The sequence below is a fragment of the Euphorbia lathyris genome, chromosome 7 (assembly GCF_963576675.1).
Source record: "Euphorbia lathyris chromosome 7, ddEupLath1.1, whole genome shotgun sequence".
Taxonomy (NCBI): Eukaryota; Viridiplantae; Streptophyta; class Magnoliopsida; order Malpighiales; family Euphorbiaceae; genus Euphorbia; species Euphorbia lathyris.
The window spans coordinates 47453686-47525774 of record NC_088916.1 but is presented as its reverse complement, the minus strand read 5'-3'; the positions used below and the strand labels follow the sequence as shown (position 1 = coordinate 47525774).

At 36.5% G+C, this 72089-nt stretch overlaps 3 protein-coding genes across 4 annotated transcripts; 2 read left to right on the top strand and 1 right to left on the bottom strand.

Moving 5' to 3' along the window:
• Positions 1–21814: 21814 nt before the first annotated feature.
• LOC136235697 (transcription factor MYB44-like) lies at positions 21815–22975 on the top strand. The gene has a single exon (XM_066025588.1). The coding sequence runs from the start codon at positions 21928–21930 to the stop codon at positions 22852–22854; it is 927 nt and encodes a 308-aa protein (XP_065881660.1). The 5' UTR covers positions 21815–21927; the 3' UTR covers positions 22855–22975.
• Positions 22976–46284: 23309 nt separating this feature from the next.
• On the top strand, positions 46285–46596 carry LOC136201491 (histone H4-like). 2 transcript variants are annotated; one of them, XM_065992167.1, is made up of 2 exons: positions 46285–46329; positions 46381–46596. In XM_065992167.1, exons 1-2 carry the CDS (start codon positions 46285–46287, stop codon positions 46594–46596), a joined length of 261 nt encoding a protein of 86 aa, XP_065848239.1. The 2 variants fall into 2 exon arrangements, with proteins under 2 accessions (XP_065848239.1, XP_065848238.1); XM_065992166.1 differs by having other exon boundaries at positions 46285–46596.
• Positions 46597–46771: 175 nt separating this feature from the next.
• Positions 46772–49486, bottom strand: LOC136234977 (putative receptor protein kinase ZmPK1). Its single transcript, XM_066024479.1, has one exon. It carries the CDS (start codon positions 49437–49439, stop codon positions 47037–47039), a length of 2403 nt encoding a protein of 800 aa, XP_065880551.1. The 5' UTR covers positions 49440–49486; the 3' UTR covers positions 46772–47036.
• Positions 49487–72089: the final 22603 nt, after the last annotated feature.

Sequence of the window (72089 nt, the reverse complement as noted above, 5' to 3'; positions counted from 1 at the left end):
CTCTCTCTCAAAATCCCTAATCTTCTAACTCTCTCAAGAATCCTCAAGAAAACATGTCTAGCGATTCCCAGAATAACTCCGGCAACCAATACGACGACGATCGCTCCGATATGAACCCTTCATCTCCTGCTGAGCAGGAATATTAAGAGACCTCCTCAGAGTCTCAAGAACACGGTCAGCATGACCAAACTGCACCCAAGGTCACATGCCTCGTAAAAACCCTCAAGCTGACCAAGAAACTCCATCGAAAAAGAAGGAGAAAAAGAACGAAAAACCCAAAGAAAGGACATTCTCCCGGTCTTCAAAACGTTAAAAATGTTAAGGTTTTCCGTTCCCGCTAGTTCTCCAAAGGATTTGTAGAAGCTGAAAAACCCTTCTGTGAGTGGATCTCAAAAAATGGCTGGACCGACCTCTTCTCTCTCCCTGGAACCACTTACCCACAGTTGGTGAGAGAATTCTATACAAATCTAAGAGTTGCCGACGATGATGATGACCATATGTTCACTAAAGTCAAAAATAAGGACATCATCATCACTCCTTCTTATCTTGCCAAACTGCTAAAGTTGAAGGAAGAAGGATCTGAACTCAGACACACGAATGACTACATGCGTGTTCATTACGTTGTTGAGTTCTGTAAACCCAAGAACCACAAAGGAGAAATCACCAGTACCAGCATGGGTCAACCTAAAAAACAAGCCCACTATATCCTGACCAACTTCCTGTTTCCCAAGGTCAACTCCTCCTCCTCGGCGTCCAACTTTGAGCAGTGCTTCATCTGGCACATGCTGAACTACAAGCCGCTCAACATGCCCGTTTTTCTCATCGGAGCTTTTCAACGAAGCACCATGATCCTCAGGATGGGTTCTCTCATCACCGAAATACTTAAGGATCACCAGGTAAGCTTAGTAGAAAAAATTGAGATCGCGGGCACTGAGATCACCTCAGCAGTACTGTTCGTCTTAGCTCACAGCCTACCCATCAAACCTAAGAAAGGAAAAGGGGCTATGGTTGAAGAAGCACCCGCTGAGGAAGATATGGTTGAAGGGGATAATATGGTTGAAGAAGCACAGGTTGAGCTGACCAAGAAGGGAAAGAGAGTGATGGTTGAAGAAGAACCTATTGTGCGAACCAAAAAGGACAGAAAGAGTAAAGCTGACCAATCCTCAACCCCCCTGGTCAAAGATATTAACAAAACGATAAAGAAGATCAGGCTAGTGACAAGGGAGAAGAAAGCTGCTCTTGCTGAGCAAGCTCAAGGGGAACCTAAGTCAGCTGAAAAATAGAAAAGGCAAGCTGAGCCTGAGGAAGAAAGTGAGAAAACACCTGATCAGCCTCTGAAGAGGAAGAAAACCTCTGGGTTGAAGCCAATAGATGCCAACCCACTTGACTTTGTGATTTCCGCGGATTCACACTATGTACGAAGTCAAGAGATTGATTTGGAAAAGCCTCCGTGTGATCAGGAGGAATAACAAGGTCCTACCGAGGATCAGGATAAAGCTGACAAGGTTGGCTCTGCTGAGCCAAGTACCATAGCTGCTACTGAGCAGGCTGGTGAGACCAAAGCTAAGTCACCAGTGAAGGACAAGGTTGTGGAAGAGACCCAGTACGGACAAGCGTTTCAAACATAAAGCCCAAAAACCCAACATCATCGATCTGTTGGATGAATCCCCGCTAAGGGACCCAATCATAAACTTGACCGGGCTTCAGTTCCAGTTCTTCACCACCATCACTAAGCCAACTCTGGACCAAGTAAAGGAAAAACAAGCCTCTGTTTCTCAAGCTGAGGAACATGCCACTAAGGGTCCAATTTCTACCGACACTTCTGCTCATCCTTCTACTGAGCAAGTGCTCGAAGTCTCTGCTGCTCAACCCAACGAGTTAGAAAAGGAAACTCTTCCTGCTCAAGACAGCTCTGAGTTGCCTCAACCTCAAAACTCTACTCAGCATCAGACTGACACTGAGCAGCTTAATAACTCTGCTGATCAAACTCTTCCTACTCCTATCCAGCAGACAGAAAACCAATCAGCTCCTGATGCTGGCCTAAATAAAAGTGCAGCTGCTGACCAGACTGGCACATCCACTTCCGGGCAGCACCAAACACCTCCTCCATCCGGTGTTGACAACAATATGGCCCCTGAGCATAACACTGATGAATCCTACGCTTATCTGAATGCTTTTGAGTCTGGAAGGAAAATCATCCACTCACCTCACGCTCTACTTCAAGATATTCATCAGTCTCACGCCGATGCTGCTGGGTCTATTCCTGCTGAGCCAATATAGTTCTCTTCTGTCACTCAACTTCTGACCGAACTTAAAGGTCTCAAGGAACTGATGAGGGTCATGACTTCCTTAGTCTCTCAGCAGCCCAAGCAAGAATTCATAATGAAGCTGGCTGAACTCCAGCTGATGATGGTGAATCACATGAACTCCATCGAAGGAAAACTAATGACTTATCAGCTATGAACTCAACATCTGCAACCTCTAATGAGGTCAATCAACTTTTCTCCCAGTTATCCTCCGAGCTAACCGGAGTTCGTGACCTTATCTCCTCTTCTTCTCAATGCTCCATAGAACAGATTGGTGAAGCCATTCGCCTACTCAATCTGAGCAAAGAGGAAATGGACACTGACCAAGTCAAGACCAATGAGATTCTGCAACGCACTCAATCCACTCTTGCACATGTCCGGCATATAAATGTTCAACGTCAGGCATATGATACTGCATTCCTCAGGATGTATCATCAATCCTATGCACGGATGACGGACTCAATCACTTGGATTGGGAAGTCACTTGAGTACCTACTTAGCATGCTCAGCGCCAATATCAAGATCCCCGCTTCAAGTATGGCTGATGGAATGCAAGTCTTTAAGGGTATGAGGAAAAGTACGGGTCATATGCAACATTATTCATCCATCCTGACTCTTGCTGTTCAATAGGGGACATTTTTTGCTCCTCCCCTTTAGTCTCCTGATGCTGGCAAAACGGGGGAGAAAAATCAAGCAACGCAAGCTGCTGGAACTCAGCAGAAGCCAGGGGAGAAAGCTGTTGGAACTCAGCAGAAGCCGGGGGAGAAAGACAAAGCTAAGCAGCCAGCTGTCGGAACTCAGGAGAAGCCTGGTTCAACTTCTGCTGTCCCGAGCAATCCCAGTCAGCAATAAAGAATTGCCAAAGGCAAATCTAACCAAATCCAAGTCAACATGAGGAAATAGATTAGCAATAGTCTTAGCTTATGATTTGTGTTTCTGTATCTGGCTTATCTTTGTTAAAACTGACTATCTATATATGCATCATTATCCAAAACTGACTATGTTATGCGATGCTTACTTGCTGTGTTATATGCTGATCTGTTTCATGAAACTACTCACTGAACAAACAACTTAAGCCTTGTGAACATAAAAATTTAATAAGTAAAAATTTACTCAGTATAGCTCAACACTGATAAATGAATCCAACTCCGATACCTGAGCTTAAACGAATTATCTCTGATACCTAAAAATATTGAAGTATCAAAACTGAGTAATGTTCCAAGCATTGACCTACTTCTGAAAACTGACCTTAGACTCATTTGAATTAGATCTTAGAAGGCTTAGAGCTAAGTCAACAGAATGCAACCCTTACGGGGGAGTCATTTTAGAAGATCATTAAAACAATTAAATTACGTGCTTTGATTTAATTGTACTAATGTGTTTGTTCAATGTTGAGTATATTAACTAATGAGAACATGAACTAAGTGTTCATAAAAAGAAAGACAGAATGAAGTCAGCATAAGCAGAAACACACAGCAGAAGCTGAGTTGAGTGTAAATCAGCCCCGTTAAAAGAAATGTCTTCTTCAAAATAATGCTTGAAGGCGAAGCTGACCGAAGAAGCTGAGTAGAGCGAGACTCAGCCTAGATAAAGAAAAAGATTGAAGCAAAGCCGACCAAGTCAAGCTGCGCAGTTATCAGGACAGCGCCAATGATCCGTTGACTAAAAGACAAAGTCTGACACATGTCTGCAACGATTCAGAAGTCTCAAAAATCTTCTTAGAGACCTTTTCGAGATGCATAGACCGTTTGGCGTTTGGCAAGAAGACAAACCTGGCGCAAGAAGACGGAACCTGGCGCAAGAAGATGAAACTGGCAAGCCTGCCTCCTGCGCAAATTAGAAGACAGGATTGGCCTGCGATACTGAATGCTGACCAGTGAATGACGAAAGAAGACCGTTTGACTCCAACGGATATGTTGGAATTCAAATGATTTGAAGCTTCAGAATTCACTATAAAAGGACAAGTTCATCACTTGGATCCTTACGACACATACAAGTAATAACATAAAGAAAAGCAAATCTTCACAAGAGTGAAAATCCAAAATAGAAGCTGTCTGAAAAGAAAGCAATTCCTTACACCCAATTTCTAATCATTGTGTAAAAGTCTAGAGTGAATTTGTATTCATCTAAAGTGTTCTTCATTTAGTGAGAACAATCTTGTATCAATTGTAAAGGTTAGAAGAGTGAAGCTGAGTACTCGGTTTTAGTACTCAGTGGTAGAGAAAATCTGAGTGTTCGGTTATAGCGCTCAGTGGTTGATAGGATTGAGTAGACGAATAGAGGATGGTACTCTTGCATACTCAATTGCTATTGTAAACGGTTTGTGCTCTACCTTTAAAGAGCTCAGTAGTGGATTGAAAAAGCCCGGAGGGATTCTGGGGACTGGACGTAGGCGGTGAGGCCGAACCAAGATAAGACTGCTGAGTAATTTCTAACCCTATCTCTTGATATATATGTATGTGTTGCTTGCTTAATTTACTCAGTATATAATCTGTATAAGCCGCCACTGAGTAATCAGAGTGCTGAGTTGGAAGCTGACCCAAAGTGTTATTTCCCAACTCACAATTGAAATAGCTGTAGTCAGTATCTGATTAAAGCTGTCTTATACTTCACTCAGTCTTGCTAACCTAAAGCTAAGTTAAACTATCAAACATTAAATTAAGTCAGCATCATTAAGCGAAAAAGTTATATTAGTTCCTAACCCCCCCCCCTTGGAACTAATCATATTAAGTTACACGGGACCAACAATACCTCCATTCTTTGGTACACAATGGATCAGACTAACCCATTCACTATCCGAAATCGGATAAATGATTCCATTATCCAAAAGTTTTATGATTTCGTTTTTAACTACTTCTTTCATGTTCGGATTTAGGCGTCTTTGCCTATCCGCTTTAGAGGTTTACCTTCTTCTAAATGAATCCTATGCATTACAGTGCTGGGATTAATTCCCTTAAGGTCTGAAATTTGCCAACCTATACTTCCTATCATATTTCTAACAACTTCTTTTAAACTTATCTCTTGTTCATTAGTCAATTTGTTAGAGATAATTATAGGTAGAGTATCGCCTTCGCTTAGAAAAGCGTATCTCAAATGGCTGGGTAACTCTTTTAATTCTAATTTTGGTGGTTTTAAAACTGAGGGTGGAATTGGTCCATCATCATGAATCAAAGGCTCTGGAGCCTTATCTTTCATTTCTTTTTCAATTATTGGTTCAATTATACTTTCCTCTTTAACTATATCATTAACACATTCGTCAACCAAATCAAGTTTCATACAAACGAATTCTTCCATAGGGTATTTCATAGCTCTATTCATATTAAACTCAATTCATCTTCTCCTATTCTCAAAATTACTTTTCCTTCCGACACATCGACTAATGCACGTACTGTATTCATAAACGGTCTACCAAAAATTAGTGGACAATTAGCGTCATATGCAAAGTCAAGTATAACAAAGTCAGTAGGAAAAATGAATTTATCGACTTTTACTAAAACATCTCAATTATACCATATGGCTTCATAGTGGTTTGATCTGCTAATTGCAAAACCATGTTAGTGCGTTTAATGTCTTCTTCTAGACCTAACTTTTTAAATATAGACAATGACATTAAGTTAATGCTCGTGCCTAAGTCGCAAAGACAATTTGGGAATTCGATATCTCCCAATTTACAAGGGATGGTAAAACATCTAGGGTCTTTCAACTTAGTCGGAAAATGACTTGATACGATTGAACTAGAATCTTCAGTTTAAACTATGGATGAAATGCCTTCCTAACTTATTTTCTTAGAAATTAAATCCTTTAAAAACTTACCATAGTTAGGAATTTGGGTTATTGCATCCATAAAAGTTAAATGAATAAGTAATTTTTTAAGTTTGTCTAAAAATGTCAAAAGTTGTTTGTCATAGTCCTTGTTTCGGACTTTATATGGAAAAGGTGGTTTTGGTGAAAATGCACTTGTGTTAGCATCTTTGGGCGAACTTTTCGAATTTGCATTCACTTCTGTGGACTTCGTTGACAAATCATTTCCCTGCAAAATGTTAGTAGTATTTCCGGGCATTTTCGGACCTAAATAATGTTTTCCCGACCTAAGAGTTATAGCCTTAACTTGCTCTTTAGGATTTTCTTTTGTATGACTAGGAAGGCTACTCTCCTTTCGGGATGGAATTGACTTAGCAATTTGTCCAATTAATTGATCAAACTTGTTCTCAATACGTTTAAAGCCTTCATCATGGTTGTTAATTTTACCACCAATAGCATCTATAAATTTATCAATTTTAGAAGATAATTTGCTAATAGCGTCCCTTGATTGATTTTGATAATTATTAGTTCTACCTTGATTGGCACCAATATTGTTATTCTCTTTCCAACTAAAGTTAGGGTTATTTCTCCATCCGGGATTATAAGTATTTGAATAGGTGTTATTGATTTGATTCTGTCCTTGGACAAAATTTACCTGTTCTACCTCATTCATACCACTACAACCCATATCAACTTGGATGGGGTTTCCATTAATGTCACGCGGTGTAATAAACTTGTCAATTTTGTGAGAAAGCGCAGAAAATTGGGCTTGTAACATCGCGATAGGGTCAAGATTAACTATACCTTTAATAGATGATGAAGTCGAGGACGATGGTTTTGGAGTAACCGGTGTATGTGCACGTTCGCCAGGCCACATGCTACTGTTAATTGCCATTTCCTCTAAAATTTCTTTTGCTTCAGCAGATGTTTTGTTCATAAATAACCCTCCTGACATATCATCTAGTGAACCTCTTGTTGTGGGATTTATACCATTATAAAAAGTTTGCATTTGAAGTTCATCGGGCAAATAGTGGTGTGGGCATAAACGTTGAAGTTCTTTGAAACGTTCCCATGCTTCATACAGGGTTCCCAGTTTGGAATGTTCCTGTCGGTATAGAATTCAACCAAACTTTAGCCCTGTCCTTCAAAGTGAAAGGAAAAAGGCGAAGTTTGACTGCTTCAGCAGAAACGTCTGTAATTTTAAAGGTGTCACAAATCTCAAGAAAGTTAGTCAAATGGGCGTTAGGGTTTTTGTTAGGAAATCCATAAAATGTCACACTATTTTGTAACATATTTAGCAAGGCTGGTTTAATTAAAAATTCGTGTGCATTAATTTGGGGTCGAAATATACTGTTAGCAAGACCATCAACTCCCGGTGTAGCGAAATCCATAAATCTAGAGGGATCTGCCATTTTCACTAGTTGTGGTTCTTGATTCTGTGTCTCTTTGTTCTTTTTCTTTTTATTTTTATTTTTCTTAATCGTTCTTTCCATTTCTGGATCGAGTGATTCTGGTTGAATGCTCGAACTTCTTGTACTGCGCATGAACAAAAATTACACGCACGAACTCAAATTACCTTAAAAAATTGAAAAATAAAATTACTAGTAAATTTAATATATAATATGTAAATATAAATAAAGTATCTATGAACCTAGATTCAGAATAAAATACAAAAAAAAAACAATTTATAAAAAAAAAGCAAATTGGCGTTCCCCGTCAACAGCGCCAAAAACTTGTTGAGCGATTTCCGCAAGTGCACGACTTTCGCTTGAAGTAATAAAAAGATATCAAACCCACAGGGAACACTTTGATATATAAAAAAACTTATTATTTTGATTAAATTCATTTTCTCGAGGTTAATAGAAAAATCGTTTATTGGTTTAAATGGATATAAATGGTTATGGATTATGAATCCAATTCTATCAATAGTTTAGATTACAATTATAGAAATTACGTTTAGGAACAATTAAAATTCAAGACTTGTATACACAAAGCAAGAAAACAACTTATAATTTTGATTAGATTATCAGTGTGTAATAATTTATCGATTAATTCAATTACTAGGCTTTGAACTGCAGATAATCTTTCCTTGACCGGTCTAAGATTGCATACCTGAATCAAATTGGTGTTTTATATTTGATAAATCATGGTCTCGCAAATACCAAATATAAATCCTAATTTGCTTAAGTGTACAACAAAGTTTTCATGGAAATAAGATTTGTGTAAAAAGGTTTTTATAAAAACACCAAATATATTACTTTAAGAATATTGCTAGATCAGACTTAAAATAACATCAGTAGAAATGAATTGCATTGAAAATATAATTTATTCATTTGTTATTTTCGTCACAGGTTAACAGAAAAGAAGAAGCTTGGATAGCATTTAACTAATTGAGTTATGGCTTGTCAATCCTTTTCTCAACTTCGTAGGCTTGTCAGACCCTGGGCGCGTCCTACACTGGTTCTTCTCGCTGAATCCTTGGAATAGAAACTGGTCTGCCTTCTACAGAGTGTAAACTTGACTTAGAACAATACTCGAACTTTAAATGATAATATCTGTGTTTTGTATCTAACTAATTGAACAACTTGTGTATAACAAGTATGCTTTACAAAATCGCAAACTAGAATCTCTAACTATCTAACTCTCTTGAATGCTGAAATGTATCCTATATTTATAGTTGATGAAGAGTCTTGTTGAAGTGTCGTGTCCACCGGTGAAGATTCGTTTTTATCCAGATGAATAGACGTGTTGTTTTGAATTGAAAACATGTAAAATGTGTTCTGTACTGTAAACTTACTGTTTCTGTCGAGATTATGGAAATCTCGGTCGCCTCTTTGGATTGAGGGAGATAACAACACAGATTTGCATTTCTTTGCCTGGAAAACGCGTGTTGCGACCGAGATATTGGGAATATTGGTCGCGATAGAGACTTTTTTTTATCTCTGCTCCAAGATTATTCCCAAGTCCTTCCGGTGCGGCCTCTGAATCGTACGCGTCTTTTAACTTGTAAATGTGATTTCTCTCTCATTTTTGCTCCGTTTTAGCTCCTATTTGGATTTTTCCAAATAATTTAGTACCTTGCACAATAGAAACAAATACAGACGCAAAAGTATTCTAAAAGAATATAATTAACATGATTTCAATACGAAACTGACGTAATTATTGATGTTATTTTAGGTATATTTTGGGCTTATCATTACTCATAATTTCTAAATTAGAGGTCATATGTGTTGTTGCCCCTGAATCTATTATCCATTCAATATATGTGACATGAACATTAGGGAGAGAACTACCTGCACATGCACCTGCAAATCCAGCAAAAGCAGAAAAATCTTGTTGCTGTTCAGGTTGTTCCCCCTTCAGTGCTCTTTGAACCTCCTTCTGCATGATCTCTAACCTTTGTAACATATCCTGCATTGAGTCTTTCCTGTACATCTCACTACTTTCATCAAAATCATTATTAGACAAAGGATTTTCAAGATCAGATGATTGCTCTTGAGTCATATTAGCCTGATGTTTGGTAGGTCCAGTTATTCTTTTCCCTTTGAAACAATCTGGATATCCTTTGATCCTAAAACAGCGTGCACGTTCATGTCCTTCCTTTCTACAATATGAACAAAACTTATCTGACTTGTTTTTGGTGCCATAACTACCTTTTCCACCAACATGATTATTGCCAAAACTTTGCTTTTTACGAGTAGACATATTCACAAATTCAATTGAATTGTTATTAGAACTTCCACTCATTTGTTTCTCAATGCGAGAAAATCATATAGAATGCCTTATTAACTGAAGGCAAAGGATTCATTATCAAGATTTGATCACGCACATGATCAAATTCAGCATTTAGACCAGAAAGAAACTGCATTAACTGTTCATCCTCAATCTGAGTTTGAGCAAGTTTTCTTGATTCTCCACAAGTACAGTTTTCAATAGGCTTCAAAATTGCATACTCATCCCACAACATTTTCATTTTATTGAAAAATTCAACCAATGACATACCTCCTTGAGTGAGACTGCAAATCTCCTTACGAAGTTGGAAAATCAGCGGTCCATTGCTTTCTCCGTACCTTTGCTCTATCTCTTTCCACAATCCTCGAGCAAATTTAGCATGTATAAACACTACAGCTAAATCTTTTGTGAGAGAGTTTAGAATCCAGGAAAATACAAGATCATCTGTTTCTTTCCACTTTAGATGTGCTGCTGAGGTTCGATCTGTTGGTTCTTCATCATGTAAGATGAAATTTGACCTTCGCTTTGCACTTATGGCCAGCAACAGTGCTCTTTTCCATAGATTGTAATTCTTGCCATCGAGAATTATGTTTACAATCATCACACCTTGATTATCATTGCTCTGATTGTTCGAAGTATTCATTGTCGTTTTTGAAATCAAATTGTCAGAATTGTTGTTGTTTGAGATGCAATTATCAGTATCGCGATCGTCTCCGTCTCTATCTTGAGACTCCGAATCACTTGATTCTTGCGTCTCTTCACGGCTTGCATTCAACACATCAACGTACAATCTGTACTGTAGTTTCTTCCTTCGCATTCTCTGGCGATCTCAATTCTAGGTCATCGGAAACTTCTCGGATCCGCCACAATGCTCTGATACCATATTAACTTTCTATGAATCGAGATAAAAAAGAAGAGAAAAGATTTCTGTTATTGAATTATTATGAAAACAGAGATTACAAGTATTTATATACAGTTGCAATTAAACCTATCAACTTGACTTTCATATAATGACAATAATACCCTCATTCATTTCTCCATATTACTAACTGAATATATCAGTATATAATTCGTCAGAATTCATGTTTTTATTAACTGTATAAATCATATAATAGCATTTCTTTTAATGGATAAAATAGCTTCTTCAACAATAAATAAATAAATAAATAGATCATATTTTCCATATTAGCAAAAACCCTAAAACCATATAATAATACATAAATGATATGCATTCTACTCAATATGATGGCCCTTTTTCCTGTAATATAGTGTAATGGTACAATTGCATATCTCAAAACTAACATTTGATGGAGAGAAACTAAGCACAGTATGTCTAGTATGGTTTCATTAATAATAAAAATAACTAATTAATGGTTATTCTTGTGCTCACATGCACTCAATCTTATGTGATTTTCTCCATTTATTTCCACATTTGCCGTTGGAGGATTAAAGCAGTCTCAACTTGCAATAAATATTAAATTATAGTCCCAATTGATTTGTTGAGTTTTAACTTTTATTGGGAATAAGAATGACAACTTTTGTTTACATAGTAGAAGGAAACATCCTCCTACTTTCTTAGATCATGTGCATTATGCTAATCACATCCCTTAATCATTATTTAATTGCAGGATTCATCCGTATTTATTTGTGTGTACTTTGTAAAGGTAATATCACCCAAACAGAGAATCCTATGCAGGCATTCTAGTTGCTGTGCCCACCACACCACCATTGGGACCAATTCCTGCCCCATTACATTACTATACAACAACAACAAAGCCTTAGTCCCGAAATGATTCGGGGTCGGCTAACATAAACCATCATATAAAACCGTGAAAATCAAGTCGTGTCAGCGACACAGATTCGCTCCCTCCACTCCGTCCTATCCACTACCATATTTTCCTCAATTCCCATTACATTACTATATAGTATATAATTCATCTCAAATTAATATATATGGACCCAACCCTATCATTCTTATATTATTAGCTGCTGAGCTGTCTGCAATATATGTGCATGTATCTATCTATCAACTTATCATATGTTTGTTTCATTATTATACCTCGTTCTACTCATACTTCAGTTGGTAGTTTCTGTTGGAAATTGATGTAGGGATAAATGGAGTAAACGGTTCTTGATTATTTATGGTCTGCCCGTAACGTAGTCTGATTAGGATTAGAATTATGGTTATGATGAGGGGTTAAATAGATAGTTAGGGAGGCTAAAACCATAACACAAGATAATAGAGAAAGAGTCTCTCTCCTACGCACCCCCTCTCTCTCCCTTTGTCTTCGAGTTTCATTCTTAGTTCGTGCATCAAGGTGATTACTCATTTGGTGTGGTAACCTCCTAGATCGGTGATACAGAATCAAGATCAATTACTTACGCTGCTATTCAACGGATCTGCACTACGAGAGTTAAGCCTAAATCTGTTGATTTACTTATGATTAGATACGAGTCCATTACTCATCCCTTAGAGGTTGGAGAAATCCATTGGACTTCTCCAATCAAGCCTACATTAGTATCATAGCTGTTTAACTCAGTGTTCCATCTGTTAAGAAGCCTTTATGCATGATTTATTAGTTTGATTGAATAAATGCATGTTTGGTTGAGTCGTGTCTCAAATCTGTGTTTTTAATCCGGGGGCTGCTGGAATTTTCTATCGACTTTAAGTGGTTTAATACGTGTCAATTAGGGCCTGTTTGCTTTATAACGCATATTTTCAGTCGCCAAAACCCAAAACTGGCCACTCATCAAACTCAGAGACCCCAAAACCCCCCACTGCACGAACTTCCATGACCTTCGAACGCCAGGAAGGCAACGTATGGCATGCACACGTCGTCGACCACACGTGTGACGCGTGCGGCGTTTCCCTAAATCTGCTCGAAATCGATTTTTTCCCACATGCTCGAAATAATATTTGTGATTTTTTTATAATTTTAAATTTATTTTTGGGTGCACAGAATAATTGATATCGAATTAATTAGGTTTTTGTAATTATTTGTAATGTATAAAAACTATTTAAAAAATACCCAGAAAATTATATAAAGTAAAATTAAATTACAGAAAAACAAAAGTTTTTCCAAAATTTGAAAAATTAAATTTAACGAGACTCGTCTTTAAATAAAAGTATTTTCAATAAAAAATTATTATACTTTTTTAATTTTTAGATATTCAAAATGTATTTTTAATATATTTTGCATAGACGTGTCATTAAAATAATTATTAGAAATATTTTCTAATTAATTGATTATTAATTAATGATAGATAATCAAATACTACTTTTTAAAAAAACTTATACGTCGTCTGTTGCGTATAACTATATGACTGTAATCTGTTTGCAAATATTGCGTAACCAATATAATCACACACACTTAATTTGGAAAATTACTTTTGTCGTGAGTCGTATGTTCCTCAAAGAATTGGAGTGAATTTGGTTTTTGATCCTCGAAAGATTTAGTTCATGACTTAATCTTTCTCTTTTCTTCTGTGCCTTACCAGTCATGGTCGGTATTGTGAGGACTCCAATCCTTGCTCGTTTTCCCCATCAACGTGCAAGACTAAGTCGAATGGAGTGGAACATTAAGAGGTGTTTTTTAAGTAAACAAATCATTTAGAATGACATTGAGGCAATTACACGTCATTTGGAGTCGTTGCATACTCAGATGCAAAAGTGCATTTGGGCAGGTGGTTTACATAGAGGGTACGATGAGTATGCCCTACTCAGGAGACTTCGCGACTTGTTGCAATATGAGAAGCTTAAGAGTATCTTAGTTGCAACATGGAAAATTCACGAGAACAACTACAGAAAGAATGTGCGATTGTTCATGAGCACGCTAGGGGAGAAGGGTGTTAAAGTTCCTCAAAACAGTTCGACTATGACTCTGCGATTGGAAAAGATAATTTCTATCCGTGTATACGCCAACACCTTGACTAGGAACATTGATAGGTACATATTGTTGAAACACATTTCCACAATGATTTTGATTTGACAAAATTATTTAAATTAGAATTAAATCCCTAAGTTAAAATATTGCAACATATTAAATTTAAATGCATTGATTTAATTTGTTACTAATGTGTTTGTTCAAGTGGTGTTTTAGTATTTAATTCACAAGTGTAAAAGACATTAAGAACAAAGGCCAAAGCCCATTAAGCAAGGTCAAGGCCCAAGCAGAGTCAAACGGATCCAAAGCTTATGAATTAACTCAGCCCAACAAGAAGAAGGATCTAGAAGACTTGCTAACTGCTTCACAACGAAGCCACTGAGTTCAACGAACAACAAACAAGGCAGAAGTTGACTTAGAAAACTTGGAGACAAAGTTTATCCAAATGAGGAAAGTTTCAGTTGCATCAGAAAGGCTGTCGTCCCGCTGTCCAGAAACCTTTGCCTTAAATGAAGAGACAATCTGACGCACTGACCAAAAGCTACTGAAGCACTGATCAACGTAGAAAAGACTACGTTCTTATTGGCCGAAGACACTGAGCACTGAGGAATGAAAGGGACAGTAGAGTTGTTTCCCTCCAATGGTTATTTTGAATTTCGAAATGACCGAAGGCTCAAGGTGTCACTATAAATAGGCCTTTCATTTACTTCAATCGATGCAGATCTTCACCAAGTCGAAACGCTGAGCAAATTCCTCCTTGAAGTTTCTGTGCAAAAAGCAAAGCAATAGTACACCAACTCTCATCTTTGTGTAAACGATTAGAATAGATCTTACTAGTGTTCTTTGTTAATAGAACAAAAATCTTATCAATTCTTAAATTGTTAGCAGACTCTGAATTGCTCGGTTTTAGCACTCAGATGTAGATAATGTTGAGTATAGGATATAGAGGAAGGTACTCTGTGTACTCACTGACCATTGTAAGGGGTTTGTGCTTTACCTAAAAGACCTCGGTAGTGGATTAAAGCTCGGAAGGATTTCGGGGACTGGATGTAGGCAGGAGGCCGAACCAGGATAAAACTGCTGAGTAACATTCTCTAACCCTTAACTCCTTTATCTGCTTGCTTTTTATTGTGCCGAGTAAAACACTTAACTGAACTAATATTGAGTTGTGTGAATTGGTGCTGAGCTCAGGAATAGACTCCCTAGTGCCATCTCCCGACTCAACGTTAGAAGCAGCCTTAGTCTTTGATTAACTAAAGTTGCCTCTGACCTCACTCAATATCACTGTGCTAAGAATTAAGTGAAAAATCTTTAGTGTTAAAAGAAACAAGTCAGCCTAAGAGAAAAATTTAAATAGTTCCTTAACCCCCCACTTAGGAACTAATTCCTATATCATAAGGGACCAACACATAGCACATGTCATGAAACATTACAGTTAGAAAATCATACTTTGAAACTTAGGCAGTGGATGTGTCTAGGGGTTGTAGGTTAGGACCTATTTTATTTTTGGATAAGTTAAGAGCTTTGTTTTGTTTTAGTAGATGGTTTGTTCATGTGGTCTTAAGATTTATTCTTTTTGTTAGAACTTCTATTTTAAGGGAGATTGTTGGTTTCATTGATTGATTGATATGTGAGATTTTTTTTCCTATTGTAATATATTGATGTAACATAGTTTTTATGACTGTTTATGATAGAATTGAGAGCACTACATAAACTATAAATCTTTCAATTATTAGCTTAACACACATTAAGCCCATTACAAACTAATAATAAGTGTTATCAATACATGGTATCTAGTTAATTAAGGATGAACATTAGCTCTGATACATCCTTCCATAAACTCTGATACCTAAACTATCCATGTATCAAACTGAGTAAACATATGTTTCAAGCATTGAACTCTTCTGAAAGCTGATCTAGGCTCATCTGAATTAGATCTTGGAAGGTCTAGAATTGAACTAAGTCAGTATAGGCATGTCTTAATTTTTCTCGATTAAATCTTAGAAGGTTTAGAGTTAAGTTAAGTCAATAGATGCAACCTTTACGGGGGAGTAACTTCAGAAGCATAAAAAGAATTTCAATCATGGGGAATCTCAATGTTGAGTTCCATAAATTAAATATTTTGCCAACATCAAAATGGGGGAGTTTGTTGAAACACCTTTCCACATGATTTTGATTTGACAAAATTATTTAAGTTAATCCATGATTAAGGGGTAATTAAATTTAAGTGCTTTGATTTAATTGTACTAATATGTTTGTTCAATATTGAGTATAAGTATAAATGAAAACAGAATCAAAAAGTAAGACATGATGAAGTCAGCATGAGAACACAGCACAAGCTGAGTGGAGTGCAACTCAGCATAATAGACGAAAAGTCATCTTCAGAACAAAGACTTAAAGATGAAGCTGACCAAAGAAGCTGAGTAGAACGCAACTTAGTATCAAAAAAGAGAAGTCTTCCTCTAAGCTAATGCTTGTAGACGAAGCTGACCACAGAAGCTGAGTAAGAATACGACTCAAAAGCAAAGAACAAAAGCAACGTTAATACAGTCAAGCTGAGTGTTCGTCCGGACAGCACGAATGATCCGTTTGCTAGAAGACAAGATCCGACAACTGTCTGCACCAATAATAGAAACCTTGGAATTACGCACAGAGTCAATTTAGAGATGCATGGGTCAACTACCCGTTAGCTAAAAGATGAACTGGCGCTAGAAGACGCACCTGCGGGAAGAAGACAAGCCTTGCGCCTGCGGAATTCAAATGACAAGATTGCCCTACAAATCTGAAGCTGACCAGAACAATGTCGCAAGAAAAAGCCGTTTGAATCCAACGGATAATTCCGGATTCAAATGATTGTGTCTTCAGATTTTAACTATAAAAGGACAAGTTCATTTTTGGATCCTTTGCTGATTTTGAAAAGAAAAATACAAGAGAAAAAGAGAAAAGATACAAAGCACATTCAAACAAGAAAAAGATCTTACACCAAACTTCCCTTTCTGTGTAAAAGCTAGATTGATTTTGTAATCATCTAAAGTGTTCTTCATCTAGAAAGAACAAGTTTGTATCAATTGTAAAATTGAGAGAGTTGTGCTGAGTACTCAGCTTTAAGTACTCAGTGGTAGAGAAATCTAGGTGTTCGGATATAGCACTTAGTAGGAGTTGAGTAGACGAATAGAGGAAGGTACTCTTGCATATTCAACTGTCTTGTAAACAGTTTGTGCTCTACCTTTAAAGAGCTCAGTATTGGATTGAAAAAGCCCGGAGGGACTCTAGGGACTGGACGTAGGCGGAGAGGCCGAACTAGGATAAGTCGTGCTGAGTAATTTCTAACTCTCTCTCAATATATATTTGTAAGTGTTGCTTGATTAAATTGCTCAGTATATAAATCGTAAAAAGCTGACACTGAGTAATCTGGTGCTGAGTTGGAAGCTGACCTCAAGTGTTAATTCCCAACTCACGTGTAAAACAGTTCTAGTCAGCATCTGACTAAAGCTGTCTTACATCTCTCGGCCGAGCTGACCTAAACTAAGTTGAATTACTTAAAGAATTATATTAAGTCAGCATAAATAAGCGAAAAAGTTATATTAGTTCCTAACCCCCCCTTAGAACTAATCACACGGGACCAATAGGAACTACTACTCAGCATCAAAAGGATAAAGATTTTTATATGGCTTAGAAGAAGAAAAACACACAAGCCAGACTTATCTTGCGCAGTCCAATAGATGATGATCAGTTCTCTAGATGCAAGAGGTCACAAGCTGACTGATAAGCAGAAAGTTGAAGTTATTTGCTCATTTCCAAATAGTTGTGAGCATATGAAGATGCATCTAACCCATTCCATATTGGTTACAACCATTGAGGATGTCAATCGCCACTTGGAGCTGGAAGAGGACTGATTAGCCGCTATTAGAGTCGGTTCTGGGGCTAATTATGTAGGTTCTCATCCCAGTGGGAATGTCCCCAAAGCTCAAGGAAAGAAGCGTAAGCGTTTCTATTGTAATGGCAAAGAGCAAACAAATGAACCCAAAGAAAAAGGAAAGAACAAGAGCAAAGTTAACATCTCATGTGTGAAAAGTTAAAATTGTCAACAACGAGGGCACTATACGTCTGAATGGAAAGTCCCTAAGGTGCAACGGCCCACGTAATGAAGGATCGTGAAGCCTTCGTAGATTTTCGGTGCTTGCTAGAGGGATCAAAGTCGTTGTATGTAGGAAACAACTCGAAGGTCGAAGTTCAAGGGATTGGTACTTGTAGGTTGGTTCTACAAGGAGCTCGAACTCTCTTCCCACATGATGTTCTTTATGCCCCTAAGATTCGTCGAAATCTCATTTCTGTTTCACAATTGATGAATATGGATTTTAATTTGTTTTTTCAACGATAATAGATTGAAGTTGTATTTGCGGGATACCTATTATGGATCTTGTTATTTTACGAACGGTTTGATTGCCATTGATGTTGAGTTAAGTACTTATAATAAATCCATTCGCCTTAATATTGTCTCTTCTTCTATTGATAAAGATGCATTATTATAGCCTGCTCGTTTGAAACACATAGGCCAAGATCTTATGAGTTGATTAGTTGAAAAAAGCCTCTTAGGTAGTTTGAACCACGTCGAGCTGCCACCATGTGAGACTTACATAAAAGGAAAAATGTCAAAAAAACCGTTCGGAAAGGCTACTAGAGCCGATTACCCTTTACAATTAATGCATTCAAATGTTTGTGGTCCAATGAATGTGAGGGCTAGGCACGAGGCTTACTATTTCATCACCTTTATTGACGATTATACTAGATATGGTCATGTCTATCTCATGTCTCACAAATCTGAGCCATTAAGCTGTTTCAAAAAGTTCACGAACTTAGCCGATAATCAGTTAGATCGAAAAGTCAAAGCTTTGAAAACTGATTGAGGTCGGGAATATCTTTTAGATGAATTCAATGCTTTATATGATGTAAAAGGAATTGAACATCAGTTGACAATTCGATATACTCCGCAACAAAGTGGTGTTGTAGATAGGAGGAATAGAACTCTTCTCGATATGGTCAGGTCGATGTGGTTGAGGCCAATTTACCCATTTCATTTTGGGGAGATGCGTTGCTCATGGCAACCTACGTCCTTAACCCCCGTGCCCTCCAAATTTGCCACTTTCACTCCATATGATCTATGGACCGATCACAAGCCTATTTTAAACTATTTAAAGCTTTAGGTATGCACCACTTTCGCTCACGACACCTCGAGTAAGTTTGGGAAACTAGACCCGAAGGGTAAGAAATGTATTTTTATAAGATACCTAGAACTGCCAAAAGGATAAGTTCCAGTGGGAGAAAACAAAGATGAAAGAGTTACAAAATTTGAATCACAAGATGTCATCTTTTTTAAAAATGAGTTTTCGAAATCAGGTGATGTCGACCAAGATAGTATCCTCTATGAGGAACTAAAGTCTAACAAACCTCTCTATTCGAATGGGAGAATTTCAGAGGAACTTGATAATAATCACTCAAAGATTCGAAGAACAAAATCATATTAATTTTCAAGTTGCATATTAATTTTCCACTCAAATCCGTTATACATCTCTAGGCAATTTAGGCTTTTCAAAAATTGAAAAGAAAAATATTATAATTGGTCCCTATATTTTTAACAATTTTAATTTAACTTCAAAAACCATTAATCTTTAAACTCCATTGTTTAATTTTTTTTATATAATTTATCCGATTCTCGGTTCGAGACTCGCCAAAAACCTTTTAAGTGGATCGTCTCCCAATTAAAGCTTCATTATTTATTTTTGAAAAGTGGTTATTTAGCCTTAACGTATGAAATAGTAAAATTTAAATGTAATGTTTGTAAGAAAAATTAATTTTAGCCTAACGTCACAAAAAATTTGAAAAGACTGTTTTGACTGTTATTTACTGTCAATTCTGACTTTCGAAACTTCAATTATGTCTACAATATATTAATGTGTTACTTATACAATTACAAACAAACATGTTAAAAGAGTAACATCTAAATTTGTCACGTATAAGTTAATACAAAAAAATAAAATGCCTAAAATATTTTTTGTGTTGCTAATATAATTACAAATAATTAACTAAAACCGTATGACACTATTTCAATTTATCCACAAACTCGTTTGAAAGGTTCAATGTGACCGTTAAATAACAGTCATACCAGTTTTTTCAAATTTCAGCAACATAAGGTTAAAATCAATCTTGCTTAAAAACGTTATGGTTAAATTTATAATTTCAAACGGTAAAAACCATAATTTAAACTGTAAAATGACTATAAAGAAACTGTAAAAACATTAATTTAAAAACTATAAAAAATATAATTTCAAACTAATATTTGAAAGAATAAAGCATTTTTAACCGAATTAAATGTTCATTACTAACTAATTTGGCAAGGAAAGACTTAATTAATGAGTCCAAAAATAAATAGTTAATGGTTGAAATTAAATTAAAATTTTAAAAATTATAGAAGGGTCATTTTTTATATTTTCCTTCTAAAATTTTAAAAAGCCTAAATTGTCTAAAGACAGCGGATTTGAGTCTAAATTTAATATGCTATTGAAACCGGTAGGCTAGCTACTGATTTCAGTTAAATTTAAAGAAAAAATTAATTATTTTTTTATGAAACCGGTAGATTATTATCGGCTTTTTTATAAAATGAAACCGGTGGAAGAACTACCGGTTTTATTATTAGTTAACAGAAACTTACAGTGGGTAGTATGTTCAACAAAGATTTTTAATAAATCCTCATAAGGATCCCAATGAGGTTAAAATCCAAAATAACTCCTCTAGAGTTTATCTTTTGAATTTTAATCAAGCCTATAAACATGAACCAGTACTATGGAGTAAATAGTTGATTTAAACTAAATATTGGAATAACGTAAAGAAAAAAAAAAGATGGATAGGTCAATCTTGGGTTTTGCTATTAGGTAAAAGATATTTATGGGGGTCATTTATTGAAAGTTAGTTATTCAAAATTAGTTGTGCTTGGTGTTTAACTAAATGCAATTAAATTAGGCAAGTTATTACGAAGATGGTTGAATTTAGGTTAGCTGTTGGTTAAGCTTTAAAAATGACATCAGTGAAGGTGTTTGTGGTGATCTCTCGGGTATTAAATTAATATTTTTAATGTTTTTATCTAAAAAATTAAAACTTAAATATTACTTCAGTTAAAAATTTAATATTTTTCAACGATAAGTGTCGACTCTCTGAACCCGTCCGGATTGGCATTACAGGTAAAAATGATGTAAGTGAAGGAGAAAAATGGAAAAGGAAGCAAAGGGAAAGAAGAGCTTTTGTGGAAACAAACAGCGGTTGGTTGGTTGTCTCATAATTGGAATTCAAAAAACAAGACCAAGAAGCAACCAAGAAACTTTCAAAAAACTATTTGCAAGTAAGACGGTGGAGTCGGTTTTGGCAGTTCAGATTTCATAATAAACTAGTAGGAGCGTGACCTCCACGTGGAGGTACTAGGCCGTTAAGAAAGTGGGTATCCTAATTAACTTGACAGCCTGGACTCATACAATTGTACTACCGTTTTTCCCCCGATTTTCTCAACTTTTGTCGTTTTCCTTGCCAGCTCATCATTTTCCGTGCGTTCTTTTTTAAAAAGCAAATATCAGTTCGCCTAAATGCTATCCAGCCTGGCTCAGTCAACCTCCGCTCCCCTCCCTCCTCTTCTCTTCACTTCACTCCTTTTTTTCTTTTTCTTATTTACATTTTCAATTAACTTCTTAAACGGTCATTTAACTTTTAAATCTCCGATATTTTCGAGATAATATGGTGGCTCCATACGCCACGTCATTCGCTGACTAATCATTTTATTTGTTGATTAGGTTGCGTGATGGGGTGTGAACCTGACGAGCCGTATGGTTTTAAACTGCACATAAAAACCAATTTTTTTTAGTGGAGTGCTAGTGAATATACGTGTAAGTTAGAGATATTATGAGATGACGCGTGTTACTTTGACAGCTGTTTACTAGTAACTGCCTTCCCCCACTTTCCACGCCTATCACCGGTCATTCTCACCGGCTTCACAAGTCATCCTTATCCCTTCCTCACATATATATATATATCCCTCTCTACCACTTTCACTCCGTTCTCTCATCAAATCAAAGGCGAGGCTTAGCCTCCTCCACCCAACAGGATAATAAAACCCTCACTTCGCCGTTTTCGAATTAAAAGCTTGGATTCTCTCTGAAAACATGGCTTCTGCAGCGAGAAAAGACGTTGATCGGATCAAAGGTCCGTGGAGTCCTGAAGAAGATGAAGCGTTACAGAGATTGGTAAAAAACTATGGCCCTAGAAACTGGTCTTTGATTAGCAAATCCATTCCTGGCCGATCTGGGAAGTCTTGTAGGTTGCGATGGTGCAACCAGCTGTCTCCTCAGGTCGAACATAGGCCTTTCTCTCCTGAAGAAGATGAGACCATTATCAGAGCTCACACTCGATTCGGCAACAAGTGGGCCACAATCGCCCGTCTTCTCAATGGCCGTACAGATAACGCCATTAAAAATCACTGGAACTCTACTCTCAAGAGAAAATGCTCATCTCTCGGTGAGGATTTTGACGATATACAGCCTCTTAAAAGATCCGCCAGCGTTGGTCCTCCCAGTAACGTTTCGGGTCCTCATCTCAACCCGAGTAGTCCATGCGGATCCGATATCAGTGATTCCAGTTTACCCGCTATCGCTTCCTCTCCGGTTTACAGGCCGCTTGCGAGAACCGGTTCTCTTGTTCCCTCTGCTCTTTCAATCGAGGCCACTTCATCTAATACGGCGGATCCGCCGACGTCTTTGAGCCTCTCCCTTCCTGGATTTGATTCTTGTGAATCCTTAAATCAAACACCTGTGTCCGGATCGGGATCCGGAGTAAATCCGGTAAATTCTGTGCAAGAAGCAGTAGTTCCGATAGCTGCAGTACCTATGCAGCAAGCTCCGGCGGCGCAAGAGAACGGTGTTGGATTAGAGACTCAGTTTTTTAAACCAGAGTTTTTGGCAGTGATGCAAGAGATGATAAGGAAGGAAGTGAGGAGTTATATGTCAGGTATTGAGCAGAAAGGGGTTTGTTTGCAAACTGATGCAATTAGGAATGCTGTGGTTAAGAGAATGGGGATTAGCAAAATAACGTAATTATTATATGATAATTGAGTTGAGTCAATTAGGAAGAATCGGAGAGAGATAAGAGTGATGGAAGAAGAAACAGTCTTGTTTCTTTAAAGTTGATGTAGTCGAGTCGTTTCTTTACACAGAATCAATAATTTTGGTAGTGTACAGAGGAGCATAAATGGTAATTAGAGGGTTCTGTTTATTGGAGAAGAAGAGGATCTAAGGAAAAAAGAGAAGAGAAATTCCTTTTTTATTTGAATATAAAGTTATATAAACTTGGTAAAAAGAAAAGAATCGTGCGTACATGGATTGTTTATTTATTTGAAAATTTATGTTATGCAATTGATAAGCATGAAAAAAATGGAAATGAATTGTTTGGTTAGAGGGGAATGAAATGATGTCCTCTAAAAACAGGACATGGTTTGAATGAAGACGAGTGAGTTAGTTGGGTTTGTTTGCTGTGAAAGAATGAGATTTTTGATGTTGGACGGACTGGACTATTCAAAGCATTGGGACCATCCAACAGATTAGGGAAAAAATTGATGCATTACTAGTCTGTCAAGTGCCGTTTTTAGTTCATCCTTTAACAGCATGAACCAAACCCATTCTTTCACACTAATTCATTTGGAAACCATAACTATATATTAGTACAATACAATACTACTTTCTAAAAGAAGAATAAGTACACTAAGTTGCTATCATTTGTCTATCTTCGAGTCCGTTTAGTTCGGTTGTTGATGTTTGTTGTTTAGTTCGTTTGTTGATGTTTATTGTTACTGTGGTGATTGTTTGTTTGTGGTAGTTGGTGGTTGTTTGTTGTTGCTTGTTGCTAATTACTAGTTTAAGGATCCAGGATTCACTTTTATGATTCATTTATAAATGTTAAATTGATATTTATTTATTTTTTATTTTTACATAAAAAAGTTAAAATCTCGTATACAATTTCCATAAAAAATTTAGCGTTTTTTTTTTATCGCTAATAGTTGCTCAAGTCTATGGTGATTCTAGTATGACAATTCAAATCCTCCTTTATCGTAGTGAGAGTCTTTGACTCTCCTTCTTCCTTGTGAGAGTTTTACCTTGATTGAAATTGTGTGAGATCATTCGACTGGTTCGCCGTAGACAATGGATGAAGATATGGCTAGGTTAAACCTAGTGGCTGATGAAGAAGACGGTCGGATAATTTACGATTCCCTGGCCGATTTTTGACGGAAAGAGTTATCAACTTCCCAGCTATGAAAATACAAATGACGAACCTTTGGATGCCGGGTAGAGGGATAATCATTCAGGAAATCTTATCGAATATCTATTTGTTCGAGTTCTTTCATCAAGTGGATAGCGACAGAGTGATTGCGGGAGGTCCATGGACCTTTGATAACTACTCACTGGTCTTGAATAAATGGAGCACATGGACCTTTGATAACTACTCACTGGTCTTGAACAAATGGAGCACAGGGCAAAATCCGAAACATGTCAATCTGAACAACATGGATATCTGGATTCAAGTACACGACCTCCCGATTGGGGAAATGCAGAGGGAGTAGCGAAGCAGCCGGGCAACTTTATAGGCGTATTCAAAGAGTATGATGTTAACAACTCTAGTTATCATTATCGCTCTTATATGAGAATTAGGGTTTCCATTGATACGAGAAGGCCTCTAATAAGGTGAAAGAAGGCACAAGGTGAGTGGTCGTTTGTTAGCTTTAAGTACGAACGACTTGGTATATTCTGCTATTTATGAGGTCTTTTAGGACACACTGACAGGTACTGTAAAAGGCTATTTGAGGAGAATGGAAAAGAACTCGTGAAGGAGTGGGGCGAGTGGATTAAGGCATCGATGAGGAGGGTAGGCAGACAGGGGGGTCAAAGTGGTTAAGGGATCCGATCTCAAAGGAAACTGATTGGGATGGCAAGGGAGTCAGAAGAGCTGACCCAGATAGGTCAGTGCTAGCTGATCGAAATATGCAAAATAATATTTCTGCCCAGGCACGAAGTAGAGGGAAGCAGATCCGTGCGGAGAATGTTCAAGAGGAACAAGGAGACTTAGATATGGAACATGAGGAGGTGGAAGGGCTAGAATTACAATAAGACCGTAAACGACGAAGAGAGGGGGAGTTATAGAGAGCTAGGCTCCATAAGGTGAACGAGATAAACCTGATTAAACAAACAGGCACAATGTCACATAAGGCCTTTGTTGGGCCTGTGTATTGTGAGAATTAGTTCCAAGGGGGGTAAGGAACTATTTAAAAATTTTCTCCTTTAAGGCTGACTTTCTTTCTTTCTATACTTAAGATTTTTCACTTAGTTGTTTAGCACAGTGGTGCTGAGTAAGGTCAGAGGCAGCTTTAGTTAATCTAAGACTAAGGCTGCTTCTAACGTTGAGTTAGGAAATAGTGCTAGAGTCTATTCTTGAACTCAGTACTCAAAAACCCACAACTCAATATATATCAGTTTTAGTGTTTTACTAGGCACAGTACAAAGCAATCAGATAAGGAGTTAAAAGTTAGAAAATGTTACTATCCTGGTTCAGCCTTCTGCCTATGTCCAGTCCCCGGAATCCTTCTGAGCTTTAATCCACTACTGAGCTTTTTCAGGTAGAGCACAAACCTTTTACAATAGTCAGCGAGTATACAGAGTACCTTCCTCTATATCCTATACTCAATAATATTCTACCACTGAGTGTTATAACCGAGCAACTCAGTATCTCCTTACAATCTTTAGAATTGAAAAAGATGTTGTTCTAAATACACAGAACACTTTAGATGATTTACAATCTAGTCTTTTACACAAAATAAGAGTGAGTGTAAGATTTCTTTGCTTTGCTTTGGCACAGAACTTCAGATAGCAATTTGGTCAGCGTTTCGACTTTTTTGAAGATATGCATCGAATGAAGCAAATGAGAGGCCTATTTATAGTGAAATCTGAACCTCCGGTGATTTCGAATTTTGAAATAACCGTTAGAGGGAAACGGCTTTACTGTCGCTTTCGCTCCTCAATGCTCAGTGTCTTCGGCCAATAAGAACCTCGCATTTTCTGTGTTGATCAGGGATCAGGTGCTTTTGGTAAGTAAGCATCAGATTGTGTCTCCATTTATGGTAAAGTCTTCTCGACAGCTTTCTGGGGCGACTGACCTTTTCCCAAAATGGATTGGCTTTGTCTCCAAGTTGTTGAGGTCAACTTCTGCCTTGTTTTCTATCCGTTCGACTCAGCAGCTTCATCGTGAAGCAATTAGCAAGGCTTCTGGATCCTTCTTCTAACTGAGCTGAGTTGATCTATCAGCTTGGATCTGTTGACTTGGGCTTTGACACTTTCTCATGGGCTTTGGGCCTTGGTCTTTAATGTCTCTTAATACTTGTGAATTAAATACTCAACATTTGAACAAACACATTAGTAACAAATAAATCAAAGCATTTAAATTTAATGTGTTGAAATATTATATCATGGATATTTAATTCTAATTTGAATAATTTTGTCAAATCAAAATCATAGTGGAAATGTGTTTCAACAGCCTCTATTTCCGATTTGGATAAGGAGAACTCGTTTTTTATTGCAGCGGCGAATCCTGGAAGCCAGGATCGCCGAGGACTATGAATTGTATTAGTTGGAATTGTCGAGGTCTGGGAAATCCTCGAGCAATTCAGGCATTGGGAGAGCTAGTCCGGGCTAGCAAACCTGATTTAATTTTCCTGGTGGAGACTCTTGTAGACAATAGCAGAATTGAAACACTAAGAAAAAAAAATTGAAATTTCAAGGCAATTTCACAGTAAATAGTAGAGGGCACAGTGGTGGATTGGTTGTCTTGTGGAGGGAGGGTAACAAATTGACATTAACAGGCTACTCTGACAACCATATTGATATGGAAGTAACGGATCCAATAAACGGAAACTGGAGATTTGTGGGGTTCTATGGAGTAGCGAATAGAAGATGACACAAGGAATCTTGGGCATTAATTCGACAGCTTGCAGGATTGTCAGATTTGCCATGGCTCCTCATGCGAGATTTTAACTGCATTTTGGATCAGAGTGAGAAGCATGGGGGTGCACAGTATCCGAGGCACTTAATCCAATAATTCAGCAGTACTATGGATGAGTGTCAACTTTTTGAATTAGTCATGCAAGGCAGTCTGTTTACGTGGGAAATAGGTAGGGGCACCGATAACTGGGTCCGTGAGAAGCTCGATAGGGCTTTTGCAAACGACGCTTGGATATAAAAATTCACATAATACTTATCTTATGACACAGCTTGTCCTTACTCGGATCATATTCCTATAATTTTGGCTTTGCAGTGTAGTGAAAGAAGGAACCGCAAGGGCCGATTTCGGTATGAGTCAACATGGGCCAAGGAAGAAGGGTTCAGTGTATTGGTGAGGAATTACTGGAGAAGCTGCGGGAATCTGATGCTGACAGTGAAACTGGGGGGTTGTGCGAGCCCGATGGAGAAGTGGGGAAGACCTTAGACCAATCTCGTTGTGCAATGTGATTTACAAAATCATTGCTAAGGTTCTGGCAAACCGATTGAAGGAGTTTTTACCTGAGATTGTCATCGACAGTCAATTAGCATTTGTTCCTGGGAGATCTATTATAGATAATGTGCAAATTGCTTTCGAGACAATTCATTTTATGAACCGGAATCAAAGGAGAAGAGAGGGTCAAGTGGCGCTTAAAATCGACATCAGCAAAGCGTATGATAGAGTGGATTGGAAGTTCTTGCAAGCAGTTTTACAGAAGATGGGCTTTGCTGATAGGTGGATTAAGTGGGTAATGTTGTGTGTCACATCAGTGTCATATTCAGTAATGGTTAATGGGGACATGGTGGGTCCAATTGAACCAGGCAGAGGGCTGAGACAATGAGAACCCTTATCACCATATTTGTTTATTCTCTGCACTGAAGTACTTTCCTAGTTAATAAAAAAGGCTGAAGTTGAAGGAAAGATTAATGGGTGTAAAATATGCCCTGAAGCACCCTCAATTTCTCATTTATTTTTTTTGCTAGTGATAACTTTCTATTTTTTGGGGCATCTGTTCAGAAAGCTAACAACATACTCCACATTCTGAAAGAGTATGAGGAAGCATCAGGATAAGCAATCAACCTTCAAAAATCTGGAATTTTCTTCAACAAAAATTTTAAGCCCGAGGAAAGAACTGAAATTAGTACCTTGTTACAGGTTTCGGCTCCCTTTGATACTGGCAGGTACCTTGGGATCCCATCACTTATTGGGAAATAAAAAAACAAATCTTTGCATTTCTGATTGACAGATTGAGGAAGAAATTTGGATGTTGGGGTTATAGGTTTCTTTCTGCTGCAGGCAAGGAAGTCCTATTAAAATCTGTGGCTCAAGCACTACCAACGTTTTGCATGAGCACCTTCTTACTACCAAAGTCTATCACTGAAGAGCTACAAAGAATGATGAACTCATTCTGGTGGGGAACGAAAGAAGGTGGAAAGAGAAATATCCATTGGTTTGACTGGAGTAGACTGTGTAGAAGTAAGTTGGAAGAAGGAATGGGGTTCAGGGATTTGAGGGAGGTTAATATTGCACTCCTAGGAAAGCAGGGATGGAAGTTAATTCATCAGCAGTAGACACTTGTCAGTAAAATCTTCAAAGCCAAATATTATCCTAATATTGAGTTTTTATCATCTAGATTGGGCAATAATCCCAGTTATATTTGGAGGAGTGTGTGGGGCTCAATTGATTTACTGAAAATTAGAGTAAGATCGAGAGTAGGGGTTGGAAGCAGAATCAAAGTATGGAAGGATCCATAGGTTCCAGGGCTGCCTGGCTTTATTATTAATTCTTATTATATTGCATGCCTGGAAGAAATGGTGGTAGCTGATCTAATGGAGTCGGGAACACGCAAATGGGATAAGGAGAGGATTGCTGGGTGCATTAATGAGGAAGAGGCGGCTCAAATATATCAAATTATCTCACCGATCAGGACTGCAGCGGATGAAATCATTTGGCAGCGCTCGCAAGACGGATGGTACACGGTCAGATCGGGATATAGAGTGCTATCTCAGCAACCAGCAGCATGAATTGAAGAGTACGTGTGGAAGAAGATGTGGAGCATAAGTGTTCAACCGAAGATAAAGACGTTTCTTTCGAAGTTAGGGACGGGATGCTTACCGACTCGACCTTATTTAGCAGCTCGCAGGGTGCCAATTTCAGCACTGTGCGTCTTATATGAATCGCAGGAGGAAGACTTGTGGCACCTGTTCACCATATGTCGATTTGCGAAAGAATTTTTGCAGCCAATGGGGGTCCAAATACCAGTTGCAAAAGGGAGGGGACTCTCGGAGTGGCTGATGAGGGCGTTTCAAACGGCTGACTATGGTACTGCTATCAAATTGACGTGTATTCTATACACTATTTGGACTCAAAGAAATAATTGGCTATGGAACAAGGTTATTATTCCTGCTAATATTGGCTATAACCAGACGCATAACACGACAATTGCCTGGAAAGAGAGTAGAAGAGGCGAGAAAGGGAACAGAGGCCATACACTTGCAGACAAACCGAAATGGCAAAAGCCGCACGAGGGGTTCCTCAAATGCAATGTTGATGAAGCGGTGTTTGTCGAGTCGTCGGAGAGTGGATGAGGGGCAGTTCTCCGAGAGGGAAATGGCGAGTTCTGAAGGTACTATAGCGGCAAACTAGTAGGCATACTGGAGCCGAAGATAATCGAAGCTTTAGTTGTACGAGAGAGCATCTAGTGGATGGCGAAAAGAGGAGAGCAGAAGGTTCAGTTGGAAACCAAAGTGGAAGTTGTCGTTAAGGGGATACAATCGGCAAAGAGAGATATTTCTGAGTTCGGAGCTTTAATTAATGACTGTAAGGAACTCCTAAGTAATTTCTCACACTATTCAGTCTGTTTTATTCCGCGATTAGCGAACAAAGCTGCACGCTTGATAGCAAGACTAGCTCGGTCCAATGCTAATCTGTTTGAGTCGGATATTTTACCGACATGGTTAGAGAATGTAATTCATAAGGAGAGTTCTCCAATTGATTAATAAAGATTGATTTGCATAAAAAAAAATAGTTGCTCAAGTCTCCTCTGGATCTCTCCCTGGTGAGAGATAAAAAAAAAGAAAATATAATTTAACATTTTAAATAGGTGAAGTAGGAGGTTTGAAGTTTTTTTTGTTTTGGTTCACGGTTTTATATGATGGTTCATGTTAGCCGACCTCGAATCATTTCGGGACTAAGAGTTTGTTATTGTTGTTTACAAAATGGCCAAAGGATATTTTAAAAATGAGGGGTGGTAGGCTCTATAGTTGTTAATCACTGATATATGATGATGGGCTGAAGCTCATGTCAGACTCCCACTAAGAGCACCTTTAATGGTGAAAACATCTTTTTGATGCCACCTAAGGTAAAGAGTAAAGAAAGAAGATATCCCACTAGAGTAGATTACTTATTCAAAATTAGGTGGGGTAAAATAAAATAAATAATTAATAAAACTGTACTTAAAATGATATTTTATAAAAGAAAAGCAGTATTTCATTTTCTAGAATTGCAGGCGCCAGAATTACCTTTTCTGGTGCCTGCAATACACGCGCCAGAGGCAGCAGCCTCTGGCACATGCGTGAGATTCACTTTATGTATTCTTGTCTTTTTTTCATTATATGTTCCGTACACTCACAATTTTAGTAACAAACTAATTTTGTATGTAAACTATCTAATGGTTGTGTACTCCTATTTCAATAAAAACACATCTAAAAATCAACCACTAGACATGCTCTAAGTTGTACATATTTGGGCATTTCATGGGAATGTCAATTATTCTCACTTCTCAACAAAAAAAAAAGGTAAATAATTATAAAGTCCTTAGGTTTTTACATAACAAATTAGTAAGTCCATCATATTATTATAAGACCTTTAAGTTTTGTTTTATCAACCCTTTAATCCTTCCATCTATTTTTTTAGATGAAAGTACAAAATTGCCTCTAGTTATATACATACAAAAACTTATCTTTTAGTTCCAAATTTAATCTAAATATTTTTAGTGATGTTTTTGAAATATATACACCAAAATTGATATATACTTGCGTATACAAATCATAAAAAAAAATATTTATTCTCTTAAATTATTTTTTATTATTTTTAATATAATATTTTAATACTAACATTAATATTATTATGAAATTTTCAATGAGTTAAAAAAATCAGATTCTATTTGTTGATTCATAAAATTTATTAGAGATAAATAAAGATTACTTTTTTATAATTTTGTATAGTTTTACTTCTATTTTAATAATTTTTAAAATATTATTTATTTATTTTTTTAGTCAATAAATTTTACGTTACTAAATTAAAGTTCTATAATTATATAAAACTTAATAAATTAATTACTTAATATAGGAGAGATTATGAGTATATAGAAAAAAGAAAAAAAAAACATAAAATAGGAAAAATATAATATGCTTATTATTAAAATATAAATTAAAGGGTAATTTTGAGATTTTAATTTTTTTTTAGTATAGTTTGACCATTGACTCAAACATAAGGACTAAGGAGCTGAAGAGAATAAAAACCGAGGGACTATATAATTATTTGTAAAAACAAAGGGACTGACTAGTGTATTAGGTAAAAACACATGGACCTTATAGTTATTTACCCCAAAAAAATACCCTCAAATTAATAATTAACGTAAACTTAATTCATTTTGGGAATCATAATCGTTACTAATTAGATGGATTTTAAATTTTGCTATACTTACATATGAAAATATATATATATAATCACAAGAATGTAGATGACAGGAAGTGTTGACTTGCAAAATGATTGACTTCAGTTTATATGTGCTAGGATGACTCATACTTGTCCACCTTTGATCAAATCACACATATTGGGAAGTTCATTTTCACTATTACGGTGCCTGGTATGCCGTAATGATGAAAATACTACACAAAGCATCTTTACGTATAGCTTCTTATCGTTACGGTACATCTGGCACTGTAATAGTGTTGTTTTTAACCCACCGGTTAAAAACAACCATTTTTTGTAATATATTTCTAACTATATCTCTTTGTGTAAAAATTTACACAAAGAGCCCCTAATTGGGGATTAACCCGCCATAGTAAAGATATGTAATCTTTTACCCAAGTTTCTAATTCTCAAATTTATTATGAGACTCGTTTATACTGAAATATTCACATATGTATATCTCGAGAACATAAGTTCGAAATAAATAACCAAATAACATTTCTTATATAGCCTAAAAGTATAGTCATTTTTCTAATTGAATTCATTTAAGAGTAAGTTTTCAATTCTTATTGAAATTAGGGATCTATGATTATATAGCTTAATAATATTCATATTGTCTAGAATTAATTCTCAATATCAAAACGTGTAGACAAAACTATTGTATTGGTCTAGTTCTACCAAAGTAATAATCATTACGCCAAATTTATGCTCTATTAGAGATTGGATAGGATGTTGATTGTGCTAAACTTGATATACATAACATAAAAAGACCTGCAATCATAAAAAAAAAAAAAAAACCTAATACATAACCAGTTCGCTGAACTTGTCCATAATAGTAGATTGACTCACTGAACTTTGCAAGTGCCTTACCAACTCTCTAAATTTGCTTATTTCGTATCACCAGCTCCCTAAACTTGTCCATACAAATTTATTAGCTCCATGAACTTTGCAAATGTCTCACCAGCTCCCTAAACTTGCTTATTCCGTAACAATTAAATACAAATATCATAATACTAACTCGGATTAAGGTGCAAAAATACCTCTAACGTTTTGGGTCAGGAGTAATTTTACCTCTAATGTCTAAAATTGTGCAATTTTACCCCTAACATTAGTAGCCAAGAGCAAATTTATAAATTTGGTGAATTTTTTGAATTTTTTTGTCCAATTCGTACAAAAGTCAATATATTTTTTTTATTTTTTTTTTCACATCCCAATATATGTTTGTGATTTGTTACTGATAAAATGACGCACATGTGAAGTATAGATGACAAGATTCATGACCGAGAAGACAATTTGATGAATTATTTCTCAAATTAACCCAATTTATCAATGTCAGAAATAAAATTGCACCATGTTAGACGTTAAGGGTATTTTTGCACCTTAATCCCAGTTAGTATTATGGTTTTTGTATTTAGTTGTTACAGAATAAGCAAGTTTAGGGAGCTGGTGAGACACTTGCAAAGTTCAGGGAGCTAATCAATTTTTATAGACAAGTTTAGAGAGCTGGTGATACGAAATAAGCAAGTTTAAGAAACTGGTGAGACACTTGCAAAGTTTAAGGAGTCAATCTACTATTATGAACAAGTTCAGTGAGCTGGAGATATATTAAGCCAAAAAAAACAAGAAATTTAGATGGTTTGATTATTTTTGCCTACATCGATAAATGAAAAGCACATAATTGATTAATAATTAGCAAATTGGTACAACAATAATGACATTTTTATCATTTATCCAAGTCCTTATCTTTCAAATCTCATGAGGCCCATTAACACCCAAAATATATGCATATTCTAAAACCACAAACGCCAAAATTTTGGGTAATAAATAAGCAAACAAGCTTTGTTTGGATACACTAAAAGTATAACCCATTTCGTAATAACAGCTGGGTTTCACTTCATATTCTAATTAGGGATACCAAGTAGTTGTATAGAATTATAAACCTACCTTAACACTAACACCTAAATTCCACTAATAGTTATTGAAGTTTGAGATTAGTATAAAAAACATCATTGAACTTTATTTGTTTCAATAGTGATTAACAAAAATTATTGAAATAGTGTCGTGATAACCACGTTAAAAAGAACTCTATTATATATTACATGACACGTAACAACCACGTGACAGTTACAAAAATAAATAAAAATATTTTTTTTAACTACCACGGATAGTTTCAAACATTTGAATTAAGTAAAAATTAAATATAATTTTTATTTTTTTCATGGTTATCTGGCTGTCATATCATACGTAAAAGTCAATCATTTTTCACGTGACTATCATATGTAACTATACATTTGATTTTCTCTCTCTAAAATAACCGAAATGACTTTAAAAACAATTACAAATCTTTTCTTTGCGACGGTGGGGAAAGTTTTAAGGAAGTTTTCAACGAACTAGATTAACTTACATGCCATGTCTTTATACAATTGGGCATAAACATTTGAACAAGATTCTATCACAAAGAAAAGCAAGTAAAAGTTCAATTGGAGTTGTTGAGTAACTGATTATTTTCGTACTAAACATTATAAAAGAATCGACTAACTATTGAAATTGTAGCTACATGCATAAAACATATTTTGTTGCCAAAAGGAAAAGAAATTCGACTGTAATTAAATAGAAATTGAATTGAATTATAAATCATGTTGACAAATCTTTACCTTAATTTGAAATTTAATTAGCTATTTTACTTTCGTCATAATATCCTTTTCAGAATATATATCAAGTTCAAGTAATCCTTAAACTTAGTTGTTGGAAGAAGTTTTGTCATCGTGTTGGCTGCACCACCAATTTTATTAACATCAGTATTTCCTTTGGAAATAATATCTTGAATAAAATGCTACTTCATATCAGTGTATTTCGTTCTTTCATGAAACATCTGGTCTTTCGTCAAATATATAGTACTTTAACTATCATAGTGAATGATAATCTTTTGAAAATTTAAATTGCGCACACCAACTAAATCTCGTACCCAAATAGCTTCTTTTGCAACTTCAACTAAAGTCATATACATTGCTTCAATAGGGCAATGCGACTATATGTTGTAAAGTACCTTTCCAACATATAGCAGAACTATCAAAGGTAAGCACATGACTTGTGATTGAAATAATTGAACCTTCATTGATTTGTATTGTGATGAATGTGAAGCTATATAGCCAGAGTACAGAGGTTTGTTACAACAGAAACTTTGAAAACAAATATAACCTAAAGAATATGTAAATCCCGTAACAATGGGTTTAAGTGGAAGACTAGATATAATTTCAAACTATCTAATATATTAAATATATCCTAATATATCCTAACTGTATCAGTCCCCCTCAAGTTGATGGCGGACAAACCATTAACTTGTCCAGTAAAGGTAGAAAACGCGCCTTAGAAAGTGGCTTTGTAAAGATATCTGCGGTTTGATCCAAAGTGGAAATATAACGAACACGTAACTCTTTCCGTGCAACTTTATCCCGCACAAAATGAAAGTCAATTTCCAAATGTTTGGACCGATCATGAAATATAGGATTAGCAGTGAGATAAGTTGCTCCCAAATTATCACACCATAAAACTGGTGGTTGATTGGAATAGTAGCCAACTTCAATCATTAACATTCGAAGCCAAAGAACTTCCGAAGCCAGAGAAGCCAAGGCACGATACTCAGCTTCAGTCGAAGAACGCGAGACTGTGCGTTGCTTACGAGACCGCCATGAAACTAAATTGGAACCGATATACACAGCAAAGCCAGAAGTCGACTTTCGATCATCAAGATCACCTCCCCAATCTGCATCAGTAAACCCAAAAATATCAAGAGACCGACTACGAGTGAAACGTAGGCCATGAGTCGGGGTAGAGTGAAGATAACGCAGTACTCGTTTTACTGCCTTCCAATGATCAAGTGTTGGATGATGCATAAATTGGCTCACTTTATTGACAGAATAACTAATGTCTGGGCGAGTAATGGTGGCATATTGAAGACCCCCAACTACACTACGGTATAAACCCGGATCATCAAATGGCTCGCCATTATCAATGCTCAATTTTGCAAAAGTACATGAAGGTGTAGATATACCATTAGCATCTGCCATGTTAGCCTTGCGTAGAAGGTCATTGATATATTTATGCTGATTTAGATGGAGAGAATTATCTGTCCATGTTGCTTCCAAGCCAAGAAAGTAGGACAACTTTCCAATGTCCCGAATGGCGAACCGTGACTGTAACTGAGACACAAGGCGGGAAACAGCAACTTCACTAGTCCCGGTGATAAGGATATCATCGACATAGAGGAGACAAAACAATCGAACACCTTTAGCACGAAGACAATATAATGAGGAATCAGCTTTTGAACACACAAAGCCGAGTTCAGATAGTGCAATTGTTAAACATCGATGCCACATACGCGGTGCTTGCTTCAGACCATACAAACTCTTTTTCAGTAGACAAACATGAGTTGGTAACTGAGGATGAACAAATCCCGGTGGTTGTTGCATATAAATAACTTCATCCAACTTACCATGTAAAAAGGCATTGGATACGTCTAACTGTCTGATATTCCATCCATTCGAAACAGCAATAGAAAAAAGAACTCTAATGGTGGTGGGCTTGATTACTGGACTGTAAGTTTGCTCAAATTCAAGACCAGGGCGTTGATGAAACCCCTTTGCTACCAAACGTGCTTTGTACCGATCAACTGTACCATCCGGATTTAATTTTGTGCGAAACACCCATCGACACCCAATGAAATTGGATGCATTACTGGCAGGAACTAATTCCCATGTACCGTTATCAATTAATGCATTATATTCAGAACTCATTGCTTCACGCCAGTTAGATCGTCGTAAGGCCCGTGTATAACAAGTCGGAGTCGTAAACTCGAGAGTAGTTTGCATAGCCCGTGGCTTAAGGTTTCCGATTTGAGCTCGTGTGATCATATGGTGTGTTTTGGTAGGGGCGGGATTAGTGGATTTAATTGGATTGCTTGACGTGGAAGGGGCTGTTGAGATTGAATTTTGTGGTTGATTAGTGGCTTGTATCTGACGCATGAATTGTGTACGTGATACATATGGAATTATGGAGCTTTGATGATTTAGTGGAGTGGGAATATTTTCATGTAAATTTTCAACAGCAGGTGGTGAGTTTGGTGGCATTTGGTGGGTGGAAGTAAAATGATTTTCATTCATATTTTGTCCAGGAGATTGAGTTGTGGGTCTTGGTTGTGAATTTAATAATGTATGAACAGGTCCATGTAAATTTTGATCAGAAGATAATGGTATTTGGCTTGTTTGTGGTGGAATAGCAGTAAAAGGTTCATTAAGTGCTGGGAAAGTAACACTGAAGGGATTTGCTGACTGACTTGTTTGTGATAAATGGCGAGACTCACGTTCTAACTCTGGATAGGGAAATTCCTGTTCATTAAAAACAACATGACGTGAGACGAAAAGTTTATTAGTAAGTAAATCAAAACATCTATAACCTTTGTGAACTTTACTGTATCCAAGAAAAATGCACTTTCTAGAACGAGGATTTAGTTTATGCGACGTGTAGGGCCGAAGCCAAGGATAACACAAACAACCAAATGGTCGAAACATATGATAATCCGGAGGTGTTCCAAATAATTTTGCATATGGAGTGCAAAAATTAATGGTTGGTGCAGGTAATCGATTGATCACATATATAGCACATTCAAAGGCATATGTCCAAAATAAAGGAGGTAGTTTGGCATGATGAAGCAAAGAAAGACCAGTTTCAACTACATGACGGGTTTTACGTTCCGCACATCCGTTTTGTTCGGGTGTATATGGACATGATACTCTTTGATTTATCCCATTCGAACTTAAGTATTTAGTTAGAGCTTGATACTCTCCACCCCAATCGGATTGAAACGTTTTAATAGGTCGATTAAAATATTTCTCAACAAGAGTGCGAAATTTGATAAAGACACTCAACACCTCAGATTTATACCGTACAAAGAATAACCACGAAAATTTGCTATAGTGATCATAGAATAAGACATAAAATCGAAACTTATCATGTGAAGTAACGGGTGCAGGACCCCATACATCTGAGCATACTAAATCAAGAGGACTGGACGCAACAAAATTAGACTTAGAGAATGGAAGGCGATGTGCCTTACTAACACAACATGAATCACACAAAGAATTGCTTCTATTATCAAATGGAATTTTATTCATAGCAAGAGTTTTCTTAACAATAGGCAAATGCGCATGACCTAAACGAGCATGCCATAAAGGAAGTGATATATTAAATGATGAAACTCGATGTGGCAGTGATGGTGGAAGCGACAAGGTATAAAGCCCATTCCTATTCGTTCCTCGATAAATCTCCTTCTTTGTCGCCAAATCCTTCAAAACAAAATGATTAGCAAAGAACTCAACAGAGATAGGATTAGATCGGGTTAAAGACGAAACCGATAATAAGTTATTGACTGTTTTAGGAACATGGAGAATATCACGAAACTTAATTGAGGAATTACACAGATTAAATTTGGAATGACCAATGTGAGAGATAGGAATAGTGTTTCCATTACCTACTGTAACTTCTTCGGGACCGTCATATTCAGAATGAACGTTGAGATTTCCCAAGTCAGCAATTAGATGGTGAGTCGCACCAGAATCAATAAGCCAGTCATTTGAACTCGGGTTGGATGTGGTAGCCATATTGGAGGACGGTTTTATTGAGTTACGGTGGTTGCGGTTGAGTTTAGGTGATGGGCATTGACGAGCTATATGGCCGGAGCGTTTGCAATTGTGACAGGTGATGGAACTGACATCAAGCAGGGCTGAAACTGTTGTATTTGGGCGTGACCAAAAAAGTTTCCACGCCCACGTCCTCTTCCCCTAGTGTTGGTTCGGGAAGAATAGTGAATCGAGGGTGAGAAAGCTGGTGTAGCAGATTCACGGTTCAATTGGCGTTCTTCACTTAAGAGAAGACCTGTTAAATCATCAAAGGAGACAGGCTCCAATCGAGCTTCAATTGCACGGACAAATGGCCTATAAGCATGACCTAGGCCATCAAGTGTTACTTCTACCAAATCTTCATCACTCACTGGATGTTGAAGCGAAGTCAATTGATCACTGATCAATTTAGCAGTTTGTAAATAAGACGAGATACTCTCATTCTCCCGTCTAAGATTGTGTAAACGATACTTAAGATCTCTGATTTGAGATCGAGACCCTGTGGAATATGCTTTAGTGAGCTTTTTCCACAGCACACGCCGTTTCGGCACCAACAACTTGAGACAAAACAGCCTCTGATAATGAGGAGATAATCCAGCTTAGGACTTGTTGGTCCTTTTGTTCCCAGATTCTGTATTCCGGATTAACAGCTCCGGTAGGCAATTCTTTCGTAGGAGCAGGGACGGTTGCATCAACGTGATGTGCCAACCCTTGACCCTTCAACATTGGCATCAACTGTGTTCGCCACAATAAGTAATTGGAGGATGTTAACTTGAGGGAAATTTGGTGAGTGAAATTTGAATTGGAGAGGGAAGTCGAATTGGAAAGAGTGGCAGAGGTACCATTTGAATTAAGTAAAAATTAAATATAATTTTTATTTTTTTCATGGTTATCTGGCTGTCATATCATACGTAAAAGTCAATCATTTTTTACGTGACTATCATATGTAACTATACATTTGATTTTCTCTCTCTAAAATAACCGAAATGACTTTAAAAACAATTACAAATCTTTTCTTTGCGACGTTGGGGAAAGTTTTAAGGAAGTTTTCAACGAACTAGATTAACTTACATGCCATGTCTTTATACAATTGGGCATAAACATTTGAATAAGATTCTATCACAAAGAAAAGCAAGTAAAAGTTCAATTGGAGTTGTTGAGTAACTGATTATTTTCGTACTAAACATTATAAAAGAATCGACTAACTATTGAAATTGTAGCTACATGCATAAAACATATTTTGTTGCCAAAAGGAAAAGAAATTCGACTGTAATTAAATAGAAATTGAATTGAATTATAAATCATGTTGACAAATCTTTACCTTAATTTGAAATTTAATTAGCTATTTTACTTTCGTCATAATATCCTTTTCAGAATATATATCAAGTTCAAGTAATCCTTAAACTTAGTTGTTGGAAGAAGTTTTGTCATCGTGTTGGCTGCACCACCAATTTTATTAACATCAGTATTTCCTTTGGAAATAATATCTTGAATAAAATGCTACTTCATATCAGTGTATTTCGTTCTTTCATGAAACATCTGGTCTTTCGTCAAATATATAGTACTTTAACTATCATAGTGAATGATAATCTTTTGAAAATTTAAATTGCGCACACCAACTAAATCTCGTACCCAAATAGCTTCTTTTGCAACTTCAACTAAAGTCATATACATTGCTTCAATAGGGCAATGCGACTATATGTTGTAAAGTACCTTTCCAACATATAGCAGAACTATCAAAGGTAAGCACATGACTTGTGATTGAAATAATTGAACCTTGATTGATTTGTATTGTGATGAATGTGAAGCTATATAGCCAGAGTACAGAGGTTTGTTACAACAGAAACTTTGAAAACAAATATAACCTAAAGAATAGGTAAATCCTGTAACAATGGGTTTAAGTGGAAGACTAGATATAATTTCAAACTATCTAATATATTAAATATATCCTAATATATCCTAACTGTATCAGTGATCACATGCATAGTCTGAATCAACATAACAATCCACCATGTTCTCTAAAGCATCTTTCCAACTTATAACACAACTTATCAAGTAGATGAATGTGTTTACTTCAAAAGATTTGTAGTAACAACTTTATCCTTTGGTGTTATATGTAGATGATATGTTGGTTATAGAACAAGGTGCTCTACTAATTCATAAGTTAAATGAACAATTGTTGGAGTCCTTTGCCATGAAGAACTTGGAACCAGTACAATAGTTTTTACATATAAGAATTGTTCATGACAGAAACACTAAAAAGTTATGATCGTCACAAGAAAAGTATGTTGAACGGGTATTAGAGTATTCCAACATGTTGAATGCTAAACCACTCAGCAAGTCATGTGAAGTAAGGAGTCATTTTTTACAACCAAACAAAAGTAGGAATACAAGAAAAATATTTCATACTCCTTAGTAGTCGAGAGTCTGATATATGTCATGGTTTGTACAAGACCAGATATTTCACATGTTGGAGTCGTAAGCAAATTCATGGATAATACAGGAAGATAAAAGTGGGAAGCTATTAAATGGATTCTCAAATACTTTAAAGGGAATTTATAAAATGTGCTTATGTTATAGAGTGTCTGAACCAATTCTAAAGCGCTTTGTTGATGTTGATATAGCATGAGACCCTAATCATAGAAGCTCAACTTCGGATATGTACTTATATTGGTTGGGGAAGCAATTTCTTGGTAATCTAAAATACAAAAACGTGTTACACTTTCTACGATCGACGCAGAGTACATTTCAACTGTTGAACCAAGTAAAAAATGATTTAGGTTGAAAAGATTCTTTGAAAAATTTGGTCAAAGGCATGTAGACAACATAGTATATTGTGATTGTCAAAGTGTTATCGGCTTAAGTAATAATACTATGTATCACTCCTGAATGAAGCACATTGATGTTTAGTATCACTGGATATGCGAACAACTGGAAAAATGAGTTTTTCATCTAAAGAAAGTCTCTACATAAATAAACTCTTCATATATGCTGGTTAAAGTGATTCCTCGATTAAATTTCGAGTTGTGCAATAAGCTAATCAATATGGACTCGAATTAAAAAGTTAGTCTTGTATTTTCCTATTTGTTTGGAGAGAAAGATTCGTAAACTTCACAAATTTTGATAAGGATGAGAAGACCTAACTAAAGCATGAGCCACCTATTTGAACAAGAACCTATAAATATGACAGAAATATCATTGATACTAAAAATAAGACTTTTATAATTATCTATCACAGTGATGACAAATGTTTCGTTATATAATTATATATATGTTTTTTTCAGCAATGTTAATATTATGTTGACTGAGTCCATATCCCATGATCATCATGTTTAAACTTTGTGGTAAGGATCCATTATGTTCCTAATGTTACAAGCAAAATTCAATTTTACTATCATCTTAGACTACTCAACTTTCTATATTAAAAAACAACTCAATTTTACCCATTGTAATAGCTCATTCTACTCTCTTTTCCACGGAATTTGATCACTAATTTCTGTGTGTATGCTTCAAAAAAAAAAAAAAAACAAAACTGTGTGCATTTACTGAAAAAATTAATAAAATTGAACTATTTTTTTCTAATTGAGTATATTTTTTTGAAACTTCTACGTTGTATGGGTTTGGTAAGTGGTCATAATATAGTTGTTGGTATATCAATCATTCTTGTGGTAAAAATCGAGCTTCATAAAAGAACTTAGTAAAACTGATAGTATATTCTGGTAATAATGAATTTGAATAACATGAAATTCTCATCCTCATGGGGAATCCCCATCCTGAGTGCATGCATTACTTATTAGCTTTTAATTTTTTTTTATTTTATAATTTCTACTCCTAATTGCATAGGTTCCGTTTTAATTTTAAACCAACCTAGTTAGAGTTTATATTAATTTATTTTTAGAATATATTCCGTTTTAAAGCAACCAGGTTACAACTCAATCTTTTTTTAGTTTATCTAAATCACCTATATATTTTTTTAGTTTATTTTTTTTGATATTGGGTATTTAGTCGGGGATTCCCGTTGGGGACATTCGGGGACGGGGATGGGGACGGGGACGAGGATGGAACACTTATAACCATACCCACCCCGTCCCCGACTATCAGGGACAAAATAAAAACCATCTCCGCCCCATGGGGATCACAAACGGGGATTCTCCATCCCCAATGGGTCGGGTCTCCAACGGAGATGTGGAATCCCCAACTAATTGACAGCCCTAATCTTTTCTATCACAAAGCTTTGACCCACCAAACCAGTTAATGCTCTAGTGTCCCTCCTTCTTTTCTATCACAAAGCTTTGACCATCCAAAACAATTAATGCTCTGATATCTCTCCTTCTTCGTACCCCACTATAAAAAAAGTTCATCATCTTCTGGTTATCGAAGGCCGCATTCGACGTTATTTTTCGTGTTTTTCTGCGTTTATAATATGATTATTGTCGATTTCAATAGTAAAAGGCGGAAATAATGTAAGTATGTAATGTTTCATCTTCATATTTTTCCAAAAAATGGCTACGCAAAATGAGTTTTTTCGAAGTCTGCGAAGAAAAAACAGGCTGAAAATGACGATTTTAATTCGCAGAAAGAGATTATTCGAAGTCTACGAAGAAAAATCATTATTTTTAGCATGATTTTTTCTCTATGCACACTTTGCAAATTTTTTTTTCCTGCGAAGCAAAATCGTCATTTTTTTTTTGTTAAATTTCTCTTCGCATGCTTCGCAGTTTCGCTAACACGACTTAATTTTTGTGAAGGTGGTTGAATACAAAACATCAAATTCAAGTATCCCTTTAACTTGAATACAAAAGCATCAATCATAGTAGGCGGTGTTCTAGGATGTAGGGGAGATGATGTTCTGGGATGTAGTGAAAGAAAAGAAAAATCACCATTATCATCCCAAAAGGCCATTGATTTTGTATGCCGCCACCGATTTTTCTTAATTCTGTAAATCCTGGAAGCACATTCCTGAGGTTTAGGGTTTGAATTATTGTTGTAATCTTGTTAAATTTTGATAATGTTATGATTTTAATGTTAAAATTATTGTTGCGATCATGTTGTAAATTTTGATAATGTTAGAATTTTAATGTTAGAATTATTGTTACACACTTGTTGATATGATTTGATTGTTATATACCACTTCGCATTTTTTGAAATTTGCGAAGCATGCGGAGATAATACTGCTTAAGAACATGACTTTTACTTCCCATATTGCGAAAACTGGAGTAAATTACACTAATGGTACCTGAAATATACTTCCGTTCACACTTTGATACCCGAATTACATTTCGTCCCAAAAATATACTCTAAGTACGGATGACTGGACAATTATATGCATTTATCCTGTTTATGGCTGGTCAACGTCTGTTAACCATTACTAACTAAAAATGGGGCCCATCATACCCTCCACTTATATAAAAATACAATAATAACCTTTGACTACCTTTAACATTTTAATTTCCAAATTCTAATTTCCCCCACCATTCATCTTCTCAAAATATCCTTTCCCGTAATCCTTCTCCCTCTCTCTACAAAATCCTTTTCTCTTTTCCATTTCCTTTCTCTCTCTAAAATTGAATTTCTCTTTCTAAAAATTAAAATTCAATGTTATTCCTTGATGGTTCTTCGACTGGGATTGGATACCCATCCTTCTTGCATCGTGAGATAATCTTGGATCCGTGTTGCACGATCTTCTTAATCTGCAATTTCCGACTGACCCATCTGGCTGAACCAGGTAATGTGGTGAACCTGGCCCCTCTCTCTTCCATTCTCACCCTCTCTCCTAGTCAGTCTGCTCAAGGTATTTCGTTTGATCTATCCAATGATCAGAAAGGTATCTTCATCTTGTGAATAATAAGGGAATACCAATCCAATGCCTGATTATCTTCATCTCTGATTCAAAAGAAAGGGACTAAAGAAGATGAAGCAGCCATTTCTGTGTTTTTTAAAACTGAAACAGTATTTTTTTCCTCTGAAACCTCCCCAATTTTGACAGCAATTTATAGAAGTTAAGCCCCACAAGAATGAACTTACCAAATAGAGATTTAATAAGTGAGGAGCCTAAAATGGATAAAGCATCTCACATGGAGGAGGAGAAATGAAAATACCACAAGACACAATCATTTCTCTTCTCTTTTCTGCCACTGTTCCTTTTGTTTTAAATGCCAGATTTTCAGGTTACTGTGTTCCTCCCTCCCCCCTTTGATTTGGTCTCTCTCTTAATTCGTATCTTCTTTTCTTCACTTCCTGGCATGCAACTTGGATTTATAACGGGCTGAGGTTTTATTGTTGAGAGTGTGGTGAGGTTTTCATAATGAAATTTCTTTCAACTGCTTTTCAATGGATGAAGGAGGTTCAAGGGATCGAATCATTGGATGGAGGAGGTTCTGGATGTTCGGGTTGTCAATGGAGATGGGGCAAGGAGAGAGAGACAGCAGGGGGAGAGAGAGCGCCAGGGAGAGACATTAGGAAGGGAGGGAGAAAGTAGTATTTTATATTTAATTATATGGTATTTTTGTAATTATAAGTTAGTTGAGTATAGTGTGGGTCCTAAATTTTAATTAATTTTGGTCAATCTTTGAGTTGACCGTCAGTCACCGGTCAACTAGATTAAATTGTCCGGTTATCGATATTTAAGGTATATTTTTGAGACAAAATGTAATTGAGGTACCAAAGTGTGAATTGAGGTATAGTTCAGGTATCATTGGTGTAATTTACTCGCGAAAACTGCAAAGTAAAAGTCATTCTGCGAAGTAAAAATCATTTTGCGAATTAGTATTAATTTCGCAGGCTTCACAGATTGTGAAAAATGCGAAGTAAAGTTCATATTCTTAAGTAGTATTCAGGACCGGCCCTGGCCATAGGCCGGGGTGCGGCCGCCCAGGGCCCAAGACTAAAAGGGGTCCAAATTTTTTAATTTTATTGAATATATACTATTTTTTTTGTTATAAATTTAGTTATAATACCCATTAGGTCTAAAAATTAACCAAATAATATGATCTTTTAGGTTTAAAATGGGTCTAAATTTCTATTTTTAAATTTTTTAGTACATTTTTTATTATTAAGGGCCCATTATCTCTTATTTCGCCTAGGGCTCCTAAAACGTCAGGACCGGCCCTGGTAGTATTACCTTCGCAAGCTTTGTAAATTTTGAAAAATGTGAAGTAAGTTTCATGTTTTTAAGTAGTATTATCTTCGCAGGCTTCGCAAATTGTCAAACGAAAGAGAAAAAGAAGAAAGAATAAGAAATTTCTAAGTGTTATATATGAAGGGTATTTTAGAAGAGTCACAAAAAAATAGTTTAAATAGGTAATGAGTTAGATAATTGATCTAAATATAGAAATGTACGTCCTATTTAACTCAATTTTATAATTTTTCGAAAAACAAAGATTGAAATTAAGGGGTAGTTACAATAAAAATAATAATGCTTAATACATTATTTGCCCCCCTGAACTTGTTCAAAAAGTTTGATTGGCTCCCTGAACTTTCAAATTGTCCCGATAGTCTCCTGAACTTGCATTAAATGTTCAATTAGCCACCTGAACTTGCGCAAAATGTAATCAATTGATAATTCGGTTGCAAAATAGTAAGTTAAATGCGGAAGATATATTGCAAATGTCTTAAAAAAGTAAAATGACCGAAATCGGAGTATACACTTTTTAAATTAGAGAAGACAAGTTGTATAGTTGAGCAAGTAATAACTTTCTTTTTAATCTATTTTTGAATTATGTAGTAACATTCTAAGATCCGCATTTAACTTCCGTTTTTGCGACCGAGTAATTAATTGATTACATTTTACGCAAATTCAGGGAGCTAACTGAATATTTTATATAAATTCAGGAGGCTATCATGACACTTTAAAGATCTAATGGCTAATGTTGAATATTTTTGGATAAATTCAGGGACAAATTATGTATTAAGCCAAATAATAAAAATTTAAGCGGTTGTTGAATTTGTATGAAAATTTTGAGTAACCTGCGCGTATTTCTTGTTCCAACCGTCTATTAATAACCCGAACCTAACACTCATTTACACAATCACTCATCCTTCATTCTATAACTTTCTCAGAATCGAACCGATAAGGAGATGTCAAGCCGTGGAAAGGGAGGAAAGGGGCTGGGCAAGGGAGGAGCAAAGCGTCACAGGAAGGTTCTCCGGGATAATATCCAGGGAATTACAAAGCCTGCTATTCGGCGTCTTGCTCGTAGAGGCGGAGTCAAGAGAATCAGCGGCTTGATCTATGAGGAAACTCGTGGAGTCCTCAAGATCTTTTTGGAGAATGTCATTCGTGATGCTGTCACCTATACGGAGCACGCCAGGAGGAAGAAGGTCACTGCCATGGATGTGGTTTATGCGTTGAAGAGGCAAGGAAGAACTCTCTATGGATTTGGAGGTTAAAATAGGAATTATATTTGTTTCTAGGGGTATAATTGAGTTTGTATGCGATGTTTAGAACTTACCCAAAAATATATATTCTCTGTTCCATAATATAGTTCTTCTCAATTTTTGGCTCATTATTCTCTCTATTCTCCCTACTTTTGGAAAGATGCATTACGATTAAATTTGACCTATATAAAAGAAATTGTCTCTTCTTTATGCTAGTATATGTTTTTCATCACCCATCAATAGCTTTAATAGCCAATTTTTTGGTTGCAATTATCAATTGTTAGGTTTAACAACAAACCCAATTGCAATGAACACTTTACATTTGGTAGACTAATAAAAATTAACAAGAAATTATCGTCAATCATCTGTCAATTTTTGCTAGCAACCCAAAACAAATTGCCAACCATAGATTTTGTAACTCTCGATCTCTTCGCTACCAGAAGATAATTGGTCTAATGATCATTTTGATGAACTCGGAGGAGCATCTCCAGAATGTTGCTCATGGAAGGCCTTGAATCTTTGTCTTCCTCCACACATTGCAGAGTCAATTTTATCAGAATTTCCATCTCAGCTTCCTCATATTCTCCTTCCAACATCGGATCTATCATTTCCCCCATCCATGATATTCCCTTCCCTTTTTCCCCTCCCTTTTTCTTCTCCCTTACCATTTCCACCAAACTTTTCTGCTCTGTAGTGTTCCCACCGCTCTCACCCTGACTTCCCGTGGCTGCACTCTTTCCGGTCACCATCTCCAGTACAACAATTCCGTAACTGTAAACATCCACTTTTGACGTAATCGGCGAATTAGAAACCCATTCAGGAGCCATGTAGCCTCTGGTTCCCCTTATCCTAGAAAAGGTTGAGTTATTGTTGAGATCATATCTGCTGAGTAGCTTGGATAACCCGAAATCTGATACTTTTGGCTGGTACTTGGAATCCAATAGTATATTTTGAGGCTTTACATCACAATGTAGAATCCATTCCAAGCATTCTTCATGTAGATAAGCAAGTCCTCTTGCTGTCCCGACTGCAATTTCAAACCTCTTCTTCCAATCAAGTGTTTTCGAAGATAGATTTTCCATCAGCGAACCATGCTCCATGTACTCGTATACCAGAAGCCTGTGCTTCCCTTCTGCGCAGTATCCGTACATCTCTATCAAATTAATGTGATTAAGTTTCCCGATTGTGCTTACTTCTGCTAAGAATTCTGCTTCTCCTTGGTTTGCTATGTTAAGTTGTTTGATTGCTACAACTCGGTCATCCGCCAGGGTTCCCTTGTATACAGTACCCCCTGCTCCTCTTCCGATTTCCTCCTTGAAGTTTTTCGTCGCCTTTTTAAGCTCCGAATAACTGAATCTTCTGAACGTATTTGCTGCAAGACTATAGGTTCGAGTTGCTTCATTGGAGTCCTTGTGAGGTTTGAACAGAAAAGAATAGACCACAAGGATAGCAATAATCTCAAGTCCACCAAATGCAATAACTAACCAAAGTATGGCTCGTGAAGTGCCACTTTCACTGCTTTTTTGGTAAGATCTGTTAAGAGGCACAAATGTTTCAGCAGGGCAATTATCCCCAATTCCTGAAACTATCTTCTTAATGGTCTTGAAAACTTTCAGGTACGAGTCTGCGCCGAAACTCGGATCATAATTTCCATTTATCAGTAGCATCTTAGGATAGCAATAAGGAATATGATTAACACCAAGGTACCTGTACTGAAAAGCCTTGCAATTGCAGCTTTCCAAGCATATTTTCTGACACCTTTCTAAAGTTACATTTGGATAGAATCCGTCATCATTCCCATAAAATTCAATGTCTTTTAATTTAATAAAGGTCACATCTGTATCATCTTCGTCACACAAGATATCCAATTCAGGTTCACAACCATAAGACCAATCACCAGTTTTCTTTTGCCTATATCCTGGAAGACAACTACATTTATTACCGGCAGAAACTGGATCAAAGCTGCAAATACTGTTGCCACCACAAATTCCATGAATTTGACACAACCTCGATTTGGCTTGCCACGAAACAACCCAAGCTGCCGCTCGATTCTTCATTTCCCGGCTATACAATCGAAGATTACCATCAGAATCAAGTGTTAGTCTTCTCTGGAGCGTTTCTCCATAATCCGTAGATAGAAAATTCAAATGATCCGATGAATTAAAACTACCCAAGGAATCAAATAAGGCAATCCTAGAGCTGTTGTAGGGAAACCTCCCACCTTGCCAGGGTTGAAGCCAAGGGTCTGGCCAATAAAGGCTTGAAACATCCGGACCATCATAAAGAAGACGAATAAGATTGTCGTCGTCGAAAAACAGCTTGTAAAAACCTGAAGAAAAGTTACTGCTGCTTCTTGATGAGACCAGTTGCAAATATCTGGTGAAAAGTTGCGACGGAAGAAGAGTATCTGTCGGAAAATCAAAGCTTTGCCAAACAACAACACTCTCTGTGTTAATCAGAACAAGATTACCGTTATCATGAAGGCGTAGCTCTGCCGGAGAGTGTGAAACGGTGTTGGTGGTCCACGCTGTCGATTTGCCAGCATCTGTTAAAATAAGATTCCCGGTGACTAGTAGTATGAGTTTGGAGCGTTTTCCGTTGACTGGAAAATCGCGGTTTGCCATCCAAACAAGAGTACAGTTGTTATTGCAAGATGGTCTGCTGAACCATATACTAAAGGAATAAGCATTATCTCCGACAGGGTAAAAGCCGGCGGAGAAAAGTCCAGTAGGTGAAGTGAGGATGTCTGCTGGATTTTCCACAGAGAGATGTGAGCCTCCTTGCATTGCAGAATCAGATGCAGAATAGGAAACAAAAAGAGATAAAATTAGAATTAAGAAAAACTGGGTATCCATATTGAAGTTGATGAAGCTATGGATGGATATGAATGGATATCATTTTTCATTATGAATATATAAATTCATTTTCCAGCGGATTGGACAACGAAGGAGGAGACCAAGACTTGGAAAGTGGACCTGTATGTGAGAAGAATAGTAGATCCTACCGGAACGAAAACAAATTGAATTTGGCTCTCTCCTAGACTTGTCCCAAATGATACCGGTTCATTAAATCTTACAAATGAAAACCGGGTTTCTTTAAATTTTAACAGTTTAGGTTCGAGCGTCCCCTCCCAGCATCTGCTGAACCACCAGAGACACCGACCTGATGCATCACGCACCGCTGCTCCTGCTCCACTCTTTCCTTCTCTCACGAACGATGAAGCATCAACGTTGCACTTTAAATTGGACGTTTCCGGCACAGACCACCTCGGAACCAGACCTTCCCTAGCGCACGACTGCTGTTGCAAATTTCCTGTTTTCGGTTTAGCTACACTCGCCTCCTTCCAATCTGCAAAAAACCGCAGCCCTCCAGTAACAATAGTATTCGATGGTAAATGATTTCCTTCCCATAACATTTCATTTCTCTGTCCCCAAATAATCCAAAGGACCAAAACGATCTTTTCAATCGCCTCCCCAGTGTTTGTCACACAGATATCATCAAGGAGCCATTGATCCACTCTTTCCCAATTACCGGTAGGAACAGATAAACCCGCCGCTCTCCACCATTCGGTTGCAAAGGGGCATTCAACAAAAAGGTGCCAACCGTGCTCTACTTCGTGGTCACACATTAAACAGTTTAGCGGAACCTCAACATGCCGATCCAGTAGCCTGTAACGAGTAGGTAGACAGTTATTTCCCAATTTCCATAGGAAAGTTTTCAGCTTAGGAGGTACTGATAGCTCCCACACTTTCATCCAGCCCGGACTCTGATGTTGCACAAGTTCCTGTGGAATATGATAACCCGACTTTGAAGAATACTGGCCGTCTTTTGTATAGTGCCAGATAAGGCGATCATCACTCGGCTGTAATGGGATCACCATGTTATAGATCAGAACTGCTTCCTCTCTACTGAATATATTATGAATTCTTCCCCTATCCCATATCCTCCTCCCCTGAACCATCAAGTCCACCACCTTTAACTCCCCCAAGCCCGCAGGACTAACCGACATCGCCTCAAACATCGCATCTCTAATCAGCCAAGGATCACCATACCTTTATCATCTCTCCGGATCCAATTTTCCATCTCAAGCCTTTTTTCAGCATATCTATAGAACCCTAGATGCTCCTCCACACGTAACTCGGGTTTGAACCCAACTTGGAAGTCAGAAACGTATCCCTTGGGAAGTATTTCGCTTTGAAAATCCAACTGACAAACGCCCGAGGTTTATTGATAAACTTCCATCCTTGTTTGCCTAATAACAAAATATTAATTTTTTGGAGATCTTTAAATCCCAGACCCCCATTCTGCTTCTTACTACACAAACGTTTCCAGCTGAACCAATGAATATTTTTGGCTCCATTTTCCTTCGTACCCCACCAAAACGAGTTCATCATTTTTTGGAGCTCATCAGTAACCGAACGAGGTAAGAGAAAGACACTCATGCAAAAGGTTGGTAGAGCTTGTGCAACTGATCTAAGTAGAGTTTCCTTCCCTGCATTTGATAAAAACCGTACAGTCCAGCTACTGAATCTTTGCCATAATCGCGATTTTAAGAACTCAAAAATTGCACATTTGGATTTTCCAACCAAAGAAGGTAATCCCAAATATTTACCCATATCCAGGGCCTTATCAACATTAAGAAGATTGCAAATTACAACCCGAGCATCAGTTTTGACGTTATAGCTGAAAAAAATACCTGATTTGTTTAGGTTGATAGCCTGTCCAGATACCTATGCATACTCCTGTAGAATATTTCCCACCACTTGGCACTCATCCATAGTTGCATCAAAGAATAGAAAACTGTCATCAGCAAAGAGTAGATGAGTAACGCTAGGTGCTCCTCTGCATATTCTGCAACGTGTGAGTTTACCCTCGCCTTCCGCTTTCTGAATCAACTGTGAAAGGACCTCTGCACACAAAATGAAGAGGTAAGGTGAAAGAGGATCACCTTGTCTCAATCCCCTACCAGGTTGAAACAGACCCATAAGCGAGCCATTCACAGCCATTGAGTAAGAAACAGTAGATACAAAGAGCATAATCCAGTCAATCCAACAATCACTGAATCCCATCCTACCCATCACAACTTTTATGAATCCCCAATCTACCCTGTCATAGGCTTTACTAATATCAATCTTCAGGGCGACATGACCCTTCTGACCTCTATTTTTCCTTTTCATATAATGCAATGATTCAAAAGCAATGAGCACATTATCAATCAAAGATCGCCCAGGCACAAACGCAGATTGACTATCAGAGATCAAATTTGGGAGACAGACCTTTAGGCGATTGGCTAAAACCTTTGCAATAATTTTGTAAAGAACATTGCACAGGGCTATTGGTCAAAGCTCAGTCATACGGGTAGGTTTCTCGCATTTTTGAATAAGAACAATGATTATATCATTCAAATTTGCCGAAAATTCCTTTCTAGTTATCCACCCTACACAGCCTCGAACACTTCCTCTCCAATATATCGCCAGAAATGTTGAAAAAATCCCGGGTTTAGCCCGTCAGGTCCCGGCGATTTGTTTGGATGCATCTGGAATACAGCAGATCTGAATTCCTCTAACAAAAATGGTGCAATCAAATTCTCATTCATCTCAGATGTGACCAGATTCGGAACACAGTTGACAAGGTCGTAGGAAGATACCTGAGCAGAATAGAAAAGGTCCTCAAAATAGGACTGTACGATCGAGTAAATCCCCTGGGAATCCACTATTTCTGCGTTGTTGCTGTAAAAATTTTTCTCAATACGATTAGCCCTTTTCCTACTGGTAACGCTGGCGTGAAAATATCTCGTGTTTCGATCACCTTCCGAGAGCCAGAACTGTTTAGCCCGCTATCGCCAATAAGTATCTTCCACTTCGAGCCAGTAATTCAATTGTTTTCTCACCGCCTGATAGTGCTTTATTGATATACTATCCTCCTTGTCACGTAATTATACCATTAGAGCCTTACTTCCTTACAAACTGATTTCTGAAGTTCCTTCCTTATTGCTCCATAGACGCACAGCAGGCAGCCAATTTTGATACAAGATTCAGATTACTAACCCCTGCCCAGCTCTCTTTTACTCTTTCCACAAAATCAGCTTCCTTAAGCCATGCCATTTCACATCGAAATCTATAGGCCTTCGGTGTAGAAAGGCGACCTATAGTTTCCAGCAAAATTGGATTGTGATCCGAGTACCCAACAGCAAGATTCGTGAGCCTATAATTCTGAAACCGAAGGAACCACTCAGCCGATGCAAAGCAGCGATCCAGCTTCTCTTGTATCTAAGTTGCGGAACCTCTACTTTTCTCCCAAGTGAACCGGCTTCCTTTAAGAACCAATTCGCTAAGCCCCGTGGTCAAAAGCACATCAGCAAATCTTCGCAAAAGATAACCCGGGTATAAAGCACCGCCTCTCTTTTCATTCTGATTAAGGATACAATTAAAATCACCCACCACCGCCCAAGGAATGCTAGTGTTTACCGCAATCGACGTAAGAAGATCCCAGGACTCACCCTGAAGGTTTCTGTCTGCAAGCCTATAAAAACCAATCAGCTTCCACTCCCCCAAACTCTCATCAGTAATTTTTACTTCTATATGGTGATCAGAATAGTCAGAGATGGCTACATTTGTGTTATTTTTTCATAGCACAGTGAGTCCACCGCTCCTACCATGACTATCAACTGCAAAACATCCATCGAAACCAAACTGTTTGCGAATACTATCAATCTTGTTCTTGTGAACTAACGTTTCAATCAAAAAAACCAAACCGGGATTATGAGCCTTCAAGAGCTCACCAAGAGACCGAACTGCCTGGGGGTTTCCCAGACCCCGACAGTTCCAACTTAAACAAATCATTCGGATTGGCGGACCTGTGCTTCAGGTCTCGCCAAATCATGAGTAAAAGAGATAGACTGATCCTTGTTTAAAGAAGATTCTACCTCTGGTGCAGGAAACTGTACTTTGATGCTACTGATGTTAGAGCCCTCGCTATTTATCGCCCCTTTAGAGATATCTGTGCCTTGTTTCATTGATCTTCTATGCTTTCTATCATCTTGAAACTCTAGACATGTATCCTCCGACTCATTGAGAGAAGTATCCATATATGTTCCCTCCTCGGATTGGGAGTTTGTGGAATTCTCCTTATTCTCCCCTGTTCGTTGTTGACCTATAACTTTAATTCCTCCAGTATACTGAGAATGAAAATTTGGATTTTTAAACACAGGCCCAGTAGTCTCCCCTGATTGTAAATTGCTGTTGCTACCTGACTCTCTTAGCCATTTGGAAATAGTCGGTTCAAAACCCCTGCGTAAAGGTGCTTTGAGCCAATCTCCCCATTCTTTTTTCAAACCAGTTGTTTCAGCCCTGAAATTCATCTCGCAGGTTCTATCATTATGCCCCAACAAGCCACATAGGTAACATAAATTTGCTAGTCTTTCGTACTTAAAAGCAATGAATGAAAACTCAGTTTGTGATTTCTTTATTTTCTTGACTCTCTTGAGAGGGAGCCTAATGTCAATTCGAACTCGAATCCTCATGTATAAGCGGTGAGTATTGGAATTGTTTGAGGCATCACACTCAATGAATTTACCAATATAGTTACCAATCCGTTTGCCGATAGTTTCCGACATCGAACCCGACGGTAGATCATAGACTTGTATCCAAAAGTCGGAAAAATCCAGCGGAATCGCCTCATGTGGTAATCCAATCTTCCAATCATTTAGTACCAATAAGTGATTATCGAACGACCACAGACCCCCTTCGAGAACACGGCTTTTGTCGACACAGTCGAAGAATTCGAACACATATAGGTTAGAATCCAATTCAGAGATTGCGATTCCCCGTCCAGGTCGCCATAAGTCTGCAAGCCTGGTCTTCATAGCCAAGAAATTAATAGGTTCAGTAGCAAGGAACTTACCAACGAGCGATAATCCCTGATTGCACGTATCAGAGGACAACATCTCATCCACAAAATCGAGGGCTTCGTCTGTTTCGTTCGATATAAGAGATGGATTCTCCAACTCAGATTCCATTGAGTGATAGAATGAATACGGATTGACTGTAGTTGGTGGTAAGCCGCGGCGGTGGTAGACTCCAAGATCAGAGAGAGAACTCGAAAGTCGGAGAAAACATGGGCGCTCCAAGGTTGGAGAAAATAGGGGAACTCCAAAGTCGGAGGTAATTCAAAAGGGTCTATTTTCTTTGGATTTCATAGTTTGAATTTAATATACAATCTAATTTCAAATGTCTTACAAGTAAAGGGGTGATTAATATGAGCTAGTTATAAAAAAATGGACGGATTTCACCTTCTATTATCTAGGACAACATCTGGACGTGGCACGGATGGTACCGTTGATCCAACTTGTTTCAGTAAGGCACAAAAATCTCCAGAGTGGCGTTAGGCAATGTCTGATGAAATTAAAGCTTTAATTGATAATGGCATGTGGCAACTTGTTCCTCGACCACCTGGATGACACATAATAACCTCTCGTTGGCTGTTTCGAACTAAGAGAAAAATTGATGGTTCTGTTCATAGAGACAAAGCCCGTCTTGTGGCGCGTGGCTTCACACAAAAGTCTGGAATTGATAACAAAGAAACGTTCAGCCCTGTGGTCAAGGCAACCACTATTCATACTTTGTTTACTATAGCCGCAGCCAATAGATGGTTCATCAATCAGCTTGATGTGTCTAATGTGTTTCTGCATGGAAATCTATTTGAAAAGATCTTCATGGAACAACCTCAAGGGTCTCGGGATCTTGATCAACCCAACTCAGTGTGTTTGCTTAAAAAAAGCTTGTATGGGCTCAAACAGGCACCCCACGAATGGTTCACATGACTCCAGAATTTTCTTATATCACTTGGATTTAAAATGTCGTTAGCAGATAATTCTCTGTTTGTTCAGAAACAGGGTCACTCTCACACATACATCTTATGCTATGTGGATGACATTCTCATCACAGGCAATACTGTTAAGCCCAAAATATACCTAAAATATAATCAATAATTACATCAGTTTTGCTTCGAATTCATACTATTTATACCTGTTTAGAATACTTTTACTTTCGAATATGTTTATTTCTTGCAAGGTACCTAAATATTTGGTAAAATCCAAATAGGAACGAAAAGAGGTTAAAAAATAGAAGAAAAACCCTAAAAAAGGAGCTAAAAACGACGAAGATCAAACACGCCAAAACGAGGACGAGGACAAAGTCGAAGAAACGGAAAATACTCCGTGTCGCGACCGAGAATCCTCCATTCTCGGTCGCGACACGCGTCACCAGCTTCTTCCCTTGACGATTTCGAAGACCAAATATTTTCTCCCCCATTCTCGGTCGAGAATTTGCATTCTCGGCAAGTTCAGAAATTCCTGGAGAGCCATTCGCACACATTCGTTTTCGACGAAACATGTTCGTTCGGGTGGATAGAAACATCCCTTCGCAGAGGATACGACCCTTCACAACAGACACGACACTTCAATCACGACTCTTCAACATCTATAAATAAAGAGTTGATGGAGAGTTGGAGATATAGAAAAAAAGAGAAGATTAGTATAGAATTAATGCAGGAATTCTGAGTCAAGCGATTCAGAGTTTAGAGTTAGATTCTGTAAAAAGCAATATGATGTACACACATTGTTTATCAAATCATTACAAACACAGTAGCGTTTAGATTTGTTCATATTAGTTTACATTTTGGTAGTAGCCGACCGTATCTCTATTACGAAGTTACAGCGAGAAGATTTAGTAGAGGATCCGCCCCTGAGCCTGACAAACTCTAACGAAACCCAAGGAAAGGATTGACAACCCGTTCACTTGCAAGTCGTCGAAAGTTTCCATGCTACTTGTTCTCTGCAAACTTGTATCAAATTCATATTTCATCTAATAAAGTTCATTCTATTCGATAGATTTTTATGTAGCACTTTGGTAAATGATCCGAAGTGAGTTCTGGTGTTTTCATTAAAACGTAGTTAAATTCAAAATCTTTACAAGGAAACTTTGTTGAACACTTAGGCAAATTGATATCATCAGTAGAGTATCAATTTGGTTAAGGTAGCGATCTAACCCGACTGTAGGAGGATTGGCTGCAGTTCAAAGCCCTAAAATTAGAGGAATCGACGTTTATTTCATTGTTATAATTTATACAAAGTTTAAAGTTGTTTTCTTTGCTTAATGCAAACGAATACATTTGTTTACTTTTCTAAAGAACTAAACGTTTCTGTTTTGTAAATTTATCCTTAAATCAGAAGTGATTTCTAACATTTGTTATACTCTAATCCAATTCTTATTCTAGCAATTTCAAAACCAAATCCGATTTAACGATTTTCCACATTATAAACCTTAAAAGTAAATTTAACCAATTCAAAATAAGTTTTTGTTAAAAAAAATTCCATGTGGGATTGATATCTTTTATTACTACAAGCGTATACCGTGCAGTTGCGGAAATCGCTCAACAAATACTCCAGATCATATTATCACTACAATTGCTTCTATTGAAAAGGAGTTTCCCATTCGCAACTTGGGTAAGACTGAGTATTTCTTGGGCATTGAAATTCAATATTCAAAGGAGGGAATTCATCTCTGTCAAGCCAAATATGCAGCCGATATTCTTGATAGGATCAAAATGACTGATTCTAAACCTATGTCCACTCCCATGGCTACTACACCGACACTGTCAAAATCATTAGGCACGGGTCTTTCGTCTGGAAATGAGTATCGCAGCATTGTTTGTACATGTATGTTGATTCAATAAAAATTTCTATTTATTTTCGTTGATTTCTTGTTTTGACTATAGTTAATATATATTTGCTCCATTTCCTATGTGATCATGGATCAATCTATACTAAATCACTTCATGTTGACAAATTCTAGTCATTCTTGCTCAAATGGAAATAAAATGGTTATAATGCACTAATATTGCTTTTATTAATTAACAAATATATTCATACTTTTCTCACATTATACATTTAATCCATTTTAACTTAAGGTTTAAATTAATTAATTAATACATGAACTTGTATTTATTCCACTTAACATGATTCATTTAACTTATATGCATAAATGTACATTAATGTTTCGTTAAATCTTAATATGACATTTATTTCTCTTTATTTTTACAATTAATAAGGATAAACCTTTGGTTTTCCTTGTATTTAATGTTTTTCATTTAAGTTTTTAAGTGCAGGTACAATTTTAATTCAATTCAGGACACAATTAATCAAAAAATTGCACAAACCAAGTCAAAATACACTTATACCAGCCACAATGGACCGATTCTCGGTCGAGAATTATATATTCTCGGTAAGTCCAGCAAAAATAGGCCGATTTCAAAGCAAATTGTTCTCTGAAATTCGCGTGCCGCGACCGCGGATCGGCATTCTCGGTCGCGACACGCGACCTGTAGGACAAATTAATCCGGATTTTGGCACTATTTTTGAGCCTATTCCTATTCCTACTCTACCTATACATCTCCCTATTTCACCCTATATAAACCTACTACTTACACAAACCTCACACCACCTCACTTTTTACCCAATCCCCTACTCTAAACTCTTCCCCATACATTACTTTTACTCTTCCCAATTTATTCATTACCCTTTCTAATCACTTATCAATTCAATTCCACATTACAACTCCCACCTCATCTTCAACCTTTGATTTTCTCTCTTTTCATCTCTTCTTCTTCTTATTTGCAAACCCTAAACACCATTAACATGCCTAGAACAAAGCGTGTTGGTCATAAGCCCTAAGTTACGGAAGCTAATCGCCTTCGTATACGTTGCGGAGCCTATTTTGACATTGAAACGGAGGAGGAAGCCGCTCGATTCATTCACTTTTCCAATTCCAAGAGGGAGTTTGTGGATATGCACTTCCTTGACTTTGATTCGGTAAGAGCATTGAATTTCTCTACTCGAATTGATGCTTTCATTGAAACTTTGGGTTGACAAGCTTTTGTTTCTATGCGTTTTCCCCGTATTACGGAATATGTAGTAGAATTTTTGGTCACTTTGACCATGAATAAGAAGAAGACATCAATCTCCTTTAGAAATAATGGAGTGACTTATACCATAGATTATGAGGCTATGGGGAATATGTTTGGTTTCCCTACTAGTGATTTCTATGACAAGCCTAAGGATTTTGATAACGACTCTATATGGCAAACTCTTTCGGATCAAGAATATTTTAACTCCAAAAATACCTCAAGCAAGTTAATTAAGGACAATTGTGTGTTCTTCTTTCATAAATTTTTGAGTTTTTCATTATTTGGTCGTGTTGAGAGCTCCAAAATTCAAGTTCGGGATTTGTTCGTTTTGGATTGTTTGTTTAAGGGTTTGAGGGTTGATAGCATAGGTATGCTATTCGATAATTTATATCGTGCTTCGAGGGCTTATACAATTCAAGTACCTCTCGGTAATTTTATCACTGCCATTGTTTTGGGAGCACGGGGAGAATTAGCCGATTGTGACATGTCCACCTACCATGGATATGTTCCGATTTTGGACATTTCGGCGCTTGAGCGGGCTCACTTATTGCTTACTTCGGTTCATCCCGTTTTTATTTCATATGCTTCCCGTATTGCCCATCTTCGTGGCACTATGGGTGGAGGAGCTTCTAGTTCCCAGTTTGTAGGTACCGACGAAGGAGGCGCGGCGGAGGAGGAGGAAGATATACCGCAAGCACAACCACAACCGCAAGCACCTCAAGATGATGATCCGGTGGATTTAAGGCGGATTTTGGAGCAAATCAATTCCAATAATCGCAAAATGAATTTAAGAATTGATGATTTGGTGGAGAATAATATGGTGTTGAATGACAACCTCAATACCTTGAGGCGAGAGCACAAGTCAACACGGCATCGGATGCTTTCATTCTTCCGTCGCCGCAATGTGGAAACTTCACCAACCCCTCCGGATTCCCCGCCTAATGCTTAGGTTTTATCTTTTCTTTTATTCCCCTATCTTATTTTGTTGTTTTTCAATTTCCGTTCGGTACAATATTACTATTTATTATGTTTCGTACAATTTTAATTTTATGTTGAATGCTTTTTCTTTGCTTAAATTATATTTTATTTCGTGCTTATTTTTCTTATTATATCAGTATTTGCACCAATGAGGACATAGTCCAATTTAAGTGTGGGAGGAGATATACATATATCATTTATAGATATACGAATAAATGCAACGAATAATTTTTATGCAAATGAATAAGAATAATTTATAAATGCAACACTTGTTTTATACAAATGCAACATATATTGCAACATAATTTATTTAACATTATTTTTATAAAACATATATTTTCATATGTTTAAAATATATTTAACTTATGATTATCTTTAGGTTATCATTATCGTTAGAAATAATATTTCTATACGGGCAACATTTTTTTTTCAAATTTTTCACAAATCTTCGATACGATTTTAAATAAAATTGTCTCGAGTGAATGTATTTAAGTAATAAATTCTTTATTTCAATCTCTATTTTATATCATGAAATTCATGATACAATAAATCTTATTTTAAATTTTCAATTAGGTTTATAGGCATTAAATTGAACTAACAATTTTAGCTCGGTTTAATTTCGTCTTACATTAACACCAATTGAAGTTTTTAAGGAAACTTTAGCCATAATACATGTTGAATTTTAAGTCAATATAGGATGAATGTGCTATCTTTCTTTTTCCCAAAGTTTACAATTTAAATTTTATAGTTCATATTAATTAATAAATTAGTTGAATTCTTAACTTTTGGCCACGATTGAGACCGACCTTATCACAATCGAGGTATGAAAGGGAAGAAAATTAAGTATCATTAAAAGTGAAACAGAGAAAAGAAGAAGAAAGGATTTCAATATATATACATTGCTGATAAAATATCAGCTATTTATACAATAAACCCTAAGGATAATTACAATATAACTCCTTCAACTATTTTATTCTCTAACACCCCCTCCTCAAGATGAAATACTTTTCATCTTGTCTTTCACAACTGTGTTGTTACTGGGTTTATTTCCATCTGCAGTAAAAGAAGATGAAATGTCAACACTTTGATACAAATGCATTTGATTCAAGGCTGAAGCCATCTGAGCTCCTGTAAGAGGCTTTGTGAACAAATCAGCAAGCTGATTAGCCGAAGTAATATACGGAGTATATAGAAATCCTGCTTCCATATATTGTCGAACAAAATGACAGTCGATTTCCACGTGCTTCATCTTCTCGTGGAAAACAGGATTGGCTGCTATATATATGGCTGCTTGACTGTCACAAAACAATGTGATTGGTAATTGAGGTGTAATATGAAATTCAGCCAACAAATACGTCAACCATTTCAATTCACAAGACGTAATTGACATAGCTCTGTATTCTGCTTCTGCAGAACTTTTGCTAACTGGCCCTTGTTTCTTTGATTTCCAAGACACAAGGCAATCTCCAACAAACACACAATAGCCTGTCATCGATCGTCTAGTAACTGAACACCTACCCCAATCTGAATCACAATAGCCTCTCATTTGAGATAAATCAGAATTGTCTGTGTAATACAAACCCATCGTAACGGTGCCCTTCAAATATTTCACGACATGCCTGGCTGCCTCCATTTGGATACAAGTAGGAATACTCATGAACTGGCTTAATTGTTGTGTAGCAAAAGCAATATCAGGCCTGGTAAAGCCTAAATATAACAATCTCCCAACTAATCTTCTATAGCTCTCTGGTTTTTCATAGGCAGGAGATTCTTCATCTAGCTTTAACCCTGTGGGAAAAGGATTATCAACACTGCGAGCTTCACTCAAACCAGCATCCTTGATCAAATCCCTTATATATTTAGACTGTGAAATAAACAACCCTCTATCAGACCTGGCCAATTCAACACCAAGGAAAATTTTTGCCTCCCCCATATCCTTTATAGTAAAACTAGCATCCAAAGCTTTTTTAACTTCTTCAATTAGCATGATGGAAGTGCCAGTGATTAACACATCATCCACATAGACTATAAGTGCCAAAAAATTCCCATCTTCAGTTTGTTTGGTAAACAAGCAATAATCATGAACAGACTTCACAAATCCCAATTGTAAAAGCTTTTCTGAAAAAGCTTTGTTCCATTGTCTTCCGGCTTGCTTCAAGCCGTACAAGGACTTATCAAGCCTGCAAACAAGGTTACAATTAGAGTTGATATACCCCTCTGGTGGCTGCATATATAGTTCTTCTTCAATAGAACCATGCAAATACGCGTTGTTGATGTCAATCTGCTGTATTGGCCAACCATTCGTAGTTGCCACTGCAAGAAACACCCTTACTGTTGTGATTTTAGTGACAGGAGAATAGCTATCATGATAATCTACACCAATTTGCTGATCATAACCTCGAGCAACTAATCTTGCTTTGTATCGAGCAACTGATCCATCAAGGGCATATTTAATCTTAAAAATCCACCTGGAAGTAATTGTACGTTTACCAAGCGGCAATTGCACCATTGTCCAGGTTTTGTTTTTCTCCAAGGCTGAAATCTCTTCTGCCATAGCTTTCTCCCATTGAGGTTGCCCTTTTGCTTCTTTATAACTTCTTGGTTCATGCTCTTTACTCATAGAAACCAAAGAAGCTTGATAATGATCGCTGTATTGAATAATATTGTCATCATGAATCACTTGATTGACAACAAAATCTTGTAACCACGAAGGTTTTTGAGTGACCCTGGTAGATCGTCTTGCTGTAATTTCATTTGCAACAACTGGCATATTGTGATTAGTTGTCGGTGAGTCAATTCTGGTAATTGCTGATGAAGGAATTTGTGTTGTATTTTCTGCTGAATAATCGTCATTTTGAGCACTATGATGAGGATCAGGAGGTTGTAAAGGCTGTAAAGAGGTGCTTGCTTCAGTATCAGTGAGACCTTGATCATTATCAAGCGAAGACTGGAACAACATTGATGATGTTAAGGGCCTGTCATGTACTGAAACAATAGTGTTAGACAAAAAAGGAAAAATATGCTCGTTGAAATGAACATCCATGGACACACACAAACGGTGAGTTGCCATGTTATACATCTTCCATCCTTTTTGTCCAGTTGAGAGCCCAACATAAATACACTGTTCTGACCGGTCATCAAATTTCCCTCTCTGAGGATTGTTGTTCAACACATATCCTTGGCAACCAAAAATCTTCAAATCTGTCAAACTTGGTTCTTTGCCATATAACAAAAAATGAGGAGATTTCCACTGCAATACCTTAGTCGGATAGATATTGAGAAGTGTAGTGGCATATAACATAGCTTCACCCTAAAATTTGACAGACAATCCTCCTTGCTTGAGTAATGCCCTCGCTACAGTAGTCAGACTTCTATGCCGCCTTTCAACCACCCCATTCTGCCGAGGTGTGTACACACATGTTTTCTGATGCGTGATGCCATGTTTTGCAAACACTAACTGTGTTGAATGCCCAACAAATTCAGTCCCATTATCACTTCTAACTGTCTTGACTTTAGTATGAAACTGAGTATTTACCATTGTGATAAAACCATCTAGTAAGCTTGACACTTGATCTTTGTGTTTAAATAAAATAGTCCATATCACACGGGAAAAATCATCAACTATAGTCAACATATATCTATCACCACTAATAGATGTTTGTTTATAAGGCCCCCAACAATCAACATGAATCAGATCAAACACTTGCAAGGTCTTAATGAAACTTAATCCAAAAGAATTTCTAATTTGTTTAGCTCTTAAGCAGATATCACAATCAGCAAAACTAATAATAGAACTCTTAAGCAAATTGAAAACATGTGATAATTTCTCATGTGAGATATGCCCTAAACGTTTATGCCATAATTCGACATCAACATTATTGTCTATAACAGATAAAGACAAATTAGTTTGGCTTACAACTTTCTGAATTACATTCCTATCAAAGGAATCTTTAGCAAGATAATACAGCCCTCTCTTCAATCTTCCAACTGCTAATCGTTGATTAAAATTCCGGCCCTGCAAGATACAATATGTGGTCCAAAAACATACTGAGACACCTTGATCTTGTAGTAGTTTACTAACTGACATCAAATTGTATTTGAATTTGGGAACATAAAGCACATTCAATAATTTGAAATTCTCAGCAAATAATACTTCTCCTTGATGACTGACTATTTGAGCCTCACCAGTTGGTAAAAATACTCTCTTAGGGACATCTAATTTGACTATATTCCGCAATAAACCAGCATTATAAGTCATATGAGTTGTTGCTCCTGAATCAATTATCCATTCATCAATGCTAAGAGAACTTAAGCCAGAACTGTTACCTGCACATGCCCCTGCAAATGCTGAAAACTCTTGTGGAAGATAGTCCTGTGTTGTTTTCCCTTTGAGTATCCTCTGTACTTCTCTCTGCACTAGTTCTTGTACAGATTCTTTCTTAGCAGAACTTCCTTCACCTTCTTCAAAATCATCTACTGGAGAAAGCTCTTGTTGCTCATGAGACATATGTGCCTGATGATTAACTGGAGCTGGACCTGTAACTCTCTTTCCTTTAAACCAATCAGGATATCCTTTAATACGGAAACACTCACTCTTCTCATGTCCTCCTTTCCTGCAATAAGAACAAAATTTCTCCTCCTTGCTTTTCACCGAGGAATTAGCATTATTACCTCGATTACCGTAATTGCCACCATTATTAGTACGATTGACATTTCCAGTTTTTTGATTGCTGAAATTTCGATTTCCAGTTGTTAAATTCACAAAATCATTATGAATAGAAGCAATGGAATTAGGATTTCTCTGCTTTTCGATACGTATAAGCATCGAATAAGCTCTGTTAACTGGAGGTAGAGGATCCATCAACAATATTTGATCTCTCACATGATCAAACTCTGGATTTAATCCAGATAAAAATTGCATAAGTTGATCTTCCTGGACCTGTTCATGTACTAATTTCCTTGCCTCACAAGAACAAGCAATTGGAGGCTTCACAATAGCATATTCATCCCACATTCGTTTCATTTTATTGAAGAAATCAACCAGAGACATACCTCCTTGATTCAAGCTACAGATCTCTCGACGCAATTGAAAAATCAATGGTCCATTACTCTCGCCATATCGTTCCTCCAGTTCCGTCCATAATTTTCTGGCTGTTGGTGCATACAAGAACACATCGGCTAAATCTCTGGACATCGCATTTATAATCCAGGAAAAAACAAGATCGTTCTCCCATTTCCACTTCTTGTATGCATCTGAGGTCTTATCTGCTGGTTCTTCATCTTGAAGAATATGATTTGACTTGCGTTTGGCGCTCAGAGCGAGCAACATCGATCTCCGCCATGGTATGTAATTAGATCCATTCAAAATCATGCTGACAATAACAAGTCCGGGATTATCATTGCTATTGTTGACAGTTGATGAATTCGAGTTTGAATTCATCATTGAATCGCCTTTTCCTTCTCTGGAATCTGAATCGCGATTGTTAGTGGAATCGCTACTTTCAGATCTCCCTTCAGGTTCACTCAAATCTTCTTCTCGTATATTCTGACTGGAATTCAACGCATCAACATACGATTTGCGCTTTCTAGTCATGAGAAATCTTTGTGATGATCATCAAAGGATCTGCCATTGTTTCTCTGATACCATAAAAGTGAAACAGAGAAAATAAGAAGAAAGGATTTCAATATATATACATTGCTGATAAAATATCAGCTATTTATACAATAAACCCTAAGGCTAATTACAATATAACTCCTTCAACTATTTTATTCTCTAACAATCATTTACTTTTGGCCACGGTTGAGACCACCATTATCACAATCGAGGTATGAAAGGAACGTTTAAAAAAATAATTAAGCGTGTTTAAGTTTAAAGTAACGATTGCGTCCACCCATGGCATAGTCGGTACCTCTTAAGCGAACACTAAGCAATAAAAATACGTATAAAGTTACGATCAAGACCACCCTTATCTCGGGCATAACTAAGCAAATAAATTAAAATTAAGTACTTATTCATTTAATATATTTCATATATTAGTTTAGGTTTGGGGAGGAAATTTTGTACTTTGAAATGCCTTGAGACGAAAGACTCAATAACATGCGTGCTTATATCGTCCCGAATACTTCAATTCAAAATTGAAAATACAAGACAAATGATATATCGCTTTTTTACTAGTTAGTTTGATATTTTGCGTATAAATTTGCCATGCAAAGTTAGTCTTTTCGGCTTAACTAATTTAAAAAGTAATACAGAGATATATGTTTTATTTTCATAAAGAGATTAGTTAAAGAATAAATTCAGTGAAATTTTGCTCGGGACTAGCAAAAGATTAAGTGTGGAGATTTGTTAAGCCCAAAATATACCTAAAATATCATCAATAATTACATCAGTTTTGCTTCGAATTCATACTATTTATACCTGTTTAGAATACTTTTACTTTCGAATATGTTTCTTTCTTGCAAGGTACCTAAATATTTGGTAAAATCCAAATAGGAACGAAAAGAGGTTAAAAAACAGAAGAAAAACCCTACAAAAGGAGCTAAAAACGACGAAGATCAATCACGCCAAAACGAGGACGAGGACAAAGTCGAAGAAACGGAAAATACTCCATGTCGCGACCGAAAATCCTCCATTCTCGGTCGCGACACGCGTCACCAGCTTCTTCCCTTGACGATTTCGAAGACCAAATATTTGCTCCCCCATTCTCGGCAAGTTCAGAAATTCCTGGATAGCCATTCGCACACATTCGTTTTCGACGAAACATGTTCGTTCAGGTGGATAGAAACATCCCTTCACAGAGGATACGACCCTTCATAACGGACACGACACTTCAATCACGACTCTTCAACATCTATAAATAAAGAGTTGATGGAGAGTTGGAGATATAGAAAAAATAGAAGATTAGTATAGAATTAATGCAGGAATTCTGAGTCAAGCGATTCAGAGTTTAGAGTTAGATTCTGTAAAAAGCAATATGATGTACACACATTGTTTATCAAATAATTACAAACACAGTAGCATTTAGATTTGTTCATATTAGTTTACATTTTGGTAGTAGCCGACCGTATCTCTATTACGAAGTTACAGCGAGAAGATTTAGTAGAGGATCCGCCCCTGAGCCTGACAAACTCTAACGAAACCCAAGGAAAGGATTGACAACCCGTTCACTTGTAAGTCGTCGAAAGTTTCCATGCTACTTGTTCTCTGTAAACTTGTATCAAATTCATATTCCATCTAATAAAGTTCATTCTATTCGATAGATTTTTATGTAGCACTTTGGTAAATGATCCGAAGTGAGTTCTGGTGTTTTCATTAAAATGTAGTTAAATTCAAAATCTTTAAAAGGAAACTTTGTTGAACACTTAGGCAAATTGATATCATCAGTAGAGTATCAATTTGGTTAAGGTAGCGATCTAACCCGACCGTAGGAGGATTGACTGCAGTTCAAAGCCCTAAAATTAGAGGAATCGACGTTTATTTCATTGTTATAATTTATACAAAGTTTAAAGTTGTTTTCTTTGCTTAATGCAAATGAATACATTTGTTTACTTTTCTAAAGAACTAAACGTTTCTGTTTTGTAAATTTATCCTTAAATCAGAAGTGATTTCTAACATTTGTTATACTCTAATCCAATTCTTATTCTAGCAATTTCAAAACCAAATCCGATTTAACGATTTTCCATATTATAAACCTTAAAAGTAAATTTAACCAATTCAAAATAAGTTTTTGTTAAAAAACGTTCCCTGTGGGATCGATATCTTTTATTACTATAAGCGTATACCGTGCAGTTGCGGAAATCGCTCAACAAATACTCCAGATCATAATGTCACTACAATTGTTTCTATTGAAAAGGAGTTTCCCATTCACAACTTGGGTAAGACTGAGTATTTTTTGGGCATTGAAATTCAATATTCAAAGGAGGGAATTCATCTCTGTCAAGCCAAATATGCAGCCGATATTCTTGATAGGATCAAAATGACTGATTCTAAACCTATGTCCACTCCCATGGCTACTACACCGACACTGTCAAAATCATTAGGCACGGGTCTTTCGTCTGGAAATTAGTATCGCAGTATTGTTGGTGCATTATAGTATCTTCTCTTAGACATAGCTTTTTCAGTTAATAAATTATGTCAGTTTCTGCATTGCCCGACAGATGAACATTGGAAAAGTGTTAAACGTCTACTTCGATATCTCCAAGGAACCCTGAACTATGGAATTACAATGTCATCCAAACCTATTGACAACGTTCATTGCTATTCAGACAGTGATTATGGTGGATGTCCTGATGACAGACGATCCACAGGCGCTTTTTGTATATATCTTGGCAAAAGTATCATCTCCTAGCAAACTCGCAAGCAACCAACAATTGCTCGCTCATCCACTGAAAACAAATACAAAGTCGTTGCCAATGCTACAACATAACTTCTCTGGATTCAGTCACTTCTATCCGACTTAGGGCATTCAATTCCTAGACCTGTGCAACTATGGTGTGACAATGTAGGGGCTATCTATCTCACCTCCAACCGGGTATTCCATGCACCATGCACGTACAAAGCATATTGAACTTGATTACCACTTTGTTCGTGAACAAGTCAACAATGACTTTTTTTTAGTGTTCGTTTCATTCCCACTGATGATCAGGTGGCTAATATACTGACCAAGCCACTCCCTAGTCGACGTTTTGTGCGACTTCGCTCACACTTGGCATCGTCTTGCGGGGGGGGGGGGGGGAGGGGGGTGTTAGAGATAATATTATGTATTATCTCTAAACATTATCTTCAGAATAATTATCTTTACATTCATAGAATTATACTTGTACTAATATTCTAGGTAGTGTGATAGGATTATACTTACTATCAACAGTAGTATATTAGGTTTATACCTCTTGTAATATATATACGATTTATCAAGAGAAACCCTAATTAGGGGAATCAATCATAATTACTCTCTCTCTCTGTTCGACCTCTCTTTCTCTTCCCTTCCAGTTTCGACTTCTTCCTCTCTCTCTCTAAACTTTACTGTTTCTGTTCCTTCAACACTACATACATCTAGGTATGGTTCTCCTTACACCTTGATATTTTCCGATGATAATATTTGTATATTCAATATATTTGCATCATATCAATGAGTAAGAGTTTCACGGGTATTCGATATTATCAAATTTTAATGGAACTACCCAAACACTGTATAAAAAGATTTAGACCAGATATTTGATTTAAAAAAAATACATGTGAAAAATATGAGACGGAAATGGAAATACCTCTTAAAATACCCATCATATATTTGCTAATTTATATTTTTAATAAATACGTACTAAAAATAATAAACGGAAAAAATGAGAAATTTCAATATTAAGTTTTATTAAATTTATGAAATATTAAGTTTTAACGTGTTTATAAATTTTATGATTTATTTATTTATTATTTATTTTATATATTTAAACGTATAAGAATACCCACTGATATACATTAATATAAAGGATGGAAATGTGATGAGGGCATCTCATCCTCGAACGTAAAACCGGAGACAAGAGACGGGACACGAGGAGATCCATTAGGGGAAGGCAAGAGCAAAGGCAGCCAACCGAATACGTGGGGCGTGCCTGTTAGCGCGTGGGGCGTGGAGGACCCTGTTTCCGAAGGAAAGACTAGTAGCTCTCTTACGCGGGGCGTGTCTCCTTGTGCGCGGAGCGTAAACCCAGTCTCCGAAACAAAGAAAGTCTAGAGAGTCAACTACGCGGGGCGTAGTCCTGAAGACACCACGTGTGAGATCCTCCAAGGAGCGTCACCAAGGTTAGGAACTCAAACACGCGGGGCGTGCTCATCTAGAGAAGACTTCTTTACCAAGTTCTTGCCATTGGGGATCATTTCTGCTCTTACTTAATTACTGTTTTACCATCACCCACTAATTTTCTAGATTGCCATTATTTCCTTTCTTTCCCTATCCTACCGTCTCTCCTATGCTTTGATCAAAACCCTACTTAAGGACTTTTAGTCTTTTCCTCTTATTTTTATTGGAGTATATAAGTTCCTTAATTTGTAATGAAACTCAACTTTTATAAATTATAATTTACGTTTAGAAAATCTCTTAATTTATGTGTTGTTATGCTTAGAAATTCTCTTAATATATGTGTTCTTATGCTAATAATATCCATCCCTACTTTAATTTCGACTATTCTTGCAGCTCTTATTTGAATTTCTTTTAAAGCTTTAATAATCTAACCAATATTAGGATCGGTTTAATATGGATCAAAACATAATTAAAATCCCAACTATGTCACTAAATTGCAAAACAAACTTATGAATCCAAAAAATTAAGAATTTAGTTTTGTCACTAAATTATGAATCCAACTATGTCACTAAATTATGTTTATAAACTCAAAAAATATATATAGTTTTGTTAAGAATTTAGTAATTAAATTGGACCAAATTGTTAAATGTAATGTAGTTATTAATATAAACTTTAAATTGTTTAAAAAAAACTAATAATATTAACCATAATTATACTTATAAACTTTATTAATTTTATGAAAATGTATATAGCTTTGTTAAGAGTTTAGTAATTAATTTATATGATATTGTTAAATGCGGTGTATTTATTAATATAAACTCTAAATATTTAAAGAAAATCTCTTAATATTTTTAGAATTATGCTTATAAACTCTAAATTAATATATAGTTTTGTTAAGAATTTAATAATTAAATTTAACAAAATTGTTAAATGTAATGTAGTTATTAATATAAACTTTAAATTGTTTAAAAAAAACTAATAATATTAACCATAATTATACTTATAAACTCTATTAATTTTATGAAAATGTATATAGCTTTGTTAAGAGTTCAGTAATTAATTTAGATGATATTGTTAAATGTAATGTTGTTCATTAATATAAACTTAACTTGTTAGGAAATCGCTTATATTTCTTTGAAGTATTGTTATAAACTCTAAAAATGTTATAAAAATACTTTCATTAAAAATAGAAATGTTATAAATTTATATAATATTTAGAATATTTTTGTAAACTGTAAAAATATTTATAAATTGTATGTATTAAAAATGATAATGAAATTTTGATGGTATAATTTATAAAAGTAATGTGGATTGTGATTTATTGTCAATATTATTTTTAAATGTGCCTATGAACTCTAATAATAGTATACAAAATTATAGTAACCAATATCTTAAAATGGTATAATAATGTTAGAAAATGGTAGAGGTTAAAGTTATTGATATTTTATGTTTTATACATATAATGAGAATTGTCATATTATAATTTATAAACTGATGTGTGTTGTGATTTTGTGCAGTTACTAACATTACATATTATAAATTTCAGCGCCAAGTTGAGGTTAGTTAATTCTATCAAGTAGATATTATAATTTTAATATTATTTATTTTATTATTAATATTATATTTATTGTTAATATTATTGTTAAATTTTGTCTATAAACTCTAATAATGATATACAAATGTTAGTCAAACAAAATTATAGTAACTAATATATAAAATGGTATAAAAACGTTAGAAATGAGTATATGTAAAGTTATTAGATTTATTGTTAATTTGGGAGGTATAATACAGATGTTTGGTAAAAAAATTTGCACCAAATAATGTGTGTTGTGATGATTGATATTAGAAATGTTTGAAATTAGTATAGGTAAAGTTAATAATATTTTAATGTAGGTAAAGTTAATGATATTTTAAGCCATATATATTATTGATATGAAGTTTATATTTGAACTGTGTAATTATATATTATTGATAAATATATATAGGTACAAGATAATGTATGATTATATCTCCTACATAATTCACTGGGGTGGAAAGTTAGATCTTTCTACCACTAGTTTGCAATACGATGCTTCATATAGTACGACAAGGAACAAACGTTTGAAATTTCATAATAGGTCGACATATGAGGCACTGGTGTCCAGAATATCAAGAGCAATAGGATTGGACGAAGATGAAAAGTTGACCCTCATTGTATATAAGTCACCTGGGTGTGGAGGATCATTAATGACCTTTTCATATTTTATGATATGTGCTGACGATGACATTGAAGTAATTTACGATAACTTGAGTTATATTCAAGGTTATCGCAATGTCGAGATGTATGTTGAGTTTGAGCGGTTCGCAGTTGAGAATAATGACAGATTAGGGGTCACCATGACGAACACAATTGCTGATGAGAATCATCTTCAGATGACTTCTAATTGGGATGGTCAGGGTCCATCAAATGTTGGTGGCATATATGATAATCCACATGATATGTCAAATGATTTCATCCATTATGCAATGAGTAGTCCATTTGAGGTTGGTCCGAGTGTTCCATGTAGAGTCGGACAAAGTAGGTTAAACAAAGTTCAGACATATGGCGCAAGCAGTAGTGGACATCAAACATATGGTGGAAGCAGTAGCGGACAAATGGCGATGATTGAAGAAGTCGATATGGAAGAAGATGTTGATTTGGGTTGTATATCACCCGATGAACTTGGACCTGAAGATGATGATTTTGATCATGCTGAATACAATGATGATGAGGTCAATGATGATGAGGTC

Excerpts from the sequence above, each read along its gene's own strand:
- LOC136235697 (XM_066025588.1), top strand. The coding sequence starts at position 21,928 with ATGGCTTCTGCAGCGAGAAAAGACGTTGATCGGATCAAAGGTCCGTGG.
- LOC136201491 (XM_065992166.1), top strand. The coding sequence starts at position 46,285 with ATGTCAAGCCGTGGAAAGGGAGGAAAGGGGCTGGGCAAGGGAGGAGCA.
- LOC136234977 (XM_066024479.1), bottom strand. The coding sequence starts at position 49,439 with ATGGATACCCAGTTTTTCTTAATTCTAATTTTATCTCTTTTTGTTTCC.